The sequence below is a fragment of the Arachis hypogaea genome, chromosome 2 (genome assembly GCF_003086295.3).
Source record: "Arachis hypogaea cultivar Tifrunner chromosome 2, arahy.Tifrunner.gnm2.J5K5, whole genome shotgun sequence".
NCBI classification, from domain to species: Eukaryota; Viridiplantae; Streptophyta; class Magnoliopsida; order Fabales; family Fabaceae; genus Arachis; species Arachis hypogaea.
In genome coordinates, this window is record NC_092037.1 from 22,624,940 (window position 1) to 22,697,028 (window position 72,089).

At 34.8% G+C, this 72,089-nt stretch overlaps 3 protein-coding genes across 3 annotated transcripts; all 3 read left to right on the forward strand.

Annotated features, from left to right (window-relative positions):
* Positions 1-7,411: 7,411 nt before the first annotated feature.
* Positions 7,412-10,988, forward strand: LOC112722998 (uncharacterized). The gene is made up of 6 exons (XM_025774219.1): positions 7,412-7,558; positions 7,615-7,807; positions 7,923-8,939; positions 9,310-9,992; positions 10,078-10,262; positions 10,304-10,988. Exons 1-6 carry the CDS (start codon positions 7,412-7,414, stop codon positions 10,986-10,988), a joined length of 2,910 nt encoding a protein of 969 aa, XP_025630004.1.
* A 1,106-nt stretch (positions 10,989-12,094) lies between these two features.
* On the forward strand, positions 12,095-20,036 carry LOC112741354 (uncharacterized). Its single transcript, XM_025790306.3, has 12 exons — positions 12,095-12,364; positions 12,449-12,538; positions 15,491-15,568; positions 15,841-15,915; positions 16,900-16,952; positions 17,198-17,348; positions 17,621-17,731; positions 18,023-18,149; positions 18,298-18,392; positions 18,568-18,706; positions 19,060-19,112; positions 19,537-20,036. The coding sequence occupies exons 1-12, from the start codon at positions 12,320-12,322 to the stop codon at positions 19,627-19,629; spliced, it is 1,110 nt and encodes a 369-aa protein (XP_025646091.1). The 5' UTR covers positions 12,095-12,319; the 3' UTR covers positions 19,630-20,036.
* Positions 20,037-25,937: 5,901 nt separating this feature from the next.
* On the forward strand, positions 25,938-42,263 carry LOC112741351 (uncharacterized). Its single transcript, XM_025790292.3, has 12 exons — positions 25,938-26,198; positions 26,311-26,400; positions 28,107-28,184; positions 28,343-28,417; positions 28,922-28,974; positions 35,914-36,067; positions 38,151-38,261; positions 39,059-39,185; positions 39,369-39,466; positions 40,135-40,273; positions 41,022-41,074; positions 41,857-42,263. The coding sequence occupies exons 1-12, from the start codon at positions 26,145-26,147 to the stop codon at positions 41,938-41,940; spliced, it is 1,116 nt and encodes a 371-aa protein (XP_025646077.1). The 5' UTR covers positions 25,938-26,144; the 3' UTR covers positions 41,941-42,263.
* Positions 42,264-72,089: the final 29,826 nt, after the last annotated feature.

The following is a 72,089-nucleotide window of genomic DNA, read 5'->3' on the forward strand; positions in this document are numbered from 1 at the left end:
TTTTTGTTTATTTCATTGTGGTTATTTTTTCCCTATGTGATACACTGCTTTGTGCAGGAATTCGTTAAAATTGTTCTCTTGTGTGCATTTTGTTAATTTCATTGTGGTTAATTTTTACATCCAGAAATCAACCTACATGACCTGTGGTACGGTCATCGACATTGATAGAGATCATACATGGTGGTACAAGGCTTGCAGGCAATGCACACAAGGACTGGAGGCACTTACTGACCAATTTTATTATGCAAAATGCAATGTTTACTCTACGATTTTTATTCCGAAGTTGGTTTCCATTCGTGTGTGGTTGGTTTGTTCCTGTGTAGTCTCATTATATCAAGAACTTTAGTTTTTTTTATTTTTTCTGTTTGATGCTTTCCCTAGATTTGGGATCGGTAACATCGAAAAGCCATGTTGCACTTTTGTGTTTGTTGTTGAACCTGGTCTGAGCATTTGTTGCATCATTTACATGCCCCCCATTTTTTTGATGCATTTTTTTATTTGTGCATGAAGGTTTTGCATTCAGGTTCATGTTGTTGATGACTCGGATACAGCAACCTTTGTTCTCTTTGAGAATTTTGCATCAAAGTTCTTAGGCTTATATGCCGCTGACTGATGAGCTATATTTTGTCGGTATAGAATTTTACCAAATATGTTTATCGTAAGTATAGTCTAAACCAACAAGCTATAGCGCATCAAACAAAGAAAATGTGTGTGTGTCCACAATTCAATTCAATAACCGAGAATATTACTCTCGAGTCGTTCTCCCTATGAGTTGTCTTAAGGTGCACATCATTGGCTAGGAGTCTCTTGGTGTTTGAGATTGAGTACGAAGAATGTAAATAAACTTGCATAAAAGTAATGAACAAATAGCAATGAAACTAAGAGACACAAGTAATTGTAACTAAGCAAGGATGAATAACAATCAATCAATATAAAAGCATTGGCTAGGGTTGGTAATTAGAAGTCCTATCATCATTATCTCTATCGATTGTAATATCAATTGGTTATCGCTCCACTTAGTCAACCTCTAACTATGAAGGAAAGTCAAGTAGAAATAATAAACTTGAGTCCACAAGTCCTAGTCTAATCCTAATGAAAGACTAAAGTTAGTGTTATTCAAGTCAACTAGCAATTTCCAATTATCAATCAACAAAAGCTTTGACAATTCAAGTGTCTCCAATTATCCAACCCCTAAGCCAAGAGTGAAATTCTACTCCGTAGCTATATTGGACATTTTCTCAAACATATGGTGAGCAAAAATGAAAGACATTATGAAATTGAAAAAGGAAATTGAATTAAAGCTATCAAATGCAAACAATTAACAATAATCAACAATTAACAATAATTGACATGTAATTCCTCAATTCACTAATGGAAATCAAAGTAACAAAGTATAAATCCAAGATCCACAAGAACAACAAAAGCACTAAATTGAGAGTAGGAGAAGAAGATCTACAACTAGAAAAATGGAGAATGGAGTCAAATTTAGATCTCACCAAAGAATCCAGGTACAATTGGAGATGAAAAATCCAAAAACCTAGAGAGAAGTTGGAGTTTCTCTCTCTAATAGTGTAACTACCAAAAACTAACTCTCAAAATATCTAAATGTGTAAAAAGTGTCAATGTCCTTCAACCCTTGGTTCTTTTAATCTTTTCCTGCCAGAATTCCACTTAGAATTGGGTTGGAAACCTCCCTGAAATTGCCAGGCACGTTTTCATTAAAGAGGTCACGTGCACGCGCACGCGTTGATGGGCTTTTACGATCCATGCATGCGCGTCAAGTGTGCATGTGCGTCGATTGAAAATTCTGCCTAGCTACGTGGAAGCGTCGGCTTTTGCGCGCCAATCTCAAATCTGAGCTCCCACGCATGCGCGTAGGTTACGCGTGCGCGCCGATGCCAATACCTCAAAACTACATTTTTATGCTCCCTCCTCTTATGCGTGCTTCCTCTCCCTCTTTTAGACCATTCTTACCCCCTAACAGCCTTGAAATCACTTAACAAACAGATCATGGCATCGAATAGTAATAAAGGGAGATCAAAATATAGCTTATTTAGAGCCTAAAAAGCATGTTTTCAACCATTAAACAAAACTAGAAAGGAAACACAAAACCATGCATTTTATGTGGATAAGTGTGAAGGAAGTTGATGAAATCCTCTAGATTACGCACAAAATATACCACGAAATAGTGGCGCATAATTGACATCCGCACCAGCCTGCTTGCTAGGGTTCATTATTCAGTTTTTGTTTCGTTTTGGTATGAGATTTTGTGAACTCTTTGGCTACTGACTTACTGATTTCTTGTCTTCAACATACAGGATTAGGGAAGAGACCATTTCCCAGAGGAGCAAAATGCACTGACTAGGAAGACACTCCTATTCAAGCTTACTATTAGGCATGATAGCCTGAATAAATTTCAGGCATGCGTGATCACCATTTCTAGGATATGTTCTGATCCGGAAATTACTTCACTTGCTTTAGAAAAGAACATTAAATTGGTATGGGTCTTTGATTACTCCACAAAGGCCGTTCATTTGGCATTTCGTATTCAACTGTTGCTGCTTTTTGTGTTCCTGAACACTTTACAATCTGACCATCATCTATTCCAGGATGTATTGCAAAAGTTGCCCCCTGCAACGGGTGTTCGTAGCGGTGAATTGATTGGGACTGGGAGTATAGTCGGGGTTGCTGGTTCCACCACCCCTCCGAGCACCAAAGCCGCATCTATTTCTAACCTTGAAGCTGACCACGTGGTTACACAGACTCCTGTAAAGTGGGTGTGCATTAGATCCGACGATGACCTCTCCTCTCGTGCCCCACTCTCTGCCTCCAAGAGTCTTCTGCCTGCGTTTGAGAGGTGCATCCCAGGGAATGCCATCGATCCTGATGCAGGGGATATGTGAGCCCGTCATCCCTCCGTCTCAGAGCTTCAAATAAAAATAAAGCCATTCCAAATTCTTGGCGTTAAATAAACCGCTCTGACGCTTTCATTTTATCAACTTGATATCGACTTACTTAACATTCCTAATGTTACATTCACAGTTGGCATTTATTTTTACACGTTCACATTAGCAATGTCTCTCACACGTTGACATGTTGCTCCATCATCTCATTGTCATCATTGTTATTTAGTTTGCTCGATCATAGTGTTAGATCTAATGGACGATCTCGGTGGGTTTCTCACCTACTCTGGATTGAGATGCCACGTGTTGATGCTACCGTTGGTTTATAGGCTGTTGTGTTTATGCTTCCATGAGGTTTTGCAATGCCCTTAACATCTTATGTCACTTCTTCACTTGGTTATCAAAATCTTACTGGTGGTTAACATTTTAGAGTTCCCTATTTTTTTTCTCTCCTATTTCTGTGTACTCCTATCAAATTTACCTGATGATTGTATGTCGTTAAACATGGAATTTCACGGGCTAGATATGCTTATTCACATTGCTTTCTTATTCCATGGGAGGGGGGTCTTTCAACTGGGGTGCTATTGGAGGTGAAGCTCTTTTATTTCGAAAATAGTTATGCGGTAACCGCGTTCAGTTACCTGGTTAGTGGAGCTATGTTTTAGGCATGGGACTTGTGTATGAATCACTGTGCTCATTCCCATATCCTATTTGTTAATTATTTTCTAATAACTGTTGATATTGTTTGGTTTGTTGGAGTTTCGTGAACACAGCATGAGTGACAAGCCCTTTCAATTGCGCCCCATACTTTCCCAGCTTAATTTATCTGTTCTGTGCATAATGATGTATTTGTCACCAACCGATTCCTTGTAATGCGTTCCCCAGGGACTAATACGAATTGGTTGGATGCATGGATTTCTTCTTCCATCCTTTAAAACATCATTAACATTATTCATACGCAATCAATAACGAATCAGCATAACACATGATAGAGTTGGGTATGCCAAGTACTTTTGCCTTTCATTGCTGCTGTATAAAAAAAATATATCTCCTTAAACAGACTGCCATCCGCCAATAATTTCACCTTCATTGAATAGTTGAATTATTCTATCTGGATAAGCCTCTTGTGATTTATACACATACTTCGCAATATTATTTGTGCAATCCTCCTTAATTTGTGAAGACAAACCATATTTATAAGTACTTACATTTTTTCAATAGCGCTAATGAATTTATCTTTGAATAGAAAGCCCAATTTTCTATATTGTTTGTGTACATTTTATTCTTCCACGTAAGAGTATTGTCAACATTTTTAAGCGGTTTTAAATTTCCACTCATTCAAACATAAACAACTCTTATTTATAAGCAAGGCTATCTTATAACTTTTCAATAGGGGGTTTCATTCTGCTGTTGTTTATTTATGCCCTGCCTTCTGCTACCATTTCGATTTCAAGTCAGATTGCTACCAATTTATGGTCGTGCTAATAAATTGTCATTAAGCACAAAAGACCAGTGAAAAATATCATTTACCTAAATGCATCAAATATCTTTGCATGCATTAGTGCTCCAAATTATTGCCCAACAGTTGATAGTTATATTAAACGAGGTACAGAAAATTAGTCTGGATACAAATAAATGTGTTATATCGAACAATCATTCCTAAACTATTAAAATATGATTATTTTAACCAAACAGATTTTCCCTTATGTTTACATATAGCTAAAATTTTTTTACCACATATTTTTTATGAACAATGCACATTTCACGTTATTCCTTTTGAGCCTGCATAATAAGTTGCAAGGCCCGTTTTGGAGATTAAGTTAAAACACATTACATTACTTCTTTTCTCTTTGAAAAACCTCTCTAATCTTTCCATGTTCCACTACTCCTTTTTATGTTACAAATAAGTGTAACTATGATTCTGAAATTACCATTTTTCCCTATCAGCTAACTTCCTTTTCTCTTTCTTTTGGTCATGTTAAGGTAATCGCTTGACTATGTTTTGAGTTCATCGTATTTACAATTTGATTCAATCGCGGGATGCCAAATTGTTCCCTTTCCTTTGTGAAGTTGTCTCTTTTCCTTAATAGTGAAAGACTAACCAAGTGGGTGAGCACATGCGTCTTTCATAGTCCAACTTTGACATCGTTCCTGATGCAGATATTTCGGCCTTCTTCCTTCTTCCCATTCTTTGTTGACTTTTGTCATTGCGTGTTGCCTTTCCTGTCTTGCTGAGCGGTGTCTAACTTCGCAATTGTCTTAAATTAGTTTGAGTGCCTGTAACAAACTTATTCCACACACCTACCCCTTTGGCAAACGGTTTGGCTGCCTGGATTCAATGGAACACCAAGCTAAGCTCGCACGGCAACGGCGGATGAAATTGCTGGGTCATAAGAGGCACCGGGTCAATGTGTTGCTGAGTCCTTTCGACCCCGAGAATGGTTTGTTAATCGTTGTCCACTGCATAGTTTGCACCATATGTCAATTTTTGCTGGCAATCTTGCGTGATCCTAAGCTTCCTGCTTTCATGGTTTGTTTATGCATGATTTATAAACTTTCATCTACACTTTTGTGTTGTTGCAGTTGATCCTACAAACAGATGTATGAGTCCTTCCAAACCGATATCGGTGTGCTCCAAAAATCACCCGCCACTATTGTCACACACCAAGGTTAGCTATATTTGTCAATCTAAGTTGGGTCTCTTTTCTAATTTATTCTTTCCTAATTGGCTCTCCACGGAACGGAACGATATTCCTCCTATATGCGATACTCATCGCTGGTATTGCTTAGTTGTTGTGATAATCTGTGCTGCTCCGTTTCATTTTTTTACATTCTGTTCCTTTTTTAAATCCTGCCCCGCATCACGGTATTGGCTTGTCCCTCCGTGGATAACACCCTTTTTTCCCTTGCAGGTTCCTCACCATGGGTACCTAGGCCCGATGACAAACAAAAGAGTTCTATAACACGTACCACGTAAGTTATGCCTGAAATTGCCATTTCTCTTAAAGCTCTTGAGCCGGGAATTATGCTGGAATTGAACAATTAAACTATTCTCCCGTATAAGCTGGTGCGGTTTTTTTCATCATTAGTCTTGGACTTTTTACCGAGCTTCACCCGTAGCCACGGTTGAACATGGTTATTTTACCGGAATGTTCCACCCACTTAATCACAATCGTCTAAATTTTTCGAATTTATCTCCGACAATTGATAACTTGTTCTCATCAAATATGCAGTCCGGTTGGCTATTCCCCTTTGTCCCGGTCTCCACTTTTTTATCTGCCTCAGGCTAGCGATGTCCAAGTTGAAGCTTTTGTTGCATCTTCTACTGAACCAGGTGTTATTCTCAATGACTATGATTATGAGTTTATAGATATTTTAACCTATTATTGTGCTCCTGAAAAACTTGATTTTGTTTTATTTCATATGTTTACTAGATGTTTGGTGTATTGGGCAACCCACGCAAAGATGTGTTTTTTGTGGGGCGAACATGTGGATGCACGAGCACCTTGCGAAAGGTGGAGCCGATAACACAATATTATTTGCTATTTGTTATATGAGTGGAAAGGTCACTCTCCCTTTGTTGCCGGTCCCGCCACCATTGTTGGGGGCGTTGTTGGATGGTGATGATGAATGAGCTTTGCATTATTAGAAATATATCAGGGCCTTTAACGGTATGTTTTCATTCACATCTATGGCCGGAAAGATTCAGTACACACTAAACAAGGGTTCCGCTCCCCCCATGTTTGTTATTAGTGGCCAAAATTACCATTCAATTGGAAGTTTGATGCCATAGCAGTCTAGCAAGCCCAAGTTTGCTCAGCTCTATTTTTATGATACGAAAAATGAAGTCCAGAACAGGATTGACACAATTAGGTGAGTTGGTTGTACTGATTGGCTGTTGATATTTTAATATGTGTATTATACGATTCTTGTGTGACCTGGATTTATCTTGATGTATTTTATTTTTGGGTTAATGTAGCCTGTCTAATCAACACAAATCTATAGATCATACTATTGTGGCCGACCTCAGCAGCATGCTTGATTCCCACAATTCTCTTGCTAAGTCTTTCCGATATGCTAGGCAAAGGTTCGCTAAAGAGTCAACCACTCCGCTACAACTTCATCTTATCAAGAAGAGGAATACTGATGGTAGAAGATATAATCTACCATCAGCGTCTGAAGTTGCTGCTCTTATTATAGGTGATTTTGATATGGATAACCTTTCAAGGGACGTTGTTCAGATGCATTCAAATTAGTTGAAACGCATTGATGTTAATCATCCACAGTACCTTGCACTACAATACCCCTTGCTTTTTCCATACGGAGAAGATGGTTTTCAGAGTGATATCTTAATATCCAATGAAAGATCTAAGCAACAGTTACATAAGCAAGAAACAATTAGCATGAGGGAGTTTCTGTCTTTTCGAATCCAAATAAGATCGCATGAATTGCAAGTTCTTCTCAAATCAAGATGTTTGTTCCAACAATTTTTGGTTGATAGTTACACTATGGTAGAAGCTGAAAGATTACAATATCACAGGTTCCACCAGAGCAAGTTTCGCTCCCATCAATTGCAAGGCCTACATGAGTGCCTAAGTCAGGGTGAGACACAGGATACAAAAACTGGGGAACGAGTTATTCTGCCATCTTCATTTGTCAGCGGTCCCCGGTACATGTACAACAATTGTAAATATGCATTTGCTATTTGCAGGTATGCCGGTTACCTAGCTATTTCATTACTATCACATGTAACCCAGATTGGAACGAGGTTAAAGATTGCGTTGCAGACTATTCATTAAAGCCAAGTGACAGGCCTGATATCATATCAAGGGTTTTCAAGATCAAGTTAGATGCCTTGCTAAAAGACTTAAAGGATGGGTCCATATTCGGAAAGCCCAAAGGAAGTAAGTTTTTTCATTCAGTGTCTTCAAGTTCACGCTAACACATTTGTTCTTTTTCCATCAATGGTTATTTGTCCCCTAACATATTCTTTTCTTTTTCCCATTATCTTTGTTTAAGTTGTGTACATAGTTGAATTCCATAAGCGTGATCTTCCCAACTGCCACATTTTATTATTTATTCAGTCAGCCGAGAAACCTAGATCATCCGATGATATTGACCATCATATATCGGCCGTGATACTCGATGAACATACCCAACATAAGCTGTACAGGTTAGTCCAGAAATTCATGGTTCATGGACCCTGTGGGGTTTTGAACACGAGTAGCCTATGTATGGTTAATGGGAGGTGTTCCAAGTTTTATCCAATGCCATTTCGTGAGAAAATAGCCATAGACAGTGTAGGTTTTCCCATGTATAAACGGTCGGATAATGGTCGTTCAACAAGCAAGAGGAATGTTAACCTTGACAATTGGTTTATTGTCCTGTACAATGCAACATTGCTCCTTAAGTATGGGTGTCACATAAATGTTGAGTATACTTGCCAGACGTCTGCTATTAAGTATTTGTTCAAGTACGTCCACAAAGGTAATGATCGTGTCACAGCTTCGTTCTTCCGATCACATGATTCAGCTAATTCTATTGTCACTGTGGATGAAATCCAAAACTACTATGATTGTCGATATATATCTGCTTGTGAGGCATCCTGGCGGCTATTCGGGTTTGAGATTCAGTTCAAAGAGCCTAACGTCATCCGCCTTCCATTCCACCTGCCAAATGAACAAAATGTTTTGTACGAAGATCATCAGCTTATTGAGAATGTTATCGAGGCTGCAGTCTCAAAGGATAGTATGTTTATTGGCTGGTTTAAGGCTAACAAGGATTTTGATCTTGCCCGGACACTAACTTACGCGGAGATGTTGTCGTTTTTTGTTTGGGACAAGCAGGGGCACATGTGGAGGCCACGGAAGCAAGGGAATGTGATTGGTCGTCTCACACATATTCCTCACTCGCATGGAGAGGAGTACTGCCTTCGTTTGTTATTGAATTATCAAAAAGGGTGCCATACATTTGCTGATGTTCGTTCTGTTGATGGCATTGTGTATGATACATTTAAAGAGGCCTGTTATGCGCTAGGTTTATTGTAGGACGATAGGGAATTTATCGATGCACTTAATGAAGCCAGTGCGTGGGCATCACCGAATTATATCAGGATGTTTGTTTGCAATGCTTTTGATGTCAAACAACATTGTGCGCCCTGACATGGTGTGGGAGCAATGTTGGCAACATTGTGTAGACAACTCGATGCTTTTTGGAAGACATAACTTGAGTAAACTTTCTAGATTTTTTTGCTATCACGTTATTGTTTTGCCAAAAATTTAGACCAATCCATTTAAAAACTCCCCTTCTTTTGCACCTCTTGTAGTGTGTTATGCATTTATTTTTTTTTCCTTCATCATCGTGTCGAATTTGTTTATGATATAACTGTCTTGCATTTTGATCTTAGGTTTCCAGTGTTCCGTTCACGAGATTAAGTCCATCACGCTTGCCAAAATTAAAAAACTTTTGCAGCCGAATGGTCGGAGTCTAAAAGAATTTACTGACATGTTGTTTCCTGATTGTGTTGCTTCGACTGAACCTTCCAACACAGTCTTTTTTTATGAGCTCAATTTCGACAAGACAGAGTTGGCAAGTATTTCCATTGATTTGGTTTCCCGGTTGAATCGAGACCAGCGCGTTGCGTTCGACACAATAGCAAATGCAGTTAGTCGTGGCGCTGGTGGTTTTTTCTTTGGTTGTGGATACGGTGGAACTGGTAAGACTTTTCTATGGAATACACTGTCTACTTCAATAAGGTCGAAGGGTGATATTGTTCTCAACGTGGCATCCAGTGGCAATGCAGTGCTGTTGTTGCCTAATGGGCGAACTGCTCATTCACGCTTTAAGGTTCCACTCAGTGTTAACCAGGACTCTATTTGTAATATAAGGCAAGACACACCCCTCGCGCGTCTTATTTCATCTGCAAAATTAATTATATGGGATGAGGCACCTATGTTAAATAAATTTTGCTTTGAAGCGCTCGACAAGTGCCTTAAGGATGTTCTTCGTTTTGATCGTGGATATAATCCTGATGCTCCATTTGGTGGAAAAATTGTTGTTATGGGAGGTGATTTCCGTCAGATATTGCCTGTAATTCCTTGTGGTTCCCGGGAAGAGATTGTTCATTCGTGTATTAATGCTTCGAACCTGTAACAATCTTGCCAAAGTGTTGCAGTTAACTGAAAACATGAGGCTGTGCCGTGATATGCGAGATATCCACGGTGTACAATTAGGGGAATTTGCTGAATGGTTGCTTCAAATTGGTGACGGGTTACTCGCAGACAGCACTGTTGGCGAATCAGTTATTAGAATACCTGACAACTTGCTTTGGATATTGAGTCTCCATGTCTGCATGATTTGGTATTGTTCGTTTATCCTGACATTTTACTCCATTCTTCTAGCCTGGATTATTTTAAGGGTAGGAGTATATTAGCACCAACACTTGATGTTGTAACTAAAGTAAACAATCATGTGATGTCTTTGATCCCTGGCAATGAGAGGGTTTACTTGAGCTCTGATACACTAATTAATGAAGATGGTCACCTGGAATTTGAATTATACACAATGTGCACGGAGTCATTGAATGCGTTGAATTGTTCAGGAATTCCCCAACACCTGTTAGTTCTTAAAATCAGTGTTCCTGTGATGCTTCTTCGCAATATTGACCAATCCAATGGACTATGCAACGGTACGCGAATGCAGATTAGACGTCTTGGCGACCACATCATTGAGTGCATCATATTAGCAGGTTGTAATACTGGTGAGGTTGTCTTTATTCCCAGGATGAACATGTCCCCTAATAATGATACATTACCGATCAGGTTTACTCGACGACAGTTTTCGGTTGCGCTTTGTTTTGCGATGACCATAAACAAGTCCCAAGGTCAAACGCTGTCAACCGTTGGCGTGTATCTTCCAAGGCCTGTGTTTACACATGGTCAACTTTATGTTGCGCTCTTTCGGGTTAGCATGCATTTTGGACTGAAAATATTATCTGTTGGTTCTAACAGCATAGTTTCAGATCATACTATTAATGTTGTCTATAGAGAAGTTTTTGCTGGCTTGCTACCTGACATTCTGCCTTGAACGGTATGTTTGTCATGTAGTTCTTTCGTCGTCTTCTTGTAACCAGTTCTTTTATGTCCCCGTGCTTGGCACGAGTCTTAAAACTAGTAAGACCCATAATTAGGAGTAAAAGTGGATTGAGTTGAGCTGAGCTTCGGCTTTGATGAGTCTTTCTTATATTAAAAATAGATGATCTAAACCTTGGCCTGTTATTTTTCTTAGGCCTTTTTTCAGGCTCGGGTCTGACTTTTTTAAAACTCAATAAGTCTACAAGCCTATTTAAAAAGTCTGTTTTATGAATTATAACTCAAAATAATAAATTTAAAAATTCTAAATTAATATAAAATATATTCTAAAATTTATAATTCATAATTTGTAAAGGATAATTCATTTATAAATCAATGGTTAGTCACAAATTACAATCATACTTATCATATATAAATATTTTTTTGAATAAAAAAATTACAATCTTAATTAGTCGTAACTATTGATTCTTTTATTTTGTTTTTTTTCTAATATAAGTAAAGTTAAAAATTTAAATTAAAAATAATTTATTTAAAAAATATTTATTTTGAAATTGACCTAACAAGTTTTATAAGTTTTTTTTGAAATTTATGGCCTATTTTTTTTTAACTGGTATGCTTTACAAAAATTCCAAATCTTATTTGTTTAATAAAATAAACCGAACTTAAAACGAGTCGACGTATGAGCTCCGGTCGAGCAGTCTGAACCACTTCATCCCCACCTCTACGTAATACATGACTACACGTTGTACAAACTTCAACCTTACAATTAGAGTGGCGCACCAATTAGAGTGAAACTATGGTCTTAACTTATTCAGCCTTTCCCTTCACGCCTAATTGTCCCAATTTTGCGTTTTGAAAGAACATTAAAAAATGTTCTAAGAAGAAAATTAGTCTATAGTGAAATTTAATATTCGAATGTAAAAAAATTTTAAAATTTATTTCAATCAAATATATTAGTTGTTATTTATATTTATTAAATCATTTTTATCAAATATAGATATTATAATTTTTAAAATAATATTTTTTAAAAATTTAACTTGAATAAACTAATTAAAAAAATTACCATAATCCAAAGGTCGTAAATTAAATAAGAAAAAGGGGAAGACCATATTTTGCGCAAGTCAACCAACACGAAGAAGCATTATGACAAAGCTGATATAAGATTGAAAATGAAAAGTGAATAAAGAATGAATAATTAAACAAGTCATCTTTATTTGTCTTCATGTGCAGCATCTTCTTCTTTCAACTCAGCACCACCAACACACAAACACACACGGTGATCTTAATTTGATTGAAGGGGAAAGAGGAACCCTAGAAAGAAGAAGAATGTCTTCCGATTACGCTCTTCCAATTCCTCAGAATCGCGTCATTGTCAGTGCACTCTTCTCTATTTCTAATTCTAGTTCTAATTCTAATCTCCGCAAGCAATCATTTACTGAATTGAAATTGTGGCAGGTTGGGTTCGGTGGAGTTGGAGTGGATTTACTAGCAACAGTGCCAACTTTTCCTAAACCAGACTCCAAGAACAGAACCACTGACCTCAAGGTACCTACCTATCTAAAGTTCGTTATATTTTTTTAGTTAAAAATTTAGATACTATCAATTTTATATAAAGTTAATAATTAAAAATAATTAAATAATTTGATTGATTTAACTAAATTTTATCTAATAATTTTTTGTTATTAATTTCACGTAAAATTTACTAGAGTTTCCACCATCTTTAACTACCATATTTCTCTCCAATTACAAATGTTATATATATAAAAGAAAAAAATTATTCTTTTATGTATTTACATGTTCATGCCTTATTGGACTTCTAAATTACTCACTTCCTTAATATTAGGAGCATTTTTTATCGGTTGTTTTAGGTAAGGAAAAGTATAAGTAACCAAAAGCTTATCAGCTAAAAACTAAACAAAATTATATTAATTTATATCAATAATTAATTAATTTTAAATTTTTTAAATTCAAAATTTAAAAAATTTTAAATTGATTAAGTAAACATAATTAAAACCTATAAAAATCTTCCTCTTTTTTCTCACATTAATCTATCTACTTCTAACAATCACAAATTCGAAAAATATATAAAAGAACATCTATTTAATATGAAAAAGAAACATTCTAATACTTAGTAGAAGAAACATCCATATATATATTAACTCGTAAAAATTTTGAATTCATCCAAAAGTATTTGGCTGGGTTTTGGCTGATATGCTTTTGGTTCCCTAGCTTTACTCTTTAGGTAAATGTTTTTTCAATGCTACACAAAAAAGTAGCAACAAAATACATAATGACTGAATTAGTACATAATAAGTTAACAACTAATTTAGCGGCGGGTACATTTTTTAAATACATAATGACTGAATTAGTACATAATAAGTTAACAACTAATTTAGCGGCGGGTACATTTTTTAACTTTTTCAGGTTTTTTTTCCTAATAAATTACAACAAATATTAATACGTCTTGAAAAAAAGTGAAGGATGCAATACTCATTCTACGATAATTTTTCTATATATTTATATGCTAAATATTTAAGTTTTAATATGTGATATTATTTAAATATTTATTATCACAAATACTATATTATAAAAATCTTATCAATTAGAATAAGAAATTATCTTTATAAATTTAAATTATTCATATAAAACGTAGTAAATATATGGTTAAAATCTATTCATATAGTAAGAAGCGGAATATTCTTTACTTAATACAGAATATTTAAGTAACAATCTATGTTGTAAAATATAAAAGAAAAAGTTATTTATACCAAAGATAAGATATTGGAATTCTCAATGATATTAATTATATTAAAAATTGTTTCTTTTTATAAATAATAAAGTGCATTCTTAACAAATGTTTTAAGAATCAAGTTTGCTTTTAGTTTTTACTGCATGGAGTTATCACTAATATTGGTGTACTATCATATAATGAAATATCTGTTTTTTTTATTATTTTTAAATACAGAGAGCGGTGGATGAAATTAATTGTATTAAATTTACATTTTATATTGAAATTTTCTAATTTATATAATAAACCCACCCCTTGTCAAGTGTCCAAAGCAAGACACTAATTAAATAAGTCTTGGGTCGTAAATAATAGTTGGATGGGGTAATAATGTTGTTAAACTCCGGCGATTTTCTTTTCTTACTTTCCTGAAATAGTTTTAAGTGGGAGTTATTTGCAGCATGATTCGATAAAGCTTTACTTTATTTTTGTTGTCTTCGACCCGTCATTTTTTGTTTTGTAAAATATATACTATAAACTATTTTAAACTTGAAATAGTAATTTTAATTTAAAGTTTTCTTATTTTAGATTTTTTTTGGTTCAAAATATGTTAGAAAAAGTTTGGTTGCAAATTATTAATTATAGGTTTAAGTTTTATAATGGGTGATTTATAGGCTTACTTGTTTGTTAGGTACAGTTAGTTTTTTTTTTTTTAATTTCTTTTCATCATTATTTTATTTAATTGTTTTCATCATCGTTATTATTACTAGTTACTAGTATTATATACAAAAAAAGGACCAGTTTTTTATAAAGTGGTGGAGAAAGTTCTTTCTTTTTCACACCTGCATTTTAATTTTTTGCGAGATGACATATTTATTGTTAACAAAAGGATATATTTAGATACCAAAAACAAAAGGATCTATTTTTTTCTAAATGGTTTTTAATTATAAATTATTTCCATTAAGTTAGACTTTTGGCAGATAAAGTTATGGAATTTTGAAATTTTAAAAGTAGTTTATTAGAATTTTCAGTATTTTAGTAATTTACTTCCTTAATACTTTCATGAAATACAAGTAAAAAAGTTAATAAAATACAAGAGTAGTTAGCACAAAAAAAAAAGAGTGGTTGTTACATGAAATAAATCCATTATATACACGATGTAAAAAACTTTAGAGCAACAGCTAATCAAATATGGCAAATCATAGTGGACAATTATCACAGCAGGTGACTATTCATCATAATTTAGCAAATAACAATAAACTTTTCTTGATGGACTATATATATATATATATATATATATATATATATATATATATATATATATATATATATATAAATATGTATGTTGTTTAATTCATTTATAATGTGTATTTTATATTTTAAAATGTATTCTATACGGGTGACTGCATGATTGTGTGTGTGTATATATTGTTCACCTTCTTTTTGCCACCCAAGCAAAACCTCATGGGATCTTGATGGACAATATATACTATGAAGTTATTTTGCACTATATCTGCTTTTCTTTTCTGTTTGTTTTTCTTGTCCTTATTGGCATTCATAATACAATAATACTTTGTCGACAGGAATCTCCATTTGGAGAAATACTTGCAAGCTTCTAAACTATATATTTAACACTTGTTTTTAATTATAGTGTTTAAAATCCATATGAAAAGCGAGGAATGAATAGATGAAGATGCATATGGTTTATATTCTACTTGGGACAGGGAGTCTGATCGCTGTTTGTTTGCAATCTTTCCTGCTCGATTTGTTAGGTCCAAGGTGGTGGAAATACTGGAAATGCTTTGACTTGTGCAGCTCGTCTTGGCTTAAAGCCAAGGATAATTTCTAAGGTTCCTGTTTTCTTTTCTTTTTCACTATTTTTATCTTGTGCTTAAATTTTATATTTATTTAAAAGAATGGGATAACAATGAATGATCCAACTATAAGCCTTAGTTATAGTAGAAGCCTTGATACTTTCTCATAAACCAACTTCCTTAAAAGCTTAAGCTGCTGGTTAGAGGCACATAAATAGTTATATATCTAATAGTTTCAATGATATTCTACTCAACTTAATGGTGTAGATAATTTCCATTGATTTTTCTTTTTTTGAAATAATTACTAGATTGCAAATGATCCTCAAGGCAGGGCCTTGGTAGAGGAGCTAGAAGCTGAAGGGATTGACACCTCTTTCATGGTGGTATGTATATATATCAAACTTTTCTTTGTTTTCTAGATCTGAATGAATAGCTCGAGTTGAGTATGTTAGCAGTTTCTTGTACATTTTTATCGAAAAAAGGAAACAAAAAGATAGGATAATATATATGGGCAGCCGGGCAGGGTTCGAGGAAGGATCGCTTCCAAAGAGTATAATGTAGACCGTCTAACCAAATAATCACATCAACCATTCTCCAAGGCTCCCGTTTAGATAGGATAATATATATAGAATTTAAAATGTAAGACTTATCCTACAATTGTTTAATATTTGTGTTTATACAACAACGACAACAAAGTCTTGTCCTACTAAGTGGGGTCATCTACATAGATCAAACAATGCCATTGAGCTCTATCATGTATCATGTCTACGGAGGGACCGTTTACATGTAGATCTCGTTTGACCACCTCATGGATGGTCTTCCTAGCTCTTCCTCTGTCTTTCACCCCTTCCCCATCTTCCATCTCATCCACCCTCCTAATTTGTGCTCTGTCGATCTTCTTCTCACATGTCCAAACTACTTGAGACGCGATTCTACAATCTTTTCCATAATAGGTGCTACTTCAACTCTCTCTCTTATATCTTTGTTCTTTATTCTAACCAATCGCATATGACCACTTATTCATCTTAACATCTTCCTCTTTGTCACACTTAACTTATGTTCATGCTTCCCTTTATCTGTCTAACACTCTATATCATAAATCATAGCCGGTCTGATAGCAGTATGATAGAATATGTTATCCTGCTGCAAGTACAGTTGGTAGGTAAACTTGGAACTTTTTCCATATCAGTAGTTTTATAACCATGAATCGATTCATGAGAAAATTTTGTGCAACTATTTTACTTCTCTCGCCAATTGCTTTGACTGAGGCAAGCAAATTAAAGCAGCACAGACTGAGTTCAACCAGTTCAATCTTGATTGTTTTGGTAATTAATCTTTCACCAAAATCTATTTCCATTTGTTTCCAGATCTCCAAGGAGGGGACTACACCATTTAGCTACATCATTATTGACAACCAAACGTATGTGCCATTGCTTAAATGGTCTACCCAATATTTCAATTGAATAAATGTGTTTCAAAGAAACAAAAGAATGCATGATGATGATATTTATATCCAATGAAAATAATCTATGTTAGAGATGAAACTTGAATTAAAGTGTTAATGAAAATGCTACTAATTCCTTGGTGTTTATGATATATCTCCATCTTAAGTTTTCTTGTTAGATAGATTGCCATTAACCATAATCATGATGTTTTGAAATTTAGGAAAACACGCACTTGCATATTCACTGAAGGATATCCTAAAATGATACCGGAAGATCTTCCACGACCTCGTTTGTTATCTGCACTGGATGGAGCGAAATTGGCTTATTTTGATGTAAGAATGCCAGAAACTGCTCTTGTCATTGCTCACGAGGTAAGTTAAATAAATTAGTTCTTTCATAAAAAAATTCATCTTTTCATGATTGTAATTGTTACAATGTACTCTTCTTCTGAAGAGGTTACTAGCTCCAACAATGCCGATCATTGACGGTAGGAGAATTAGCAGTGAAAAGTTGAGGCTCCTTGCCTGTTCGAATCAATTAAAACAAGAAAGAAAACTATATATGAACTTTTAGTGGATTCATAAACTTTTCACATACTGTCCAATGAATTTTAAACTGATTTAATTATATTTTGTTCTCGTAGGCATTTAATCGAAAAATACCTATCTTAGTTGATGTTGAAAGGCCAAGGGAAGGACTGGACGAACTCCTACCACTGACAGATTATGTTATATGCTCGGAAAAATTTCCACAGGCAAGTAACACTACTGTGATGATCATGAAGTAGAATTTCTCAGAAAAATGCTTGTGAAATTTTCTATTAGGTTGGATTATTCTTAGACTCCAAGATTTCATGAGAGGATCATGAAATTTATTTAACTGATATTTAGCTTTCTATTGTAGCCAAAGAATGATATAGAAAAGTATTGACAAACACAACATGGAAATGTGAAGACATGAATTTATCTGATAGAAATTGAATGTTTATCTGATTCATTGTGATAAATGATTTTCTTAACTGAGTCATAACTTCTTACATTGACAGGCTTGGACAAGAGCATCAACTATTCCAAGAGCACTTGTTTCGATCATGTTAAGGCTTCCAAGACTCAAATTTGTAATCGTGACTTTAGGAAAGAATGGCTGCATAATGCTTGAGCAACTTGCGGATGGTGAACATACTTTTTCTACCCTCTTGTTTTGATCTTGTAAAATTGGATTCATATGCTAGAGTAGGGAGAAAAACTATAGCATCTGGTTGAATAACCATCTTTTGTGAATTTTATTTCTTTAAAGTAAGTTGCAAAGTTCTTTTCGCAGAGAGTCCCCTATTAGAAGAAATTGATATCGATAGCGACTTGGAGTCACTATCAAAGTCGAAGGATGATAGCACCATGCCTACAATCATAGTCTCGGTATAACTGAGCGAAACTAGAAACTTTTTATCCAACTGAAATTTGAGATGTGATGTATTAGGAAAGTTTGCCACCTTTTAGAAGTAGTTATTGATTTAGTTGAGCTATTACCAGTTATTTTAAATCTTGGCAAATACTACTTGTATTGATCTTTTTTTCCGGTTAATCCTTCCAGTCCATAACAAGATTTACTGCAGAAGGAATAGGATCCATGTGTGGAAGGTTATCTATTGGGACTGCTGAAAAGATTCCAGAATCAGAGATTATTGATACAACTGGTGCCGGGGACGCATTTGTTGGAGCTATTTTATATGGTATGCGGAAACTCTTCACATTACCTTTTTGCATTTACAAGCTTGAATTGTGTGATTTTCACATTCAGATAAACCATATGAGGATAATTCATCAATTCTACATAGACTTAAATTTTGTTGTCCTTTACTTCTAGTGTTAACAGGCCAAGTTTAGACATGATTCATAATAGACCACACTAGCATCATTTGATCCATGTAGCCAACTCCATTTAGCGGGGCGAGACTTTTTTTTGTTGTTGTTGCTTCTAGTCTTGGATAGTATTTTGTTTTGCTGATTGGTACCTTCATTGTTTGATGATACAACTATACAACTGCAAAATTTACAAAGCCTTTTATTTTATATGTATTTGCAGCTATATGCGCCAACTTTGATCCAAGGGCAATGTTGCCATTTGCTTCTTATGTGGTAAGCAATCATTTAATTGAAGATGGCATAATATGGATTTATAATCAGTGTTAGGAAGAATAAAACAGGATTTCACACAGATGCACAATATTCATGTGTTGGTTAATACTTAATAGATTTTTAAAAGATCAAATCTTTTGAGAAGAAAAGTGTTTCAACTTTCAAGGACTAAAATGGATTCATTTAACAGTTTTTATGAAAATTGGAAGACAATGAAGCCCATACCCATTACCAGTTTATATAATGTCACATAGTGAATTTGAGGTTAGATATATAATTATTGACGTGTTTCTGTTTTTCTGATCTGCCTAGTAACTTGAGCGTTCAGGATGAATAATTTATCATGATATAGTATCAGAGTCTCTATAACCATAATGTCAAAAAGTTTGATCCTTACTACCTGGTTGTTTAATGTCAACCGTAGGCTGCGGCCAACTGTAAAGCTCTTGGAGCTCGAAGTGGTCTTCCATATCGCACTGATCCATATTTGGTATCAGTATTTGCTCCGCACTGGTAGAAACTCAAAGCAATTGTGAAATCTCCAATGTAATATGTGCAAGAAAAATAATGATTCACAATACAAAATTGAGCCTTTTCATGATCTCAGTTTGTAACTTAGCATTTTGTTAAGCTTGCCCTTTGCACAAGTTTTTATAGCATTTGTTTTGTTGGTGATACTAAGTGTACAAGTGTTTTTGACAATCAAATCTGACCAAGTTGGAAGAAGGTGGAGGAGATGCTGGAATTGAAGTTGAATGCGTGAATAACAGAAATGAAAAAAGCAAAAAACACATAAAGATACTTAGTTAGAGTTGGTTACAAAAATAACTTATTCACCTATTTTTGTTTGTCGTTTGTTTTAATTTCTATTTGTAATTTAAGTGTAATGAATTTTTCAAGAAATGTCAGAATTGTTTTTGCTCATTTTTTATGGTAGCTTTTATTAGTGTTATTAAATAGAAATGTTTAACTTTTCCTTTTTTGTTAGAGTGAACTACCAATCCGGTTGTTGTCCACTTCTTAGAATGACAACACAACTCCTCGAAATAAAAACGATCACTTCGATCGCTGTCCTCTACTTTCGTGACACAATGTGGTCTCTGTGGGTGTTCTTCCGTCAACTCTGAACGGAAAACGCTGACGTGTCAGGTTTATAAATGGATAGGGACTTAATTGTCTCTAAATTCAAATTGATTAGGGGTTTATTTGTCCCTATTCTTTAAACAATATTTTTTTAAAAAAATTATTCATTAAATTAATATTCTTTTTTCAATAAATTATTGAATATATGGTATAATAAGTACAAGCTAATTAATAAATTATTCAAATTTAAAAATATCTTTTATTATGAAACTAAATAAATCATCCTCAAATATAATTTTTAAATATATATAAATAATAAATATTAAAATTTGGTTAATACATTAATAATAATAACCTTATGATACACTATTAGTATTATGATCTAGATAATTTTCACAATAAAATAAAAACTAATGAACACATTATTTGATATATAGTAAAAAATTTTTGAGTAGTAACTGTTAGAAACAATAGACTTAGAGAATAATATGAAGAGTGCATTATTCAGTGTGAAGAAAAGTACAATGTACAAGGGGTATATATAGGTGCGAGAGGAATCAAAGTAATAAAAGCATAGAATCCTACAATTAATATACAGATATGCTATATAAATATAAATGATACTAATTGATCTTAATTGATTCTAATTATATTCTAACAGTAACAAATTTAATTTTTTTATCTCTTTAAACAAAATTAATAATTCTATTTAATATCTTTACACTAAAATACACTATGAGTAGACTACTAATACCAAATGAAATAATATATTAATATATATATATATAAACCATGAATGAATTATTTTTTTTTTATCCTTTTAAGCATGGATTGACATGAATACCAAACAAGTAACTACACATAATATACAAACATATTAATATATTTATATTGATTGTGTTATCTTTTGTTTTTTCTCGTTCATTTAAATTGAGAAAGTATTTTGTACTAATGACTAATTTATTATCCCTTTTTGCACCATAAATTATATCTAAGAATTGATATTTGATTGTTATTAATATATTTTTAAAAATATGCATTTAATTTTATTTTATAATTTTATATTTTTATTTAATTATAACCGAGTTAACTAGATAAATTAGTGATCCATCGGTTGAACCAGTGACCCAGTCGTATGACCAGGTCAATTACCGATTCGATTATGATAACTATGTGCAAAAGTCATTCGAGTGAAAAATCATTACATCACTCTTCGCAGAATACAACTTCATGACTGGAGGGTAGTACATGCAGGATGGATGGAGGATTGGAAAAAATATCGCAACACTCGGTTGCAAGAACAACATCCCCTTTCAATTTGGAACTTTAGACTGTCTACTGATTATCGCGATTGGTACTTGAATTTGTTCTTAGTATGGCTAAGATTGTCCAAGGGAGTTCCTTAGCAACCACCTCAGCAACAACAATTCCTCAGTATTCAATGTTTGAACCATAAACTCTTTCGCGTAAATAGCTTGTTCAACCGATAATATGTTGCTCAGACGAGCCCAACATAGGAAGATTTCGGGCACCCTTGATCACTAAAATTATGCACTCAACAAGGTTTGTCGTCATGTGGCCCCATTGATATCCCTCGTCAAATGCCAATACCCACTTTGTAACTCCGATGGTGTCACACCATCAGGCATATGCCTTGCCTCGCTCTTACAACATCTTGTAGTTGATGTTGTACTCTTCTATTGTCCTTGAATAGCCTATGTTGACAACAAACTTTTGCAAGTACAAGGCCTTGAAATTCCTTACGAAGTTGCTACCGATGTGCCTAATACAATACATCTACTATGCTCTTTGAGGTTTTCAATCACCGTTGCTATGATTTACTCTGTCCGAATTGCCTCATGTCAATCAAAGATTATACTCACGTCGTCTCTTCTAACAGCATGCATTCGTAAATTACTAAGAAAAAAGTATCACGTATTAGCGGTATTTTCTCCACGATGGCAAAACCAATAGGTACAATATTTTAGTTCTCATCTTGTGCAACTACAACTAAAAAGAAACCTTTGTATTTTATGTAAAGGTGTGTGACGTCAACTTGAACCAAATGCTTACAATGCTAGAACGCTCTAATGCATAGATTAAAACTCTAGAAGACATGGTGAAGTATCTTGACACCATCTGCTTCTTAACTCCTGTTATACAAGGTCATGTTTCTATTTGGATAATTGAGTTTGACATCTTTTGAATCATTACCGAGAATTACAATGGCAAATTTTGGTAAGATTCTTCTCAACCATCGAAAACTTTGGCTATCAACTTCTTGTTTGCCAACCAAGCGATTCGGTAACTGATTGTGTAGTTGAACTTTGACTGGACTTCTGCAATTATAGATTTTACCTTCATGCATGAATGGGTTAGTTTCAACCAATGGCCTTATAGCCTCAGCAACTGTGTCTGAGTCCAACTTGAAATGATATTGTAAAATCGTTCCATGGTGCACATGTGCCTCCCGTTATATCTCCGTATCTTCCAACAACCTTTCTTTCCTATGAAGCTGGTTTGAATAAGCTAATCGCACCCACGACCATATGTCTTGCATTTTGCATGTAAGTTTGTGGATCGGACTCATAAACAGTGTAATCAACTTTCTAGAGATAGTGTAACTCCTAGTTGCTGCAACGACCGACTTTCTAGAACTGTATTCTATTCCGATCCTAAACTCTCTGTCCTTAGAATCAGCAACACCTACAAAAAAAAAATTATCACTCATTGATCCATCCAAAATATAAATTAAAGAAAACATGTTACTCACTCCTCACATATCTATGTTCGCATATTCGAAGAATTCCGATACATGCATGGCGTCAAGATCCAAGCTATGTATAAAAGGTGGAACGTCCATCGGTTGATTGACTGCGAGTGAAACCACGACATTTTCCATGATTGCCTCACCTCCTCCATCACTATCCTCGTCCTTGTCACTGCCTTCATAGGTAGCTTCGAAGTCCTCTTCGTTATCATTGTTCATTCCTTCGAACACTTCAACTTTATCATCTTCCATGTCTGAGTCATGTTGAGTCTCATTCGCATATGTATGTTCAAACTTGAGATACAACTCAATCTTTGACTGTTGAACTTGAGTTTGCCGGTAAATATGGAATATATGTTGCATACTTGTTTCGTCCATGATCGATATAATATCAAATTGTATCAGCCACCGAATACGATAACGGGATTTCGATACAAAATCCTCTTTAAGATGTCGCTCTCTACTTTCTATCCTTTGAGAGAGATCATATTGTAGCTCCACGAACGTTATAGTGCATAGAACCACAAACAAAAACGGATTCTCACAAGCAAAACTCACCCCATCATGAGTATTTTGGATAATCTCACTGTTGTGATACATCACCATATTTATGGTACCCTCCATCACTGAAATGATAACGAACTTCGCCTTTTATAGACAGAACACCCAACATACATGTCATGTGTTGAGACAACAACAAATCAATACGTGATACGTGTCCAACACACCTCTGCATGTTAGCCAAGATATCACCACGTGGCACCACACCTCCCACATGTTGTATTCGATTTCACCACATACATGGCTAACACGTGTCTCACATGCTGACAAAGCACATCCCTTGTGTCTTGGCGTTGTTCTACTTGCAACAGTCATCCATCTGCAATTACATCAAATAACTCTATTTCCAGTAAAAACACTAACAATTTTTGTATAGAGAAAACAAAATTTAGCCATAAATTGATATTCTCAAAATTTCAGAATTTAAAATAAAGCAAACAAAAAATCTTAGGCCAAAGTAAACGTTTCCTCGGCTTAGCTGGTGCAGTGTGTTAGATTAGGAATATTCCCCTACGCCGTGTCCCTTGTGTAAAGGAAATAAATAATAAAAAAAGACAAAGTAAATTACATTTTTCTCCCTACGTTAAAAAACAAATAAAAAGAAGTCTTTCTTTCGCGAATAATGGAGATGCCTTGTGTGACTACTTCGTTCTCCAATTATTAAGAAGCGTGTACAATTTATTAGACCATAAAAATATTGATATTGTTGTTCAACTTGTGGTTTTTTTTTTTTTTTGGTGTCTTCAACTTCTTGTGTTTAGAAGACAGTGATGTTTTTCTTTTCAGTTATATATGGTACGTTGATTAATAATTTTATCCAATAAAAATATAAAAAATATTATTTTATTGAATGCTAAATGGACTAATACTAATTAATTATTGAATGGTAAATAAGTTCTTTTTTTTTCGAATTGTTTCAAGTTTGCCTTAAAATAAGTTAAACTTTTAAATTTTAGTATTAGAATTTATATATTGGTGACAAAAAAGACAAATATGAAATATGCAAGGTTGCGAGAACCGGACCGGTCAATGAACCGGTGAGGTTACTGGTTCAATAGTTTAATAGTTCGACTGGGGTTCAACCGGAGTTCAACCGGTTTAATTAAATATTAAATAAAATTATTAAAAAAAGTTAAAAATAATTTTAAATATATTAATTTAATAAAAAACTATTAAAAAACCGGCCGGTTCGACCGGTTTTTTACCGATTTTTTGCTAGTCAATTTTTGAACTTATCCGGATCGGTTAACTGACCGGTTCCCGGTTTTTCCGGTTGAACCGGCCGGTCCGGTCCGGTTTTCAGAACCATGGAAATATGTGATATGATCTATATATGTATATATAACGTCTTTAACGGTGAACGAGTAAACTCAGTCAATAATTCATCATATAATTCAACAAAACAACAAGTCAGTCAACATATTTAATTTATTTGTTATTGTATATATGTTACGCGCTTATATTATTAAATGAAAAGAAATGAAAGGGTAAGTACGTTACAAGAAGAATAAAGCCTTAGCTTTCTCCTCAAAAGTTTTAATATTCGAAAGTGGACTTAACTAAAATATGTATGACATCGACAAGAAGTCTAATATGTGTTAAGTGGCAAGACTTAACTTTCTCAAGTCATCCGAAAAAAACAAAAAAATAACTAAAAACACATATTAAAATTATTATTACTATTTTTTATTTTTATTTTAATAAATGTAAAAAAAATCCAAATTAGATATGATAAATTAAGAAGCAATATTAGAGAGAAATTAATATCTGTATATGTTATCTTGAAATAAATTAAATAGTATATATTATCTTATAAAATAAAAAAACTTACTGTATGAATTTTTTTTTGGCAACCAAGTTTATTTAAAATACAACCATCCACTTCCATTTTAAATAATTATTAATTAAATAATAACAAGTGTTTTTTTATTTTTTTGGAAATATGTAGCGTAAAAAATCAAAGTATGTATTAGGCAGGTATTAATATCGAGAAAATATTCACATATTATTATTTAGTCTAAGAATTAGATTAATATAAAAAAAACTTGTCCTATAAGTGTTTTTGTTTTTGATCATCCAGAACTAATAATAATAATAATAATAATAATAATAATAATAATAATAATAATAATATATTATATTATATTATTATTATTATTATTATTATTATTTTATAATTAAAATTTTTTTCAAACAATATGAACTAATTTTTTTTATCAATATTTAGTCAATAAAACTACCGATAAATTATAAACTCTAAATTATAAGAGTATAAAAATAAATATCGTTTTAATATCAGCAGTTTATTTTAACAATTAAATATATTTTTTTGTTTTGTTTATTAAAAAATAATTTAAATACATAATTAATTAGCGATGATCATTTATACAGAAGTCGAGAATATTTAATACATGAATAGTATTTTTGTATTGATAAAAAGTGTGTGCCTAATAACACTTCTTCGTCCTCCCTTCATCTACTCTTCAATTCTTCCAACCCCCCTCCCCCTCCCCCCTCCCCCCGTTTCATAAACACACACACAGTGATTGTTTAAATCTTTTGTTTCTACTCTTTTCCCTATAATCTATATATATTAACATTTAATTTGTAACCCAAAAATGAGTTCTGATTCTGATGAATACGGTCTTCCTCTCCCAGAGAGTTGCATCATCGTAAGTGCTTTCTATATATGCAGTAACAATATATATAATGTCTTAATAATAAGCTACATTCTCGAAGCTCTTGTTGAAGTGAATGATGAGTGGCATGTGATTTTGCATGCAGGTGGGGTTTGGTGGAGTTTGTGTGGATTTATTGGCAACAGTGACATGTTTCCCAGTTCCAGACTCCAAGATGAGAAGCACCCAACTCAAGGTATTAATTCATAATTACTATCTTTCTTCTTTAATTTCACAATCATATATATATATGATGGTTCTAAAAATCGGATACACTTGACTGGTTTAAATGAAATAATCGATAATTGATAACTTGATGGTTCGATTTAAACTAGAATATCGGTTGTAAAAAAATGGGTTAAAAAATTAATAAGTTAGTTGATAAAGGATTTAACGATTCCATAATATTTGGATTATTAAGTGATTTTAGTAATAAAATATGTTTTTTAATATTTTAATAATTATTAAATAATTTTTATTTAATTTTATTTATAAATTAATTTTTTATTTATTATTTAATTTTAAATTTATTTTTTATTTTATTTTCAAAATATGTATGGAGACACGATTAACGGAAGATCTATTTAGTTGTTATTTCTAATTGTTAGTAAATATATAAATGATAAATAATAAAATAATAATTATAAAATAAAAAATAAATTTTAGAATTAAATAATAGATGAAGAATTAATTTTTAAACAAAATTAAATAAAGACTATTTAATAATTATTAAAAAAATTTAAAAATATATTTTGTTATTGAAACTATTTAATAGTCCAAATATTATGGACTATCAAAATTTTTGCCGAGTTAGTTGATTGGATTGAAAAATTTAAAATCAACAATAAATAAGATAAAATAAAATTTAGACTCAACTCTAATTATATCTAAAATTAAAAATCTTTCTAAAATTTTAATTATACTCTACTGGCAAATTTAAAATTCTCAATTAGAATTTTACTAGTACTTTAAAATCCTACATCCAAGACTTGATCTTACATGTAAAATAGCAATTATTTTAAAAAATACAATATTTTATCATATAACATTTGATAAACTTACTAATAATAATTATAAATTAAATTCATATTAAAATAAAAAACAACAAAAAAATCATAGTTAAATCCATGCTAAAGTCACAAAAGATACAAACATCAATTCATCAACATTTTTCTGTTAAAATTAATAACACAAATAATATTAAAATAATTATTTTAGTGATTTAGTGAAATTATATAAAGTAAGAGTGTTTCAATTTACACCACTCAGTGTATATATAATATTTTTTTATAAAATACACTAACATATTAAAAATATTAGTAGAATTAGATCTAAATCTGCGTTTTACTAATGACAGTACAATCTATTCCACCTCCAACTCTATTCATTGTGGCACGAATTGTTATGTCAATTCTATTCGTATGAATTAGATCGAATTGAATATCAATAATTAAGGTTAATATTTTCAATTCAAAAAAATTAATTAAAAAAATTAATTTTAAAATAAAAATCACATTTACAAAAATACATTTATTTATATAAAAAATATTATTATATTCGATTAAACTCTTAAATATTTCAACTTCTAATTTGTTTGTATAACTTTAGTTTATATCCATTTCTCTCTTGATTAAGATAAAATATTCTACATTTCGTCACCACAGTGCATTATATATATACACCACAAGCATCCATTATGGTTTGATTTAGCAAATTTTTTGAAGAGATTCTTTACACTATATTTTTTTTAATAAATTTAAAATATTTAGTTTCAATTTCAGATAATAGTTGCTCCTTTATTAAATACTAACATAGACAAGAAGCAACTTAATTAAATGTTGACATGTTCATATGACCACATTAATTAACTACTATAGTGGGGGCTCAAAACTGAAAATACAGGTCCAAGGTGGCGGAAATGCTGGAAATGCTTTAACTTGTGCTGCTCGGTTGGGATTAAAGCCAAGGATCATTGCAAAGGTTTCAATTCCTTCTGTCTTTCTTATTTATTTATTTAAGGCACATGATGACGACTAGCTACTTCAATGATGATATTATAATATTTATTCATTGGGTGTGGCCAAATAAAGGGTCAATTTCTAATTAATAATTTTTTTTATAAAATTAATAATGAATAGGTTGCAAATGATATTCAAGGTAGGGCCTTGTTGGAGGAGCTAGAAGTTGATGGAGTTGACACTTCGTTTATGGTGGTATATGTTTTCACACCTATATATAAATATCTTTATGTATTGTCTTAATAATAATGAGTATGAGTAGTTAATTATTCTTGTTTCTTTTCTACCTTATAACTAGAGAATTTTATTGTTATGTGTTAACATATCTGTAAAATAATTTATATAATATTCAATTAAATATTTGATGAGGCAAACTCTTAATACGTGTGTGTGTGTTTGTTTTAGAAGATATTTATCATTTATGAGTTATGACATAAACTTAATTACTATATTGAATCATTAATATTCATTTTAAATTAGTCCAAAGTTCTGTCAATTGTTGAAATAATGAAAATAAAATTTTAATATTTGAATGGCCAAATTTATGTCATAAATTAAACTTTTTAAAAGCTAAAATGTAAAAAACATTTTGAAGACTAAACCTACGTTACACACATAACCAATGCAAGGTTATTCTTATGTGTTTGCCCTAGTAATTTTGGTGATGTTTTAACCAAATTTATTATCTTTTACTTCTAGGTTTCTAAGGAAGGGACTACGCCATTTAGCTACATCATTATTGACACCCAAAAGTATGTACCATTGTTTAATGATTTATACATTAACTTCATATTTATTTTGTTTTATTTTCTTAAGAGACTTGGCTAGTGCCATAACTTTTATTCACCTAATTAAAATTAACTGGAACGATATAATAATGTTTTTTGTGTAAGTAAAAGTTTTAGGTGCTAATATAACGTGCCTTCCAAAAGATATGATTTCTTTTTCTTTTCAATAATTAAAAGTTTAAAGTATTGTTTTAGTCTCTAGAATTTGAAATATGTCTTAATTTTATTTTTAATATTTGAAATATTCTATTCCTATCTTAAATGTTTTATTTTATCCTATTTTAATATTTTTGTCAATTTTTTTTAAAAATATTCTTTTTTTATCATAATTTTCTTCTAAATATTAGTAAAAAAACATAACTATAGTAATCATAATAGGAGTAGTAGTAATTTGAGAGTGAAAATTGTAGAAGAATAAGAGAGAAAAAAGATAATAATAGAAGAAAAATTATATTTTTAAAAAGAAAAAATATAATTTTAACTAGAGAACAAAATTCAAATAAAATAAAATATTATAAAAAAATTACAACTTAACTACAATGTTAGTTAGAGACTAAAATAATACTTTATCTTATTAAAATAGAATATTTTTAGATCATTTGTACTAGCTCAACCCAAAATAGGAGAAAAATATTTTTTATTTATAGTTTACTCCATTTGATGCCATCAAGAACAAATTATAAATCACAAGTTTTTATCAAAACACAACAAATACACCTCAAAATCTCAATAATCAAGACATAAAAAAGTTGCATGCAAACAAAATAACAAAAACAACTCAATAACGAAGACATAATATATTTTTATCCAAAAAAATCTTTTAATTTTTACAACTCCACACTGCCCATACAATTATAAAAAAACAAATAATTCACTTTTCTTTTTCATATTTTTCACCTCTTGATTCATCCAACTTTTAAACCACTCTTTTACGTTCTTCATGTCTATCCAGACTACATCTCCTTATCTTTTGAGCCAACTACTATAAACGAGAAAAAAAAAGTTGCAATGCAAAAATAAATAATTTACCATTTCTAACTCATTTTCACATAGAACACACAATGTATCTTTTTATATATTATTTCTTCTTATTGGTTTATTCTTACTGTTCATCGTATCCGTTATTACGAATTATACAAATATTTTCACTCTCAGTGAGACTAATTTTTTTCATATGTCATAAAAAATATGCTTTATTATTGGAACTCCATAAAACTTTGCTATTGTTGTAGTAACAAATGATTTGGTTGAGCTGAGTATCTACGCCATATTATCCTATAACCCAAGACAAACTTTTCAAAATATTTTCTCATCAATTAGTGGTTTTTCTCTCTTAAAAAATACCCTCTTCCATTGAAGGTTTCAAACCATTAGGATCCAATCGAAACACAGTCACCAATCATATGCTCTTTTCTATTTAAAATATTAAACAATCTTAAAATTTTTTTTCTCTAACTCTTATCTCTTACCTAAAAATCTTTCAAAATCTTGTTCGTTTCTTTTCCTAACACACATGTTGCATCTTTTCTTATTCACTTCTTTTTACGTCTCATTTGTTTTTGCAATGTTTACAATCTTCTTCTATAAACTATTACAACCTTTGCAATTGTTTTCCGTCTTAGTATGTGCATGTCCACATCATAACAAGAGTTATTAACTTTTTTTTTTATAACTTCTCATCTTCATCTGAGAATCTCTACTACCATTTGAATAATATTACTATTTTTTCAATCAGTATATCCCCAATTCCTAAGCTGCCATGCTCATTTGCCTTCTGAATAATACTCCACTTTAATGTTAGCATTCATTTTTTTTCATTTTATTTTTTTTCAAAAGAATTGCATTGAGATTATCCTTTTTGCAACCTTTTTTGACATCTTAGACATTTTCAAGTAATTAGTAATAACCGCTTTTATGATCATTAACTTTCTAGTCTTTGATAGCAAGTTAGCCTTTCAAAAATTTAACTTCTTTTCAATTTTGTCCAAGATGAATTTTCATGTAGCAATTCTTACTGGGTTTGCTTCCAATGGAATGCCAAGCGCTACTTAATTGGTAACATCCCAACTTGATATTTCATAGATCATTTCAATTTTTCAATCTCACCACCATGACAATTCACTGGAATAATGAACGACTTAACAAAATTAATTGTAAGTCTTAACATCATAACAAAATACCTAAGAATTTTTTGATAATTCCTCAACATCCTCAAATTTGATGGACAAAATAAAATTGTATCGTTCGCAAATTGTAGACACAAAAGCAATACTTCTCTTTTATCCATTACCATACTTCCTATCTCTTGCATTTATATTCCTTCTCAATCATTTTGTTAAGAACCTCCACAACTCGAACAACCAAGAATAATGATATAGGGTCACCATGTCTTAGCTGCTTCTCCATTCTAAAAGGTTTTGTTGGAGACCATTAATCATAATCGACATTGACGTTGTCTCAAGCATACCTTGTACCCATCTTTTTTATCCCGATTCAAAATCTATCTTTTCCAACACATGGTCAATGAATTTTCATCTCACTGAGTCTTATGTTCTTTTAAAGTCTAGTTTAGCTACCACCCCTACATTGTTAGTCTTCTTGAGTCAAACCACCTATTCACTCGCTATTAGTGCACCATCTTAAATCTATGGATTTTGAATAAATGTTGTTCAAACATCTCCAATTAGTCCTCCCATTAAAGGTCTCAATCTTTTTCCTAATACCTTAGAAATTACTTTATAAATACATCATACCATACTAATTGTACGCAAGTCCTTTATCTCTTTACCCCGCCCAATTTTACTGCTAACACTACCTGAGTCATAATTATTTTCTTTGACATTTTTCCTTTACTAAAAAACATCCTAAACCATGTTCGTGAATTTCACTCCTCCATGTCTTCTTGATGAGCTTAAAGTTATACCCATCTACCACAGTGCTCTTGCTAACTCATATGCCCACGTAACATTTTTTATTTTTTCACCAGACGAAATATTTTTAATCATCTCTGCTTGTTCATTTGTTATTCTCCATATCATACCTTTCTATATCTTTATCATTAATATATATTATTGTGAACATACATTTTTTAAAATACCTCTTTGCCGGTTGTTTAATTTTCTGCTGAATTATTCACTATTTGCCCATTTTTTCACTTTCTCGATTCTGCTTTTTCTTTTTTTTTTTAATAGTAGATTTTACATGAAATATCTCATTATTTTTACCAACGTCTTTTATATACCTATCTCTTTATTGTATTTTCAATATTCGTCTTTCTTCTTGTACCACACCTCTAATTGATTTTTCAAAGCTGCCTTTTTAATTAAGTTCTCATTTTGGTTAATTCCATATTTTAACATTTTTTGAATGTTTCAATCTCCCTTTTGAAACATTTTAATTTCTCTTCAATTTTTATGAAGGTCTCTCTATTCCAATTCTTTAGAATTTCCCTAATGTTTCTCAACTTCATAGCAACCGACTTTTCTTCTGTTTTTCTCCATTTCTTATCAAACATCTTAAATTAAGGATGTGTAAACTAAACGTCCAAGGATATGAACAATTTAAGTCACTAATCCTTTATCTCCTTTTCAAAAATTATCAGCACATAATCTAATTTAGCACACTTCAAAGATCTAAACTTTTATGCAGGAAATTTCTAAACCCACGTCGTATCCAGGCATAACTTGTTAATCTTGCTTATACTCTTTTCATCTCTCTAAGTGTATTTTCTGTCCACCAATGACATCTCCATTACTTCAAAATCTTGTACCCCTCTTTAAAATCTACGATGCCCTCAGTGTTTACTCTGTCATTACTCCTCTTATTTGGATGAGTAATCTCATTAAAGTCCCCGAATACTATAATAATAGGGATGTCAAGGTGATTCTTGACGCACTTAATCTCCTTCTATACTACCTTTTATTAATCCTCCCTCTCGGTATTTAGGGCCTACACAACCCCATTTATTACTTGATCATCACTTTCATCTATGATACATTGATACCTCCTATACTACCTTTTATGACCTGTTGGATCTTAAAGAATGCCTTCTCCCAAACACATTATTCCCATTACTATTTTCAGTTGCAGCCATACTCTACTCATACTCAATGTTATCCATAACCATTTTATCTCAAAATCTTTCACCTTTGCTATCTTTGTTTTCATCAGGCCTAAAAATCTCACACAATTTTTGCTCACTATTTCTCTAATAATTCCCATTTTACCGCCATTCTCCAGTCCTCTACAATTCCATAAGAGAATCATTAGGCATAGTTAATAAATCACATGTATCCTTAATACTCTTTTTTAGAATTTTTTTTGTGCCGTGCTTTTGTCTCCTTCCTCTTCGTGCTTCTAGTCTCTCCATTCTCCTCTCTCAAGTACTTTTTTGCTACATTTTCTTTATGTGTATACAATTTCAATTTGTGTTCTCAAAGTTCATGTTCTATTTGCCTCCAAAATTTAGATATTCAATATCTTCCTCACTTTTCGAGCACATTTTGAGGTTATCCTTGGATTCCTTCTCTCTTTGTGATTTTTTTTCTCTTTTTTCTTTCTCAATATTTTTTTCTCGCCTTTCAATCTTTGTCCTACCTTTCTTTTTGGCATCTTCTTCTTCAAACTATTGTTCTTGTATTGGTTGCCTCTCTCTCTTCTTCACTTATATTCCTATTCCCTATCTCACGTGCCTCATTTTTAAATATGGTGGTTTAGATGGACCAGAGCCTGAGTCCCCTTCATTTTTTATCTCATTATAATCCTTATTCGCCCCATCCTTCTTTAAATATGCTCATTTTTTAAATATTTCATTTCATTATTTTCACTTAGCTCATTAAGTAGACCCAGATTAAACTCTCTTACAACCTCTTTTATATCTCTATCGTCTTACCAAGTTTGAGTTTTTGACTCATTAGTCCAAATTTTCCTTTCTTTACTACCTATATTTTGATTGTGGGCCTTGATGACATCATTATTCCTTTCCATCCATGCACAGCCATTTGCATTCCACTTCTATCAACCTTCTCACTTCCATATTGTTGGCTATCATAAGCATATCATCTTATTCACCGTCACTAGCCTCTGTCTACGTGCCAGTGTGCCTCACTTTTCTTATTGTTTCATTGGACATATTTCTATCATTCTCACATACTACAGTGTCCTGCACACCCTTATGCTTCCCATGCATCCCTTGTCCTTTTATTATCACTTTATTCTCCATTAGCATAACCTATCATTAGAATGCGTATTCATTTGCCCTATATTTCTTATAAATTACCTGAAATTTCTCATCATCAATCAATATATTCAGGTATGCTTGTATGGTGGGATCGAAACTTGAGTTCACTAATACCTCAAAGGAGTTATAATGTTAATTTTTTTAACTATCCACTTTTATCACTATCCCCCAAACACTCCCTCCATATTATCCTTATTTTAAGTATGTATGGGGAGTCCTATGCCTTCCACCTAAAGCCTCCTCGATCTATTTGTTTCTCTAGAAGTTCATCTTTGATGTCTATGAAGTGATTTAGTAGAAAAAAAAATTGTGCTGCTTCCTCCATATTTTTCTTATTGTCAAAAGTCATCACTATCTTTACCTCAGTCATGTTGTACCAGTTCCTCATCACTGTCTATTTCACCTCCAGAAAGTCTATTTGATTAATTGCTTCCTCAATTAGACTCTCTATTTTCTCAATCATTCCTCCATTACTATCTATTACCACATTTGATTTTTCAAGTGACAGCATCACATTGTGTCATTGTCGTCTCTTGGATCTATTGTTCTTAGTCCTCCGCTTCCAAACTTGACCACATCCTTATACAATCTTTTTCCATTATATCTCCTTTTTTCATATCATCTATATCTTTTACTATGTTATTCTTCTACTTGGGTCTTCTCATTCTTTTCATCTTTATGCATCTTACCCAATTTTACTCTTTTGTATCTAACCTCTGATAATCTTATCTTGTATCTCTGCACCACTCACCCATCTAGAATCAGTTCTCATCGCAAATTTCACAAAAGCAAACATTAGCAGGTTCCTCATCATCTTTTTCTTTGACAAGAACATATCCACTACTCATCCTTCCCTTTCAAACGCTTGCCAAATCTATGCTACCAATGTATTTAGTGGTAGGTTGTTAGTGAATACAGTAATTGACCGATATTTTCGATCTCTAAGAACTTCTCCTAATCTCTGATAATTATTTGTGAGAGCCTCTAAAATAATAGATTGTGATGTGTGATTGGTTGGTTTGATCTCCAATAGATTTTAAGTCTTCTCCTAGTCACAATTTGTCACTTTTCTCGTTCAAATCCCTCACTCTCTCTTTGGTTTTCTCTCTATTTTTCTCTTTTCTCTCTCATCTTTCTATTCCACTTCTCGTACTGAAAGAAAAAACTCAACAGTACAAGAGTACTTTATTCGATAAATTCTCATTGACATCTATCTCGTCATTTTTTACTTAATTTATAACTAATCTTATAAAAGAAATAATTTATGGACTTATAAATTTGTGGTTTATTTTATTTATTCTCCATAATTTATAAAGTTAACTTTTAAATATTATTCTTAAACATGTTATTAGTTCTCTCAAATTTTAGATCTTTCCACAAATATTTTCACTCAAATGGATTTTGAAAAATGAATAATGATGTTTAATTTATTTAATATAAATTTCCTCAACTGCCAAAATATGTAGAATGAAATTACACAAACATGTTAATAGAAATGATGTAGATTCTTATTTATTATTCATTCTAAATCTATCTTCGTCTGAAGATTTTATCTTTGACAATTTCTGTGAGTAACTTTAAATTATTATCATTATATAAATTTATTAAAGAGTGTAAATTATTGGCTAATTATATTAATTAATGATAGTATTTTATGCATTCAGGAAGACACGAACTTGTATATTCAATCCAGGAGAATATCCTCCAATGAAACCTGAAGATCTTCATAGTACTAACTTGGTATCTATATTGGCTGGATCAAAAGTGGTTTATTTTGATGGAAGGATGCTTGACACCGCTATTGTCATTGCTCAAGAGGTAATTAATAAGTTACATAATTAAGTTGAATAATGAAATGTATGTTTTCAGCTCATGGAAAATTTTACTCACTAGATTAGTGATGATAATTTACTACTATTATATTACCTATTTAATTTGTGAATCACTAACTCTTAACAAAATATGTAATGTGTAAATAACCTTACTATTTTTTTAAATAACCTTACTATTATATTACACCGTTGAATAATTATTTTATCGACGTAATATATTTTGTGTAAAGCCTCTTTGATTAAAATAATTGATATACCTTTCTATATATCAAATTAACAATAGTATAAAATTTTAAAATGTATATAAAATATAAAGGGTTAATAGTCAAATTAGTTTCCGAAAGATAGGCCGATCATCATTTTTATCTTCGAATAATTTTTTTAATCAAATTAGTCCTCGAAAGATTTAACATCAATCTCGTTTGTCTTTCCGTTACTGGGCTAACAGTTTTTGTCACTGAGTGTCCACGTAGAACGTTAAATGACAACTCAGTAGTGACAAATCGACGTCGTTCTATACCATCAGTGCATTTTGAATAACTCAATATTGTTTTACCCTATTACTAAGGTAACTCTTCCATTATTCTACCACTGTTCTCCTTTTTCCCACAACTAACGAAAAGTCACCCAAAATAGAGTGAGAAGATGAAGCTGTTCCGATCACTGGAATGGCCGTGGAAGCATTAATCGGTGAAACCTTGTAAAACCCTAGCAACAACTACCCCGGTACAAAAATTCTAACCCGAAACCAACCAACATTCAACCCTAACCCCCAGCAACTACACATTCAGACTAAAAAGAAAAAAACAAAAAAAAAAAGAAAAATCGGTATACAAGGATCCGTATCTCTCACCTAGAGACAGCGCCTACCACGATGGCGCAGTAAAACTCTAGAGACCCAGACAAAGAGGAGCATTCGCATTCTGTATAGCGTTACTGATGATTGCTTCCTCTACCATTCCAATTATCAGAGCTTTTTCATCTTCTCTTTCTATTCAGTGACTTTTTTTGTAACCCTTGAGTGAAAGGAGAAGACCCGCGGCCGTGCAACGGTGCCCTAGAGATCGAGACGAATAAGCGTAGTCGCAGTCTATTATGTGTCGTTGATGATTGCTTCTTCTACCCTTCCAACGATTGGAGCCTGTTAATCTTTTCTGTGTTTCGTTTATTTTGAGTGAAAGGAGAAGAGAAAAGTGGGTGAGTAATTTGGGGGTGGAACTGTAATTAAAATGGCATCGTTTTATCACTGAGTTATCACTTAACACTACACGTAAAAAATTGTTAACGAAACGGATTAAACATTTGACGGAAGGACCAACGCGATTGACTTTAAATTTTTAGGAACTAATTTAATTAAAAGAATTATTTGGAAATAAAAATTATGATTGGACAATCCTTCAAAGATCAATTTGACTATTAACTCGAAATATGAATGAGTTTTTAGAATAGAATCTTATTGATGTTTAATTTTTACAAAATTTAGTGCAAATGATATTTATAGTAAGTAATTATATTTAACGATTGGACCGATAAAAAAATATTTTTTTTATAAAGAGTTAAATTGAAACAATGTATGTGATTTAATATGTATGTGTAGGTATATAAAAGCTTTAGGTATCTAAAACAAAACGATACACCCAACGTGAGAGAGTGGAATAAGAAGATATTCAATTAAATTAAACAAAATTTGTTATTTAAACATTATAAATCAATAATCATATATTTGTATAGATTTATATATACTATAAATATATTTTTTAAGTGGAATAACCAATTTTTAAAATAATCAAATTGTTCATTACAGATTAATCAAACATTTCTACAACGGAATAAATAAATTTTTCATAAACACAACAAACGAATAACCACTATGTTTTTGTACTTTTATTCTTATTTTTTAATTATAAATGTGAATCTAATTCGATTATATTATCTATGTGATGTTTGATTATAAATATGAATTTAATTAAATTATATTATTTATAAAATAATTAATTAGTGCTGATTTCTAATGTATATTTAATATGGTTAAAAGTTAATTATTATGATGATATTTGACCATTATACAGGCATTTCAGCAGAATATACCTATCTTAGTTGATGCTGAAAAACCAAGGAAAGGATTGGATAATCTCTTAAGATTGACCGATTATATTATATGCTCAAAAAATTTTCCACAGGTAATTAATCAAAATATAATATCATGAAGCACCTTAGCTTATATTATTGCTTGTGAGTTTTATAATAGTTTGAGCTTTGTCTTGTAGCTAAAACAGAGAACTTGAAAAGACTACGACAAATATTCTATTAATACTAAAAATCTACCATCAAATAAGCTATTTTAAATTCATGTATATTTATTATGTGTGTTTTACATATTTTGGTAGCAGATATATACAATAATCAATCACTAAAATAATTAAACTTTTTGTAACATAATAACCAAATTTTCACAACAAATAATTAAGATTTTCAAGAAAACAAAAAAGTTAGTCACCAATGTGTTTTTTAATTTTATTTGTATTTTGATTATAATTGTGAATTCAATTTGACTATTTTGTTTTTGAAATTTGATCATAAATGTAAATAAGTAGTTTTTGAAATTTGATCATAAATGTAAATAAGTTTGATTATATATTATATATATATATATATATATATATATATAATTTAATTAGAAATGTCAATATAAAATTGTTTTATATTTCTATATTACTGGTTAATTGACAACTGATTTCTAGTGTCTATTTGATGTGCTTAAAATATAGAAAATAGTTAATAAAATGAAAATATATGAGAGTATTAATTTCTTCTTTCAAATATGCAAAATAGCATTAGTTTACTTTAGGTGGAAATTAAGGTAACTTTTTCCCATTCACTAAAATATTTTCTCATTATGGTCAGTCAATATGAATTAATTATTTATTTGCTAATAATATAACAACACAGTGTATTTTTTATTCATCATATTTAACAGGTTTGGACAGAGGCATCAACTATCCCAAAAGCACTAGTTTCAATTATGTTAAGGTTACCAAAACTCAAATTTGTGATTGTAACATTGGGAAAAGATGGTTGCATAATGCTTGAGCGATGTGTGGATGGTGAAAATACATCTTTTTCTTTCTCCTTTTGATTATGTTTTGAATTTTGTCTAGTTTAATTCATATGATAGAATAGAAGATTAATTAAGCACAAATTGTAGCTTCTAGTTCATTAGCAATATTTTCTATGCATCTAATTATTTTTATGATTTCTATACTGAAAATAAGTGGCTATATATGCAGGTATTTCTCCATTAGAAGAAATGGATATTGATAGCACATTTGAGTCATTAACAAAGAGAAAGGATGATACCATAACCATGCCTACCTGTATAGCTTCGGTAATAATATTAACTTAATTATGGTACATTTTTAATTTGATTAATATTTTTTTTCTAATAGTAATTTATCTTTTGCTATTGAAAAAAGGTCCTGCAAGTAAAATAACAAAAATCAATCAAACAAGATTTGTACATTTAAAAATTAAAATAGCATATTTATAATTTAAAAATTATACATCTAAAATTCATGTTAGTTAATTATTGGTTGATTTTTATCATTTTTTCATATTTATCCCCATTGAAATTAAATGAGCACACTACAAGAAATTCGATATATAACAACAGTATTTTTATAGCGGTTAATCAAAACTGCTATAAAAAGAAAATTAGTGGTAGATATTGCGGCAATTTTGACAGGCGCTGCAATTATATTGGTATTTCACGGTAAAGTATATCTGCTGTTAAATACTGGTTTGTAGTAGTTATTTCAGTGATAAGAAAAAACCGTCACTAATGATTTAGTCGCACCCTATCTTGAAACGATTCACAAATCGTGACTATCCCATTTAAAAACTGCCACTATTTGTTGGAACTTTTGTAGTGACATTGGTCAATCTATGTGTGAGAAACAATTGAATAATGATAGTTTTAGATAAAATTTAGGATAATATTCTACTTAGGTCGATAGTTTTTTTTTTCTTTTTTATAAATTAATCCTCTGCCACCAGTCTATAATGAAGTTTAAAGCAAAAGGAGAAGGATGTATGTGTGGGAAGTTATATATTGGAACAGCTGAAAAGATTCCACCATCAAAACTTATTGACACAACTGGTGCTGGAGATGCATTTGTTGGAGCTATTTTATGTGGTATGTGTAACATCTTTTATAAATATTAATACTATTCTTAACCATTTTATTTTTTAAATATTTTATTAAATACTTCAATGTTATCCTCACTTTATATACGGCCTAAAATATACTAATGGATGATGTATTTTTTTAACTCTATTTTTTGCAATTTAATGGAAAAAACATAGTTTTATATAGATATAGAAACTTGATAATATGGAGTGGAGAAGAATACCATAATATCTTGAATCTTTTTGTGAGTTAATTTTCCTTTATTTTTTGTTTTTAATTCTATTGGATTTTAACTATTTTTCAATTTTTTACCACGATAATATTATAAGAGTTTGCTTTATATAAAAATTATTAGTGTGCATAAATTCACTACCTTCATTAGTATCTCGTATAGAGTTAATAGTAACGGATAACATTGAATGATTTTTAAAATGCTTGAGATACAAAAATAGAATAAAAATTAACAAAAATTGATATTTTCTTCATGGAAAAAAAATGACACTTTATCATTTTTATCTTAACGCTACATACACGTATAGCCTTGTAGTTTTCTCATTATAAATTTGGTTATACATGGAATTATTTTTTAATTGAATATTATAAGGCTAATGTATCATGAATTTAGTACATTATTTGCCATTCAATTTTCATTACTTCTAGTCTTTTACATATTGCTTAATTAATTAAAAATATATCGCACAAATTTGTGTACGATACAATTGTAAAATTTAAAATGTTATATTTTTGTTTTCAGCAATATGTGCCAACTTTTCGCCACAGATAATGTTGACATTTGCCTCTTATGTGGTAAGTAGTTAATCATATAAATGAACATAAAATGGTATTAGATTTAATTTAAGGGAGATAATGACATTCTTATGTTGATAATGTAATTTTCTTTTTTATTTTTTTAAAATTATTTACCATCTTTATAGATATGACAAACAAATATTAAAAAATATTGATATGATAAATAAGAACTAAAGATATTATTCGAAGAAGATAAAATAAATAAAATTAAGAGAGATTGGTATTACACTATTATTGATTTAAAAAGGTTTAATTACTCTATTAGTCTCTATAGTTTTGCGAAATTTTTAATTAGGTCCCTTTATTTTTTTTTTTAATTGAGTCCTTGTACTAATTTTTTTTTAATTGGTCCCTACACTTTTTTTTTTCTTTTTATTTAGGTTCCTATACTAATTTTTTTTAGTTGAGTCCCTATAAAACTAAGCCAATTACTACTAAGAAGGACTTAATTAAAAAAAATTTAGTGCAGGGATCCAATTAAAAAGAAAAAAAGTATAAGGATCTAATTAAAAATTTCACGAAACTATAACACCGACAAAGTAATTAAACTATTTAAAAAAGCATTATTATTTTTCTATATTTAATGGTATAAATGTTGATGAGAAAATGACACATATATTTATATATAGATGTTTAATTTATAGCTTATTATATATCATAAGTTATTAGCATTAATGATGATTGGGATGAATTACTTTTCTTTTTCTCTTTAAAGTATATCTAGCACTTTAGAAGAGCCAAATTAATAATTTTTTATTTTATTTTGATGGGAATTTCAGGCAGCCACCAATTGTAAAGCTCTTGGAGCTCGAAGTGGTCTTCCATATCGTACTGATCCCTATCTTGCATCTTTCACACACTAGAGCCTCAATTTGGGTGCCTAAAAATTTAATATATATAGTATAGAAAAAAATCAAGTGTATTAAAAATATTAGTGTTTCGGTAATTTTAGTTATTGATTTTAACTATGTATATGTTGTACGATTGAAATAAATAAATAAAATTATTGAAACACTAATATTTTTTTATATTTAAAACTCTTCTATTACTATATGGAAAAAAATTAGAAAAATTAACAAATAAATTTCTTACTATTTTTGTATGGACATGTGTAATTTTAACCAAAATTCAATATTTATAAGTTCTGACTATTAAAAATTGAGACAAATAAATATTTTTTATTGAGACATATAATTCTTCTCTTATTCATATGGTTGGCACCGGTATCCAAACTCGCAGGTATCTGTCCTACTCTTACTCGATTGGGACAGGTAATTATTCGATTCGGTACGGGATGAAATTTAACTGGGGTAGGATTTCAATCAGGACGAGACGGGATCAAGTTTAGGGTGTATCCGTCCCGATGTATATAAATAAAATAAATAAAATATATAATTTAAATATATGCATATATATCGTGAGAAGAGTAGGGTTTGTGTTAGTGTGCTATGGCCTCTTACTCTCTCAGCCGTCACTCTTCTCTTTCACTTCTTCTTCCTGGATATGAAACTTTCATGGCTGAATCTGATGGCTCCATGTCTCCACCCCTCTACCTCTAACCTCCTCCTCCTCCTCCTTCTTCTATCATGTTGCCTCACTGTCATTGTGTCGCACTCAAACCCCTTTTTAGCCACTGTGTGGCGCTCACTGCCAACCTCATCTCCTCCTAGCCGCACGCAAATCACCAGCGTCGATGCATCACCTTGTTCTTGCTACTTTATCTTTTGCCTAGCTTCACCATTGTTCCTCATGCTTGCTAGTTGCACTTCACCGTAGTTCATAGCATAACCCCCTCCCTTCTACTTCATTCGCCAGCGTGACCAGAAGTTCTTCAGTAACTAGAAGCTACACACCTTTCAGACTCCTCTTATACAATCCGCTACGCATCTCTATTATTTCTCAGTGAACTTCTTTATTTTAATTTTTAATCTTCAATTTTAATCTTTTTTTACTAATCTATATTTTTGTTGTTGCTGAAAAATGTGTAATTTTTTGGAAGGCTTTAATTTGTTCATATGCATATTTTTATGTCTTTTATTATGATGATTTATATATATTTTTTTCAGAAATAATTTAGTATAAACTTCAACTGTTAAGACGTTTTTGTTGAAGTTGATATTTAATATTTCTCATTTTAATTATTTATTTATTGTTTAAAACTAATGGCTAAAAATTCTTCCAATTTCTATAACTTTCATAGGTTGTGAAACTCTATGGAAGATATCTGATTGTGTGTGCCAACTATCCTGAGTACTAGATGCGTTATGCGGAGTTCATAAAAACTAATGGGAGATTTATAGCATCTGATTTAGTAGGATATTTATGTTTTCAAAGAGTTTTGTTTCTATAATTGTTATTGTGGGTGTGAAAATTTTGTGGCAGATAGAAGTAGAATTATTGTAGCGAATGCTGAATATCTCTGTCACAATTGATGTTGATCGTAATTTAAAACCATCTTAAAACTTTAAAAATCAGAAAGTGGTGAAGGAGATTTGAATTTGATTATGGTGTCATATTTGTTAATTTCTCATACATTAGTTTATTTTTTTAATTGTATGTTATTTGACATTCAATAAATTATATGTTTTTATTTTAATTTATGTATAAAATTTATATTTTTATTTAGATTTATGTATAGACATATAAATTTTAAAGTATTATTTAATTGTTATAGGGGCAGGTACCCGTAGAGGCGGGTTAGGGTACTGTATTTTATTACTCGCGGGTAGTGGTAAGGCGGATAGTATCTAAATTAAAAAAAGGCGGAACGGGGTCGGATGGGGAAAAAATCCGTCCCTACCAGCCCTGCTGCCACCCCTACTTACTTAACAGAGGGATACTTATAACTAATTTTTAAATAATCCAATATTTATTTGTCTTTTACTAAAAAAATTAAGGTTTTGGCATATAAAATTTTATCAATGTATAAGCTTGGGCTCTTTCTACAACAAGAAACACATGAAAAATCATCAGATTTTTCCAAAAGTTTATATCCAACAACGATATACCAATAAATTTTTAACAACTAATCCATCGAAAACTAAAAGGGATAAAAAATGAACCTGCCAAATTATTTGCAAGTTGTAATACATAATATTCAAATCCTTATACTCGAATCATAAGTCAATGATAATAAGGTGGTACGATTCAAGGTGAATTCATAATACATATATAATTAGAAGGATTTATTATTAACCGAGAAGTCTAAAAAGAGTAAAAAAAATCACGATTGAAAAACTCACGTATCGATGAAAAGAAGATAAAGCGTGTTTGGAAGGCGAAAAGGTAAAATAAGACACTAAAGGTAGAAATAGGATAAAGACTGGATATATATAAACATAAATATAATAGCCACTACTCACAACCTGCGAAATTTAGGCCGGCTAGGATTATAATAATAAAATATTAGTTTAACAACAACATTTTTTATCTCTCCCAAATATACATCAAAGCCTCTATAGGCGAGTTTTCAAAATGAAATTACATACATATAATTTTTTCAAAATAAGTAAGGAAAGATCTAAACAAAAGTAAAACAGGAGTCTAGTATACTTCGCCATCTCCCAGATGAATCACAGCTCACTGCTGAGTACCAAGACCTGCTTCTGAAAAATAAGAGATATATACGGAATGAGAATCCCAACCCATGAATTTTCAGTACGATAAAAGTACCAAATAGATACTGCATAAGGTAACAGGAACTCATTAAGCAATCTTATACTCCATACATCACCATATCCATCCTAAGTACTCTCTAATTCATAATTTGGCAACTATCATAAGGGAGTCTAAATCTAAGTCAACCTTTTCCACCTTTACACAACTCTCCAACAGAATAAAACCAGCCCTCAGTGTCAACCAACACTAGCATGAGGGACCTCTCAGATGAGCAAACACAAGTAATGCAAACAAGTAATACATAAGTATATTAGAGTAAAGCAATTAGCATATAATCATGTAGGATATACAATTAGGCAAACCAAATACAATTAAGCAAACCCAAGTAAATCAAACATATACAAATGATGTATGCCTGCCTTATGGCTGATGAGTCTCATCTGTCGGTTATATAGCCAACTCGACATGTCCAATAGTGAACCCTGGACATCCCTAAGCACGCATCTCCAAGAGTCCATGATTTTATATATATATATATATATATATATATATATATATATATATATATATATATATATATATATATATATATATATATATATATATAATCGATTCTCATCTTATCGGAAAATCCGGGGAGTTAAAGTTTCCTGTCACAGCTTGTGTTGAAGAATCAACAGAATCTCAAATCTCAACCTGGAGCAAGTGGAGCTGACCCACTGCATCTACCTAGGAAAATCCATGACTCAGATAAATTCTCATATCACATGTCATTCTCGACCAGTAGCAAGTGGGGACAAACCACTGTATCTATCTCAGGAGACTCAAACCATAACCCGGAGCAAGTGGAACATCGCCACTGCATCTATCCAAATAGGTATATCTCAATCAGAACCATTTTTAATATCAATTTCATTATCCATCTCATTATCAATCTTATTATCAATCTCTCCTTCAATCTCATCTCAATTCATGTTCAATAGTAATTAAACTCATTCTTCATCATCCTCCGTCATCATAAACAATTATCACTCATCATCATAATCATCCTCATTATACATCACTTCACATTTTGTTCATTTTCCTCTCACTTCACCAACTCATCTTTTTAGCTCTCATTTCTAACTCATCAATCCTTAAATACACTGGCTCTAGACTCTTATCAGGGTTTATAAAGGTTTAGAAGGCTCGAGGAATGGTTGAAAGCTTAAAAATTCACTTTTCAAAAAAATAGGAGTGGTCACGTACGCATGCACATGTTCGCGTACACATGAATGTAAATTTCAAAACTTGCATACGCAGACCACCTTTGCGTAGGCGAAAATTTTGGCCAGTGAAGCTTGCTCGCGTATGCATGACTTGCGTCACGTACACATGAGTGTAAACATGACAAAATGGTGTATGCAACCCATGTTCATGTATGCATGAGCATTGGCAGTGACCAACTCCTGCGTACGCACGATGTTGTCCGCGTACACATGGCATATCAGACTTTTAAACCTTCGTATCTTTTTCCACAATTCATTTTTCAACCATTCTTGAACCGTTGAAACAGGTTGATAAATAAATTTTCACAAAAATCAAATTTTGAAAAGTTCCAAACTCCGAGGATCGAGTTACAGCTCGCCAAAGTTGGCAAAAAATTAGTTTTAACCAAAAACAGAATTTACCAACTTTTCCAAAATTTCACAAGCCAAAACAGTTTTTACTCAATAAAATGACCCCAAAACACTCAATCTCACACATTCACAACCAACCAAACTGAAACTTACTTCATTCACACATTTTAACTCAAATTCATCAATCTCACACCTCAAGTCCTTAAATTCCACTATTCTAACAATTATTACCCAATACCTCATACTCAATTCCAATCTTACCATTTCAATCTCAAGCATCAACATACATTTCAATCTTAACTTACCAAATCTTACCTTTCCCGACCTCCGGCCCAAATGCACGGTATTTGGCCCAACATTTATCAATTTAATACATAATTCACAAATACACAATCACTATCCAAATCATTAATTTTCACAAGACATCAACTACATATATCAATTCCAACCAAATACACAGTTCAAACTTAATCCTAGGGGCATCTAGCCTAGGATTTCATATCATATTATACGGTATTTATATAAAACTTAAACCGTACCTCTTGAAAATCAAAATCAAGCCTTTCACTTGTGAATTTCCACCAAGCCTTAGCTCCAAACTTCACCAATGAGTAATCTAATGCCTCTAACACCACTCTATACTATTTTCACATAATATACAAAATTCTCAATACATTAGAGTTTCATAAAATACCATAAACACAAGAGAAGTGGTTCTTACCTCTTGTCCACTAGAATATATGATGAAACCTAGCAAGAGCTCGTTCTAGAGTACTCCTAAACCATCAAAATCATAAGATTTCTCAATACCCAAAGCTCAAATTTAAATTCAATATATACTACAAAAATGGGGTCAAAGAATTCAAAATTCTTATAATATTTTTAGATAGAATTGTAGAAGATGAGATGGGTTTTGCATGGTCACAAACGATGCAGCAGTCGAAGCTCTGGAGAAAAAGTTATGGTGGATTGAATGTTGGTGAGCTAGGATTTTCTCTCTTCTTTCCTTTCTTCTCAATTTCAGCACAAAGCACTAAATGAATGGGTGTTGGTGCTAAATGGCCATTAGTAAGGGCTTATATATGTTGGGTTTGGACCCAGTTAACTTATATGGTCCGTTTGGGTTAAAACCTTTAAGATTAACGTTTTAATTTATGTTTTAAATATTTTTACTTTTTAAATCATAATTTTTAACTTTTTAACCTTCTTTACTCATAATTAATTTTTTCAACCATAGTATCAGACAAATCTAAGCCAGTACTGCAAGTCAAATTTTCAGTGCGCGTTTTACGCCAAAAACTATGTTTTCTGACTCCAAAAAATTCTCTGAATCTAAATATCATCTTTAAATTCTCAAATTATGATTGCTAAATTTTTCAAACCTTTTTGTCCGTACTTAATTAATTACTTATTTAATTATCGTTTCACCGGATTTTACACAAGTGACTGAAATGACAAGTTAATTCCTGAGTAACTTTTGGCTCATTTTGGCAACAGTTGAAACTTTGCTAACAGAATTTCTGTCAATAAGTGAAATAATTGGTTGGTGATTTTTTTTCTAGTGCTCAACGATACAAAAACTAAAACAACTACGTATTATTTACTTATAGTGAAAAATTTTACACATAATGAATTTTTAAATATTTTCATAAACCAAATATAGCCTTAACTAGATTTCAGAAGTGAATGATTAACTATGTTTTAATTAATTAGTAAGTCTAACACATAATAAAAGTTAACGTTATGACTAACATTGACCATCTGACAAATTGATTACCCAAGAAAAGACCTAAACTAACTGATCAACTCCGATCAAGCGACAGTTAGACAACTAATTTTGTTCGATCGCTAACGATCTCGACAAACCAACCAATTGCTTGCCTAACTGGTCAAAGACCATCAAATCATTGACACCACTAACCAATCGACCAATATATTAATATTGCCTACTGATCGCCTATCGACAGAACTATGCCGATGGACTGACCGCCAATCTACCAACCAACCACCCTTTGACTGATGTTAGACATTTGACTGTCTGAATGCCCACATAGGACCCAAACCAATTGACCAAGCGACAATTGGACAACTTATTATGTTTGATCGGTGACAAGTTGACTAATAAACCTACCGGTCACTTGACTGACTATAGACCATCTAATGATCGACACCCGCTAACCGATCAACTGACCGCCTCCCGACCTCGACCTACCTGTCGTCTTTTTGACGATAACAAAGGAGCTACTTACTGCATATTTATCTCGCATGTCAAATAATGACTATTCGTCGACCTACCCAATCAATTCCCAGTCGACTGACTACCTAGCCCGATCAACCAACTACTAACCACGACTGATGGATTCACTGCTATCAAATTCTCGCTTATTGACCTACCGTAACCTGTTGATTCACCGCCGACCTGCTGACCTATCCCAAATCACATACTCAGTCGTCAACTGACTGTGAGCCCCCACCCTATGACCTACGTCGACCTACAGGCTATCGATCTGCAATCACTGCTTGACGAATGACCTTGCCAACCTACCCAATCTACTACCAACTAACCTCGGCCAACATAGACAATTGACGGACCTCTGGCCAAAACCTGATCAATTGTTGGACGACCTTGAATTATGCAAGCTGACTATGATTGCCCATCCCTAACATCTCCCAATTGGCCTTTGATGTACTTTTTGGTCTTGGTCACCTTGGCTAACAACGAGCTTTTAACCTTATGTATCTCTTGACACTATGGGTCTTTTACAAACCACATGACTAGGACTAAGTCCATATAGAGTTAATGCTATTGACAACATTATATATTCTTTTCTTTCTCTAATTTGATAATATTTTTAATATTTATTGCAAGAACCTTAGATATTATTAAATTTTTTATTTCATAGTAAAAATGAAATATTGACCTAGGCTATTTTAAAATATTTACAATTTTGTAATATTATCATGGACAAATATATTTATATAAATATAAATATAAACAAATATATAAAAACTTGATTTAATAATAAATTTTTAGTATAAACCAAACAATTTTTATTATGTTTTTTAAGTATTGTACTCTATATTGTTTTTGGAATATTATAATTTACTTTGTCATATGTGTACAAGTGTACAAGTATAATTATGTCCAATCGAATTAACTATTAAATTGGTATTCTTGTAGTGACAAAAATAATCTTAAAAGACTCGAAATAAAAAACCTAGAAGATTTTAAAATTTGACAAAAGTAATGAAAGGTAAGATGGTGACGTTACCTTTAATGGAAAATGCTGAATTGGCTTGCCGGATTGCCGAGATAGAAAATTGTGTTAACCCAACGCGTTACCTGAAATTATTAATTTTTTAAATTCAATTGACAACTTGAAAAATTATTTTTTCACTATTTAATTTCTTCATGGTAAATCCTAATTTAATTACTGTGATGCGAGCTCAATACCATTTTCAACTAGTTTCTTCTCAATCAAACCCTCCACACTATCTGAATTCTCTCCATGTACACCTTGATTTCATTCTTTACACCATTGTACTCCACCCATATCATGTAGAACCGAGAGACATTACTTGGAGCCAACTCAATAACAAACTTGGAAAGAAGGATAGTAATTTTGAAAATGATGCCATTATATTATCAAGTCCAATGTGGTTGCCGTTAGGGTCAAAGTCCTTTTTTACGGTATCGAACACAACTTCGATGATTTGTTTGGAGGAGTCGCCATTGGTAAATTCATTGGTAAGAGATTTACTGGGATCCCAAGGATGACAGGCAACATAAATAAAATTAAGTACAATTTTCTCTTATGAGAAGGATGATGTGTGGTACTCTTACTCTGTTATTGATAAACCCATATTTTGTGATATATTTTGTGCTTAGTTTGAGTAATTTATTCAATCCTTCACCCACTTATTCATATTAATTGCATGGTTTTACTTTCCCTTCCTTATTATGGGATGTATGCGAAAAACATGTTTCCTATGCTTTAAAATTAATTATTTTAATTACCTTTATTTCCATTCGATGCCATGATTAGTGCGTTGAGTAGTTTCAGATCTTCTAAGGCAGGAATGACTTAAAGGATGAAAAAGGAAACATACAAAAATGGAAGGAAAGCGTAAAACGGAGTTTTTGAGAAACTGGCATCCACGCGATCGCATGGACGACGCGGCCGCATGCCAAGCGCGAAGAAGCAGCGACGCGGCCGCATGACTGACGCGACCGCGCACCTAAAGAAGAACACCTATGACGTGGCCGCATGACTGACGCGACCGCGCGATAAGGAAAACTCCAATTGACGCGACCGCATGACCCACGCGGATGCGTGACAGAGGCCACGCACCAGAAATTGCAGAAAACGCTTATAGCAAATTCTGAAGCCCTTTTTGGCCCAAATCCAAGTCCAGAAGGCATAGATCAGAGGTTATGAAGTGAGGGAATGCATCCATTCAAGGGAGTCTCGAATTTTTAGTCACTTTCCATGATTTAGGTTTAGATGGAGAGAGGTTTTCTCCTCTCTCTTTAGGATTAGGATTTAGATTTACGATTTTGTTTGCTTTGAGGATTATCTTTCTTATCAGGTTCAATATTCCTTTTTCATTACTTGCTTTTCAAATCAGTTTATGAATTCTTCTATGTTACAGATTACTCTTTCGAATTAATGTTATTTGAGGTATTCCAGTTAATATTGCTTTCTTTTATTTATGTTATTGATTGTTCCCAATCTGAAGACATTTTTATTCTAGTAGATTTAATTCCTTTTCCTTTTGGTCTTGGTTAAGAAATCAGTAACTCAGGAGTTATCTTAGCTCAACATAATTGATAACTGTTATCTTTGCTAATTGAATTGAACTTCAATAATACCAACCTTTTCTTAGGAAATAAATAGGATTCGAAGGTCAAACTAATTAGTCCCTTGACTTTCCTTTGCTTTAGCAAAGGTTAACTAAGTGGAATTAAGATTCAATTTTCATTATTATTGATAAGAATAACTAAGTCTGGACTTCCAATTTCTCACACCTTGCCAAAGGGTTTGCTTTACAGTATTTATTTATTTTAATTGTCATTTAAATTATTTGCCATATTCATTCCTCATTCTCAAAACCCCCGATTTACAAAACTCATAACCAATAATAAGAACATACCTCCCTGCAATTCTTTGAGAAGACGACCCGAGGTTTAAATACTTCGGTTATCAATTTATTTAGGGGTTTGTTACTTGTGACAACCAAAACGTTTGCACGAAGGAATTTCTGTTGGTTTAGAATCTATATCTACAACGCGACTATTTTTATAAAATTCTTTACTAGCAAAAATCCTAACGTCAAAATGGCGCCGTTGCCGGGGAATTGCAAACGTGTGCCTTATTATTGGTTATTGTAAATATTTTTCAAAAAAACAATAATATTTTTCTTTTACTTGTTTATTTGTTTTCTCTCTTCCCTCTTATTTCTGATATCTATTATGAATTATCACCCCTCTCGCTTTGAGTTTGGTTCTAATTTTGTTGCAAGGAATGGAAGCTATAACAGGACTATGCATCAAGGTCTAAGCAGTCAAAGATGGATGAAGCCACAAGGATCCGATCAACCCTTTAGGCAACAACATCCTCCTAGATATCATAGACAAAGACCATTTTACAATGCATGCCCAACTGATAGATTTGGTGGACCACCTTGTAACTACCAACAAGCCCCACCCTGTGCTCAGAGACCATCCTCTCGACATAACTTCAAACCACCACACTCACAAGCTTCTTTTCACCATTCACTACCACATGATCCTTATCCGCCCCAACGCCAATCCAATTACTCTCAAGAACCACCACTCTCCTACGCACCATGTCCATATCCATCAAGCCAAAAATCACAGGTTCGCTTCGAGGAATCAGTAAACCAGTTCAATGCAACCCTTCATCAACTGGAGCAAGCAATAAATCAATTATCTTCCAGATGTTTAGATACTCAACAGACTCCCATGGCTTCATGTGGAGAATCCAATGAAGAACGCAGCACGAAGAAGACACTAGAGACTCCAGTGGACAGCATAGAGCATAACTTCGTACTGGAACAAGTAGAGGACGCTGTCATTGTAAAAGAAGAAGAGTTGGTTGAAGATTTAGGAGATGCTGAACCTTCTAGGAAATACAGAGTCATGGAAGACCCCGTCAAAGATGTTACAATTGACGCTAAAGAGGAGGTTGCACAGCCTCCAATGCAGATATCTTATGAAGAACTGGACGGAGTAACTCAAGACGCATATTTCCTTGATGATGATAGTCACCAGTCAAGTCCCCCTAGTGATGAACTTGCACCCGCAAGTGAATTCTTTGAGACAGAAGAATCTTCCCCAAGTAAATATGAAGATGATGCAGAGGTCGACTTTTTTCAACCTCCCAATTATGACTCAAGTGATGAGGAAGATATGGAAGACTTTGACCAGGACATGGCTGGAATGGAAGAGGTTTGCAAGGAAGTGGAGGAATTCACTGAAGACCACAAGGGAGTAGAGCTTGCTGATGAACGGATTTTTGACAGTTTAGAATTTCTCAAATAAAATCTCGTCGGAGTATAGTTTCTAAACCAAACAATAATCCTTTCATACAAAAAGTTGTTTGTCACTAAAACAAACCCCTAAATTTATAAACCGAAGTATTCAAACCTCGGGTCGTTCTCCCTAGGAATTACAATAAAATGTCTTGTTATTGGTTTGAGTTGTTTTGGGGTTTTGATAAGAGGCATGAAAGTAAATGGCAATGAAAATAAACTAACAACTATAAAAGGCTCTTGGCAAGGTATGAAAATTAGAAGTTCTATCCTAGTTATCCTTCTCAATTGTGATGAGAATTGTTCATGGCTACCACTTAGTTAACCTCTAACCATGGAGGAAAGTCAAGTGGATGAATCAATTTGATTCCTCAAGTCCTAATCAACTCCTAAAGGAAAGACTAGCTTTAGAGGCATTCAAATCAATCAGCAACTTCTAATTATCAATCAACAAGGGAATTAGATAACTCAAGAGTCACTAATTACTCTACCTAGGCCAAGAGGAACAAAACCTACACTAAAATCCAACCAAGCATTTCATCAAACACTTGGAAGGCATAAAAGGAAAACATAGTAAATCAACAACAAGAATAAAATCTAACAACAATTATTGAAATGAATTAACAACAACAATCAAGGAAATCACAATTATCATGAATTACCTCAAATTGCATTATTGAAAGAAACAAAGGAACAACAATCTATCCAAAACAAAATGAAGGATTACAATTATTAAAGCACATAACTAGAAAGAGGAAGAGGAGAAGATTAAGAATTGATAAATGAAAAGTGAATCAAAGCATGAATTAAACCTAGATCTAAGAAGAGAGATTAACCTAAACCTAATCCTAATTCTAGAGAGAAGTGAGAGCTTCTCTCTCTAAAACTAACTCTAAACTAATCCTAATTATGCTATATGATTCCCTGGATTCAATAATTACCTCCCCCTTCAATCCTTGATCCTTTTATTCCTTCCTATCAGCAATTGGCGCCAAAAATGGGTTCAGAAACCCTCTCAAATCGCCAGGCACGTGTTGCATTAATGAAGTCATGTGCTGTCACCGGCGCGTGCGCGGACGGTACGCGTGCGCGTCCCTGGTCGATTCTGTAATGTACGCGCGAGCGCCTTGTGCGCGTGCGCGTACTTTGCCGAGATCAATTCTTTTGTCTTTTGTGCTTCCCTCCATTTGCATGCTTCCTTCCTTGCTCCTTTGATCCATGCCTAGCCTATTTCAATCCTGGAATTACTAGCAAACACATCAAGGCATCTTATGGAATCAAGGAGAAATTAGAATTCATCAAAATAAGGCTTAAAAAGCATGTTTTTACACTTAAGCATAAATATGGGAGAGATAACAAAACCATGCTAATTCATAGGCTAAATGTGATAAAAGGTTATCAAAATACTCTAAATTCAATGCAAGATAAACCCTAAAAATGGGGTTTATCAACCTCCCCACACTTAGACCTTAGCATGTCCTCATGCTAGAATAGGAAGGAACTAAGGGGTGTGACATTTATTGAATGCAACTAAACTATATGAGTCCTATCTAAATGCAACTACCTAAAGTAAATGCAAATGCTTAGTTCAAACATATCAATTCCCAAGAGACATGTGTAAGCACAATAGTTAGGGCAATAGGAGCTAAGTTCAAACCACAATTGTATTGAATTATTAAAAAGAGTTCAAACTTGCAAGAATATAGATAATATGGGTGAATACATGTAATTGAACTTTTGAACCCTCACCGGATGTGTATCCGCTCTATTCACTCAAGTGTTTAAGGGTTAGTTCACTCAATTCTCTTCTATTCAAGCTTTCCAAAATTTGATTCTCTTCTAGCAATCAACACTTATTCAATGCATGCATACATCCATCATGAGGTCTTTCATTTAGGTTGTAATGGGGTTAGGGTCAAGGTAGGATCATTTATGGTTAAGTGGACTAGGATTTGAATCTTTGATTAGCATAGACTTCCCCACCTAACTATATAATGACCTATACAAATTCAAACTATTCTAACTACCCATTCTTCACTTTTTCTTACATACTCATGCATTCTATTCTTTAATTCATAACACTTATGCATTGATTCCTTTTTGTTGAACTTCACTTTGGGGCATTTTGTCCCCTTTTTATTATTTTTCTTCTTTTTCTTTCTTTTTCTATTTTTTTTTCTTTTCCATATTATTTTTTTTCTTTTCTTTTTCTTTTTCTTATTTTCCTTTTTTTATATACATGAACATCAATGCATAAGGTTTTACATTTGATTAATACATGAGCATGTACCCAATTCCCAATATTTTCAATAAAAATACAAAACTACCCTTTTATTCACCCAATGTCCCAAGATTCCCACACTTGAATGATGCTCACACACTAGCCTAAGCTAATCAAAGATCCAAATTAAGGACATTTATTGTTTTCCGCTTAAAGGCTTGTAATGTGCTAAATTTAAGAACAAATGGGTTAATTGTAGGCTTAAATTGGCTAACAATGGAAGATAAAAGGTTGGCTATTTGGGTAAGTAGGCTAATGGAATAATGGCCTCAATCATACAAATGCACAAATACAAGAAATAAATGGACATATAGAATCAAGCAAATCAAGGATCACAATCATAGAAAGAGAACAATTTCACACAAGAATGGAAAATAAGTGGTTATAAAATGTAACCACATCAATAGGCTCAAATCTCACAAGCTTGTGTTCTAGGCTCAATACATGCTTCACAAAGTATGAATTCAAGCAAGTTTCACCAAAAATTTTCTTTCGATCAATTGGGTTAATGCCCTATAATTAAATTTCTTGGAAAATTTCAATATTTGACTAAGCATTGTTGTGATTGAAAAATTCAAAAATTTTCTTAGTTCACCCTTTCCTTTTTTTCTTAAAACCAATTTCTTATGCAAAAAGAGTGACTAAGTGTTTGCAATTCAAAGTACAATTTCTATTCACAACCACAAACTAAAAAGAAAGATATGCAAAAATGTATAAGGAAAAATCCAACTAAAAGTATGGAATCTATCATCTAAAACATCTAAAAAAAATATCCATAAGCATCAAAATATCTAAAATCCAAAATAAGCAGTAAAAGTATCCAAAGTAAACTCAAAATGCATCAAAATATATACAACAGATATGCAAAATAAGGTAACTAAGAAAGTGTCCAAAATGTTCACCGGTTCTCTCCCCACACTTAAGATCAAGCATCGTCCTCGATGCTAAACTGGAGGATCAGTGGAAGGGACAACGGTAGGTGCTAAATCTGTCTGAGGCGGTGGGACCGGCTCCTCATGGGTCTGTGTGGGCTCTGTGGTGGCTGGGGCATCCTGCTGAGTCGGTGCCTCCGCATCCTCCTCCTGATGATCCTGCTCATCGGAGACCGGAGAGTCGGGAAGCGGAGGTAACTCAGCACCCAGAGAAATGAGTGCTTGGTCCATCCGATCTAAGCGGCGTCTGACATGGAGTCTCTCTCGCTCCAAAAACCGGAATAGACGCTGGACCAGTAGGTAAGTAGGCTCAGGGATTGAAGGTGGAGCTGTAGATGAAGATGGAGCTGCGGCTGTAGAAGAGGATGGGGCTGCTGTAGGGGCTGATGGTGAAGGTGTCCCCACTACTGCTCTAGCCCTAGAACGGCGTCTAGCTGGGGGCTTCTCGTGCACCCAACCACCTCAAGGAATAGTAACCTCCCTGTCATCTGCATCAGGGGGTGGTGGTGTCACATCATCGTCTAGCCAGGGGACCTCAGCTAGGGACGCCATACTCGTGACCAAGGTAGGAAATGGAAGTAGGCCACGAATATGCGCCCGCCACATACACTGTCGGATAAGTCGAGGAAAAGAGACATCCTTCCCTTCCATAACACACCCAATCAGCAGAAGCATCTCCATAGGAATCTCAGAGAAGTGAGTAGTAGGCAAGACATAGTGGGCAAAGATCATCTGCCAAGTCTTGGCCTCTCTAGTCAAGTGAGCAAATAGCATCCCCTTAAGCTTGGTATTGTTTGCATCCATAACCCATGTAGCATCCGGTAAACCAATGACGCTCCTAAGTGCCTCATAATCAAAAGTCATGGTATGGATAGCCATCTCTGCCTGCTGATGGGCACACAAGTTATCAGGAATATGTCGGCACTGTAATGCCTCCCCGATGGCAGTCTCAGTAATCATGATCTCTCTACCCCTCACTTGAACCGAATCCAAAGTGGGGCGGAAGAAGTTGTAGTAGAATTCCTTGACCCAAGAAATGTTGATATCCCCCAAATCTCTATCAACAAAGTCCAAACCCAACTCTAGGATGCGACTAGTAATCGACCGCCTCACATCATTGGGTAGAAGCAATTTCTTCTCAATGTTTAGCTTCGTTGTTCGATATTTGGAAAATCGAAGCTCACAGTAGAGATTGGGAAACTTGGTTGGGTCGGTAGAAGGTAACTGCTGATTTTCTTTTTCTTCATCATTTAATGGATTCTTAGCATAATGCTTGTAGATGGAGGGAATAGAAGGTGTAGAGAGTTTCCTTTTCTTGGAGGCAATGGCTATAGCTTTCCCTTTATCCGACATCCTGAAAAATATGATAGAATATAAGCAATAAAACACTTAGCATGTAACAAAGAAGGCGTGTTCAGGATATAATTGGCTAATAACAAACGTGATGTTGAAATGAACTTGAAAAGACTTGGTGAACAAGTAAGCATAAGTGAACAAGTAAACCAAGAATGCAAGCTTCATTAAAGTCAACAACTCATACTTATTAAGCATAAAATCATCACACTTTAGAAAGAATGGTTAAAGAGGGTTAGAGGTGAGTAAATGTCAAATGGTTAAAGAAATTAGTAAGTTAGAAAAGTGGATTAGTTGGCATGATGATATTTTTGCTCAAAGACAAGAGAAGTTGCGGTTCATATTCACAATGATTGATGCAAATCCGGGAAGTTTAAAAGGAAGCGGAAATTGGCCCAAAATTGAAACAAAGACCAAAATGAAACTAATTTTCTTGAAAATTGGGCAGCATTCCGGCTTAAATTGGATGTTCCCGGATAGCAAAATAGCACGATTAGCAAGAAAGCAGCATCAATCAAGTATAACAACAGTGGGAAAGCATGCAGGCAACACAGTTTGCACAAAATAGCAACCCAAAAAGCAGCATACACACCCAAGGAAACCAACAGAAAATATGCACATATGGAGCACTTATCAGACCTAGAATCCTCTATCCAATCCTAGCTACCTAACAGCAGATATTTCTATCTAATTCTAACAAGCAAAATACCAAGTCTAATTAATGACAGAAAATTAACAGTAGCTAACGGAATCACAATTTACGGGAGTTGGAGCAGAAACCTGGAGCAGAGCAAAAATCAGAGAATGGGGCAGGGGTGTTCACGACAGCGTGTGAGAAACAGGGCAGAGTGGATGAGTGAGAGAGAGAGACTTGTCGGCTGTGACGGTGGTGGTCGGCGGCGGTGAAGACGGCGGCTGTAGTGGTTTGACCGAAAGGAAGATGAGAGAGTGAGTGGAGGAGGGAGAGAGAGAAGAGGGGTTGGGTGGTGATGAGAGAGAGAGAGAGAAAAAAAAGAGAAGCTGGCCGTGTGGTGGTGGTTGCCGGCGGAGCAGAGGCGGTTATGGGGGAACAGGAAGAAGAAAAAGAAAATGGGGAGGGAGAAGAAAGAAGTGCGCTGCGGCGCAACGCTCTTCGCGTCTTAGGGTTACCCCTTTTTTTTTGAATTGACGCGGGCGCGCACCTTGCGCGTCCGCGTACATTGAGGAAAATGGAGATCCACGCGTGAGTGTGCAGTGCGCTCAAGCGTGGGTTGGCAGATTATGCAAAGGCGCGTGCGTGTACATTGCGCGCACGCGTACATGTGGTTGGGCCTGAGGCTTAGAGTGGGCTTGACACACGCCCAACTCTCGGGCAAAAGCCTAGAGTGGCGGCAGCATGCAAGGGCGCGCGCGCGTACAGCGCGCGTCCGCGTGCATTGGTAATTGGTGATAAAGCGCGCTAGCGCGATGCGTGCGCTCGTGTCTGTTCCACTTTGGACATATGGGTGCGCATGCGGCGAGTGCGCGTCCGCGCAAATCAAGTTGAGCCAGGGGCTTAAAGTTGGCCCAGGGCCGGCTCAACTCTCTGGGGCTTGGCTTGAAAATTTGCAGCAGCAAATCGGCGCGGGCGCGACTTGTGCGTGTCCGCGTACATGTTCTTGTTCTCATGATTGGCGTGCACGCACGTAGTGCGTGTCAGCGTGGGTCAGGTTGGGCTCAGGGCATAATGTTTGCCCAAGAGAGGCCCAACTCTCGGGTACGTGGGTGATGATGCATCCGCACAGGGACGCGTGCGCGTACATTGTGCGCGCGCGTCCACCCCTTTTTTTTCAGAAAAAATGTGCTGGGTGCTCCCCATACTGTTCACAACTCTTTATTCAATCAACCATCATACAATTCACAAAAATGCAATTTGATATTATTCATCTACTACTAAACACAACATACATGTGACTAAGCTAACAATTAAGTTGTACACACAAATTTAGGTGAAACATCTACCTACAATGGTAACTCAAATCACTTATTAAGCAAATTTAAAAGAGAGTGGAAAGAGTTTACCATGGTGGGGTGTCTCCCACCTAGCACTTCTAGTTTAAGTCCTTAAGTTGGACATTTTGAGGTGCTTATTGTCATGGTGGCTTATGTTTGTACTCATCCTTGAATCTCCAAGGATCCTTGCTCCTCAATTGGTTGACAGAATTTCCAACCATTTTCATCAAGCTTGGGCAAAGTTCTACCCAAGATATGAGGTCCCATAGTTGATCTTCACATAGCGAACCGGGATCCCATATCTTATCTTCACACCCGTCTTCAATTTGATCTCCATACTTTTTCTTTTCGGGTGGTTGACATATAGAATTTTCTTTAGCATACCAAGTCTTCCTTCGATACCCTTGTAAAGTGACATTCTTCCAATCATCGTTCCTATACCTTGAAGCTTTGACCTTAATGAGCTTAATTCCTAACTTGCAACCACTACATAACTCATTTTTGCTTTTAGTTCCACAAAGAGCTCTAAGTTGACCATCATTTTCAATTAAACCATATTCAAGTGAGAAAGTAAAGCTTAGGGATAGAAATTTTACCCACTTGAATGTTGTGTTGGATGGTGACGTGGGAAGGGAGACTTCCCCACACTTAGACAATGCAAGGTCTACTTCCTTGTGCTCTTCTTTAGTTGTTTCCACCTCTTCACAAGCTTCTTCAATTTCAACCTCATCCCCTTTGTTACGTGGCTTGGTGTTGTCGTCAAGAACTTCATCTTGTTTAATGGGAGGTGATTCAACTTTGGATAGGAATTCATTGATGAATGAGTTCATCTCTTGATCAACCTCTTCATATTCTTCAATTTCAATATACACCATGCCGTTTTCGCTTTCCTCGGGAGGTTGTGCACACTTTTTTATAATTTCAACTTCGTGTCCAATGGGAGAGGGTTCCATAGTAGAAAGAAATTCATCCATGATTGAATCCATCTCTTGATAAGCTTCTTCCAAGTCTTCAACTATGACATGCCTTGGAGGTTGCGCACCCTCCTCAACATCAATATCAAGCTTCTCGGAAGAGTTCTCCATGATGCTACATTCCCTTGGACTTTCAACATCTCCTAAATCTTCAACCACTTCTTCCTTTTCTTCAATGATCATAGGCTCCTCCAAATGTTCTAACACAAAATTCGACTCCTCCTTCTCCACCGGATTTTCCAATTTCTCCTTCATACTTTGCTCTTCTTTCGACCTTTCACATGTGGCCACGGGAGTATCTTGAGTATTCCAACATCGATGGGCCAAAGTATGCACCACCTTGGTCAAATTGGTCATAAACTCAAGTGTATCCCGCTTCATGGCTTCTTGTCCTTGAAGTAACAAAGTGAGAGGATCGTCTATTGGGGCTTGGGGTGAGTAGGAAGGTTCATTATTTTGGAGAGAGAATTCATGGTAGGAAGGTGGTTCTTCTTGATAAGGTTATGGAGATTGTGTGTCTTGAGGTGGTTCTTGGGAGTAATCTTGATAGGGTTGTGGTGGTTCTAAGGGTTCTTGCTCAAAATGGTCATAAAAATATGGTATGGATGGTTGGTCATATGACGGATATGGATTATAGGAAGGTGCTTGATGTGGAGGGGCTTGTGAGTATGGTTGAGGTTTATGTTGAGGATATGGTTCATAGGCATATGGTGGTGGTTCTTGAAAGTCACAAGGTGATTCACCATAGCCATTGGATTGATATGCATCATAAAATGGCTCTTCTTCATAGTGCATTGGTGGGGGTTGTTGCCATGAAGATTGATCATATGCATATGGCTTCTCCCACCTTTGATTGTTCCATCCTTGATACACATCCTCATTGAAACTCTCATTACCTACAACATAATTAGAACCAAACTCATAGCCAAAGTGAGAATTCATGGTGGAAAGAGAAAATAAAATTCTACACTAGCAAATGAAGCAAAAAGCAAGATATTTACACTATTCACATATGTACAATAACAAATAACACAACACCATTGCAATTCCCTGGCAACGGCGCCATTTTGATGAACGGATTTTTGACGGTTTAGAATTTCTCAAATAAAATCTCGTCGGAGTATAGTTTCTAAACCAAACAATAATCCTTTCATACAAAAAGTTGTTTGTCACTAAAACAAACCCCTAAATTTATAAACCGAAGTATTCAAACCTCGGGTCGTTCTCCCTAGGAATTACAATAAAGTGTCTTGTTATTGGTTTGAGTTGTTTTGGGGTTTTGATAAGAGGCATGAAAGTAAATGGCAATGAAAATAAACTAACAACTATAAAAGGCTCTTGGCAAGGTATGAAAATTAGAAGTTCTATCCTAGTTATCCTTCTCAATTGTGATGAGAATTGTTCATGGCTACCACTTAGTTAACCTCTAACCATGGAGGAAAGTCAAGTGGATGAATCAATTTGATTCCTCAAGTCCTAATCAACTCCTAAAGGAAAGACTAGCTTTAGAGGCATTCAAATCAATCAGCAACTTCTAATTATCAATCAACAAGGAAATTAGATAACTCAAGAGTCACTAATTACTCTACCTAGGCCAAGAGGAACAAAACCTACACTAAAATCCAACCAAGCATTTCATCAAACACTTGGAAGGCATAAAAGGAAAACATAGTAAATCAACAACAAGAATAAAATCTAACAACAATTATTGAAATGAATTAACAACAACAATCAAGGAAATCACAATTATCATGAATTACCTCAAATTGCATTATTGAAAGAAACAAAGGAACAACAATCTATCCAAAACAAAATGAAGGATTACAATTATTAAAGCACATAACTAGAAAGAGGAAGAGGAGAAGATTAAGAATTGATAAATGAAAAGTGAATCAAAGCATGAATTAAACCTAGATCTAAGAAGAGAGATTAACCTAAACCTAATCCTAATTCTAGAGAGAAGTGAGAGCTTCTCTCTCTAAAACTAACTCTAAACTAATCCTAATTATGCTATATGATTCCCTGGATTCAATAATTACCTCCCCCTTCAATCCTTGATCCTTTTATTCCTTCCTATCAGCAATTGGCACCAAAAATGGGTTCAGAAACCCTCTCAAATCGCCAGGCACGTGTTGCATTAATGAAGTCATGTGCTGTCACTGACGCGTGCGCGCACGGTACGCGTGCGCGTCCCTGGTCAATTCTGTAATGTACGCGCGAGTGCCTTGTGCGCGTGCGCGTACTTTGCCGAGATCAATTCTTTTGTCGTTTGTGCTTTCCTCCATTTGCATGCTTCCTTCCTTGCTCCTTTGATCCATGCCTAGCCTATTTCAATCCTGGAATTACTAGCAAACACATCAAGGCATCTTATGGAATCAAGGAGAAATTAGAATTCATCAAAATAAGGCTTAAAAAGCATGTTTTTACACTTAAGCATAAATATGGGAGAGATAACAAAACCATGCTAATTCATAGGCTAAATGTGATAAAAGGTTATCAAAATACTCTAAATTCAATACAAGATAAACCCTAAAAATGGGCTTTATCACTTGCCGAACCACTAAAAACACTGATCCCAAGGCCACTACCAACCAACACAGACTTCAAGTGGGTAAAATCCTTGACTCTTAGCTTTATTTTTCCACTTGAATATGGTTTACTTGAAACAGATGGACAGCTTAGAGTTCTCTGCGGCTTTAAGAGTAAAAGGAAAATGGCTCGCACTCAGAGCTGGTATACAAGGTTCAATAAGGTTCCACGCTTCAACTCGAAGTGCACGGATTGGTATCATGTTCAATCGAATGGATCTCGGAAAATGTTTGGTCATCTTGGTGAGAATCTAATTTCTAAACCGCCCGGATGGAAAAGTATAGATCAAAACGAAAGCAGATTTGGAACCAAAGTTTGGGATCATGGAATATATTCTGATATTCATCACCCCGGGAGCCTGAAAATCTGTTTGAAGCTGCTCATAAGCTTCACATGCCTAGATTGGGACCCCGGAGGCTATTGGCATTCCAAGCATTGGTGGAGATTTCTGGACGAATTCAAGCACAAGCCACCATAACAGGAAGCTCATCAAATGTCCAACTTAAAGACTTTAACTAAAAGTGCTAGGTGGGAGACAACCTACCATGGTATGATCGTTTCTGTTTCCATTTTATTTCGTTTTTGTTTATTTTATATTGTCTATTTCTACTGAACCTGGATACTATTCATAACATTTGCATTTAGCACTGCATACTGCATAAATACATACCTGCATAAAAAAAATGGGTGTTCGACGCGACCGCATCGATCATGCGATCACGTCAGTTGCGACGAAACACCTTCCACGTGTCCGCATCATCCACGCGGTCGCGTGACCTGGAAATCGGCATAAAGATCCAACGCCCAGAAAGATGGGCTCGAATCATGTGGCCATTGTGCGTTTCGCACAAAATGAACCACGCGGTCGCGTCCCTGACGCGATCGCGCCATATGCACAAACACTGATCCCACGCGACAGCGTGAGCGACGCGATCGCATTGCGTGGATAGCACACCACCCCAAAGGAGACAGAGAGTTGCGCTGAAGCGACGCTGGAATTGTGCATTTCACACGATTTCCAGCGACGCGATCGCGTCGCCTACACGATCGCGTCGCCTACACGATCGCGCCATTCATTATTTACCAATCCAATGCGATCGCGTCAACCCCATTTCACCCCGGCCATACAACCGCGTGTTCCATGCGATCGCATGGATTCAAATTTACTAACCCCTCACTCACGCGAACCCTACCCATTCGCGTCACCCACCCACCCTTCTCCTTCCTCTCTTCTCGCCACAGCCACCACCCACAACCTCTAGCCACCATCACCGAACCATCGCCACCCCCGTCGACCACCCAGAACCCACCGCCACGCCACCCCCTTCCACCTTCCCCCTCTTTCTTCCTCTTCTTTCCCCTTCTCCCTCCACCGCCGCCGCGCCACCCCCCTCCGCGATAGCCACCCACCACGCCACCATCACCGTCGCACTCCATCAGCCCACCACCACCACCCTCACCCCCATTCCAAACCTTTCCCCTACCCTCATCACCCCTCCCTTTCCCGAAGTCCCTGCCCCCAACCAGCAGCCACCGCCGCCGCGCCACCCTCCTCTGCCGCGCCTGACGCCACCACCACCATTCCCCAGCCACCTCTCTGCCTCAATCTCCTTCATTAGCCTTCTAGGTTCCGCAAAACGCCACCCTTCTATCCATTCGTAGTTACTTCATATCTTTCTGTTTCTGTTCATATTTAGGCTAGTTAGATATGCATGTTGTAGTGGATTTTAGGTTGTTAGGTAGCCTAGGATGTGGTTAGTGGATTTAGGCCTGATAATTGTGCTGTTCGTGTTTCTTGCTTTATGATTTTTGCAATTCTGATGATTCTGTGATGTTGCTATTGTTCATATGCTGTACTTTCTTGTTTCATGCTGCTTTTTACATTGCCTTTTTCATGTTCATACTCCTTATATGTGATTGCAGCTATGTTTTAATTTTCATATGAACTATTTTGTTGCTGTTTATTTTCCTGGATAATCCACTTTTAGCCGGAATGCTGCCCAAATTTCTGTAAAATATTTCCATTCTTGTCTTGGTTTTGGCATTTTCAACTGTGCTTTCCTTAGATTTCACCAAACCAATTCATGAATGCCAGGGAACACATTCTTATTCTCTTTGATCTCCTGGTTCATAAATTGCATTTTTGATGATTGATTCCAATTTTTGCTATTTCTATATCTATCTGAATCAACATCCCCCTGTTTTCCTTGTTTGGTTATGAGTTACCTGTAGCTTCTAATTATGAATGCTTGTTACCTAGAAACTTATCCTTATGCCACTTACCTCAACCCATTTTTCACTAACTCACTAATTTTAACTTCCTAAACTCTTTTTCAATTCTAACCAAACTAATCTTTTAAAACATCTCTTCTGGTTTTTCACTTTCTTTTAACTTTCGACTCATGGCATACTGATAATTTTTCCTAATTAACATGCCTTCTATTACATTATGGATTGTGCATATCTTTTCTTGGATTTCAACTCCTACACAATCTTTAATGCACATTGCTTAACTCAATTTTCATTCTTTTATTTCCCCTTTACCACTATGTGCTTATTTTATTATGTGCCTACCTGTTTTTCTATTCCCATTATATCCTTGATTTCTGTCTTTCAGGATGTCTGACACCCAACAAAAGGGAAAAGGAAAGGCAACTACGGGCAAACGAAAAAGAGGTGAATCCTCTATGTCTCTCATGGAACTTCTGCATGATGACTCCTGGCGGGATAAGCACTTTACCACGCAGGAGAAGGCTGACCAACTACTCCCTACCAATGATCCAATCAAGTTTGCAAACCGGTACTGTGAGCTGAAGTTTCATAAGTTTGCTACTTCCAGAAACCTGTACCTGGAGAGGACTTTGAAAATCCCAAAAGAACTACAGCAGTACACCTCCGATCAGATCAAACAGAGAGGCTGGTTCTTCTTAGAGCGAAACTTGACTGAGGTAAATGCTTCCTGGGTAAGAGAGTTTTACTGCAATTACTTCAAGACTTCCCTAGATGTCGTGCACCTCAGAGGAAAACAGATACTGGTCACTGAAGAGGTCATTGAGGATATTCTGCACCTTCCACCAAAGTCTGATCAGCCTGACGGTTACGACAAGGCTGAGGAGGACATGCGCTTCATGAGGTTTGATTGGGATGCTGTCAAGGCTAGGATAGCCCTTGACCCGACTGTTCCATGGGAATTGGGTCAGGACACCACCATGCCTAAGGGAATCAAGCGAATTTACTTAAGTGATGAGGCTCGGCTATGGCATCAGATCCTGAGCAACTTTGTTATGTCGAGTACCCATGAGACAGCGATACCGGCCGCTATGATCACCCTCCTTTGGTGTGTGATGGAGGGTAAGGACCTGTACCTGTCACGTTTTATCCGGTCCTACATGGCCAGGGTCCACATCCGAGGCACTCTCCCCTTTCCGTATTTGATTACCCAGCTCGAACGTCGAGCTGACGTACCGTGGGAGGATGCTGATGAGAGGCCACCTGCTGCAGAGCGCAGGAAGATTATTCCTTACAGCAGGAACTTTCTGGCCTTGGGCTACAGACCTGATTTCCTTACTCCTTCAGATGAGACAGCCACACCTTCAGCTACCCCCTCTTCTTCCACTACTGCACCTACCCCGCCCACTACACCTCTACCTGCCTCAGAACCAGTTTATCACCTAGTGCACCGCTTGTTTCAGCAGCTAAACAGAACGGAGCATCGCCACCGGCGCCGGTATGAGAGATCTGAGCGTCACAACTGGCGACGCTATGAGCACCTGAAGCTATTGATACGATCTGGCAGCGACATCCCCTTCGAGCCTGACACACCATCAGCGCCATCTGAGGAGGAGGCGTGGTGCGCGAAATTGTGAACAATACTTTTTCACAACTCTCATAATCCCCGGTCATGAACCCCAAAAACTTGGTGGCTCAATACCATGGCATTACACAACTTCGCACAACTAACCAGCAAGTGCACTGGGTCGTCCAAGTAATAAACCTTACGCGAGTAAGGGTCGATCCCACGGAGATTGTTAGTATTGAAGCAAGCTATGGTCATCTTGTAAATCTTAGTCAGGCAAACTCAAATGGTAATGGTGATGAACGAAAATAACACAAAGGTAAAGATAGAGATACTTATGTAATTCATTGGTAGGAACTTCAGATAAGCGCATGAAGATGCCTTCCCTTCCGTCTCTCTGCTTTCCTACTGTCTTCATCCAATCCTTCTTACTCCTTTCCATGGCAAGCTTGTGTAGGGTTTCACCGTTGTCAATGGCTACCTCCCATCCTCTCAGTGAAAGCGATTGCATATGCTCTGTCACAGCATAGCGGAATTCATCTGTCGGTTCTCAATCAGGCCGGAATAGAATCCAGTGATTCTTTTGCGTCTGTCACTAATGCCCCGCCTTCAGGAGTTTGAAGCACGTCACAGTCATTCAATCATTGAATCCTACTCAGAATACCACAGACAAGGTTAGACCTTCCGGATTCTCTTGAATGCTGCCATCAGTTCTCGCCTATACCACGAAGATTCCGGTTAAAGAATCCAAGAGATATTCACTATAGCCTTAGTTGCTTGTAGAACAGAGTGGTTGTCAGTCACCTTGTTCATGGGTGAGAATGATGATGAGTGTCACGGATCATCACATTCATCAAGTTGAAGAACAAGTGATATCTTAGAACAAGAACAAGCGGAATTGAATGGAAGAACAATAGTAATTGCATTAATACTCGAGGTACAGCAGAGCTCCACACCTTAATCTATGGTGTGTAGAAGCTCCACCATTGAAAATACATAAGAACAAAAGTGATCATTGGTTTTGGCCCCAGAGAGGGAACCAGAAGAACCAAGATGAAAATACAATAGTAAAAGGTCCTATATATAGAGAACTAGTAGCCTAGGGTGTACAGAGATGAGTAAATGACATAAAAATCCACTTCCGGGCCCACTTGGTGTGTGCTTGGGCTGAGCATTGATGCATTTTCGTGTAGAGACTCTCCTTGGAGTTAAACGCCAGCTTTTATGCCAGTTTGGGCGTTTAACTCCCATTTTGGTGCCAGTTCCGGCGTTTAACGCTGGAATTCCTGAGGGTGACTTTGAACGCCGGTTTGGGCCATCAAATCTCGGGCAAAGTATGGACTATCATATATTGCTGGAAAGCCCAGGATGTCTACTTTCCAACGCCATTGAGAGCGCGCCAATTGGGCTTCTGTAGCTCTAGAAAATCCACTTCGAGTGCAGGGAGGTCAGAATCCACAGCATCTGCAGTCCTTTTTAGTCTCTGAATCAGATTTTTGCTCAGGTCCCTCAATTTCAGCCAGAAAATACCTGAAATCACAGAAAAATACACAAACTCATAGTAAAGTCCAGAAAAGTGAATTTTAACTAAAAACTAATAAAAATATACTAAAAACTAACTATATCATACTAAAAACATACTAAAAACAATGCCAAAAAGCATACAAATTATCCGCTCATCACAACACCAAACTTAAATTGTTGCTTGTCCTCAAGCAACTGAAAATCAAATAAGATAAAAAGAAGAGAATATACTATAGACTCCAAATTATCAATGAAACTTAGCTCCAAATTAGATGAGCGGGACTAGTAGCTTTTTGCCTCCGAACAGTTTTGGCATCTCACTTTATCCTTTGAAATTCAGAATGATTGGCTTCTTTAGGAACTCAGAATCTAGATAGTGTCATTGATTCTCCTAGTTAAGTATGATGATTCTTGAACATAGCTACTTAGTGAGTCTTGGCTGTAGCCCAAAGCACTCTGTCTTCCAGTATTACCACCGGATACATACATGCCACAGACACATGATTGGGTGAACCTTTTCAGATTGTGACTCAGCTTTGCTAGAGTCCCCAACTAGTGGTGTCCAGGGTTCTTAAGCACACTCTTATTGCCTTGGATCACAACTTTATTTCTTTCTTTTTTTTTCGTTTTTCTCCTTCCTTTTTTTCTCTCTTTTTTTTTTGTATTCACTGCTTTTTCTTGCTTCAAGAATCATTTTTATGATTTTTCAGATCCTCAGTAACATGTCTCCTTTTTCATCATTCTTTCAAGAGCCAACAATTTTAACATTCATGAACAACAAATTCAAAAGACATATGCACTGTTCAAGCATACATTCAGAAAACAAAAAGTATTGTCACCACATCAAACTAATTAAGCTAGTTTTAAAGATGAATTCGAAATCCTGTACTTCTTGTTCTTTTGTGATAAAAATAGTTTTCATTTAAGAAAGGTGATGGATTCATAGGACATTCATAACTTTAAGGCATAGACACTAAGACACTAATGACCATAAGACACAAACATGGATAAACATAAGCATGAAAATTTCGAAAAACAAGAAAATAAAGAACAAGGAGATTAAAGAACGGGTCCACCTCAGTGATGGCGGCTCTTTCTTCCTCTTGAAGATCCTATGGAGTGTTTGAGCTCCTCAATGTCTCTTCTTTGTCTTTGTTGCTCCTCTCTCAAGATTCTTTGATCTTCTCTAATTTCATGATGAGTGGGATCTCTTGTTGCTCCATCCTTTTCTTAGTGATGGGCTTGAGGTCATGCCTTCTCAGTTGAACCGGCTTCCCTCTTGAATCTCTCTTTTATTGAACGCCCTCTTCACAAATGTCTATGAGGACTTGGTCCAACCTTTGATCAAAGTTGACCCTTCTTCATGGCCACAACTTCATTGAAGTGGTCTTGATGCACCCTTGAGATGAATCTCTCTATCTCCCATGACTCGGAGGTGAAAGCTTTTGCCTTACCTTTCCTCTTTCTAGAGGTTTCTCCGGCCTTGGATGCCATAAATGGTTATGGAAAAACGAAAAGCAATGCTTTTACCACACCAAACTTAAAATGTTTGCTCGTCCTCGAGCAAAAGAAGAAAGAAGAGAGTAGAAGAAGAAGAAATAGAGGAGATGGAGAGGGCTTTGTGTTCGTCCAAAAGGGAGAAGAAGTAGTGTTTAAGGTGTGTGAAAATGAAGGAGTGAAGGAGGGTTTATATAGGAGAGGGGGAGAGAGATGTTCGGCCATTTGAGGGTGGGTTTGGGTGGGAAAGTGGTTTGAATTTGAATGGTGAGGTAGGTGGGGTTTTATGAAGGATGGATGTGAGTGGTGAAGAGAAAGATGGGATTTGATAGGTGAGGGGTTTTTGGGGAAGAGGTGTTGAGGTGATTGGTGAAGAAGAGAGAGAGTGGTAGGGTAGGTGGGGATCCTGTGGGGTCCACAGGTCCTTAGGTGTCAAGGAAAAGTCATCCCTGCACCAAATGGCACTCAAAATCACGTTTTAGGCCATTTCTGGCGTTAAACGCCGGGCTGGTGCCCATTTCTGGCGTTTAACGCCAGCATCTTGCCCCTTTCTGGCGTTTAACGCCAGTCTGGTGCCCCTTTCTGGCGTTAAACGCCCAGAATGGTGCCAGACTGGGCGTTAAACGCCCACCAGCTAACCTCACTGGCGTTTAAACGCCAGTGGGTGCGTCCTCCAGGGTGTGCTGTTTTTCTTCCTGTTTTTCATTGTTTTTGTGACTTCTTATGATCATCAACCTACAAAAAAGATAAAATAACAAAAGAAAATAGTTAATTATAAAACATTGGGTTGCCTCCCAACAAGCGCTTCTTTATTGTCACTAGCTTAACAGAGGACTCTCATGGAGCCTCAGAAATGCTCAGAACCGTGTTGGAACCTCCCAACACCAAACTTAGAGTTTGAATGTGGGGGTTCAACACCAAACTTAGAGTTTGGTTGTGGCCTCCCAACACCAAACTTAGAGTTTGACTGTGGGGGCTCTGTTTGGCTCTATTTTGAGAGAAGCTCTTCATGCTTCCTCTCCATGATGACAGAGGGATATCCTTGGGCTTTAAACACCAAGGATTCTTCATTCACTTGAATGATCAACTCTCCTCTATCAACATCAATCACAGCCTTTGCTGTGGCTAGGAAGGGTCTGCCAAGGATGATGGATTCATCCATGCACTTCCCAGTCTCTAGGACTATGAAATCAGTAGGGATGTAATGGTTTTCAACTTTAACCAGAACACCCTCTACAAGTCCATGGGCTTGTTTTCTTGAGTTGTCTGCCATCTCAAGTGAGATTTTTGCAGCTTGCACCTCAGAGATCCCTAACTTCTCCATTACAGAGAGGGGCATGAGGTTTACACTTGACCCTAAGTCACACAAGGCCTTCTTGAAGGTCATGGTGCCTATGGTACAAGGTAATGAAAACTTCCCAGGGTCCTGTCTCTTTTGAGGCAGTTTCTGCCTAGACAAGTCATCCAGTTCTTTGGTAAGCAAAGGGGGTTCATCCTCCCAAGTCTCATTTCCAAATAACTTGTCATTTAGCTTCATGATTGCTCCAAGGTATTTAGCAACTTGCTCCTCAGTGACATACTCATCCTCTTCAGAGGAGGAATACTCATCAGAGCTCATGAATGGCAGAAGTAAGTCCAATGGAATCTCTATGGTCTCAGTTTGAGCCTCAGATTCCCATGGCTCCTCATTGGGGAACTCATTGGAGGCCAGTGGACGTCCAGTGAGGTCTTCCTCAGTGGCGTTCACTGCCTCTTCTTCCTCCCAGAATTCGACCATGTTGATGGCCTTGCACTCTCCTTTTGGATTTTCTTCAGTATTGCTTGGGAGATACTAGGAGGGAGTTCAGTAATTTTCTTGCTCAGCTGACCCACTTGTCCCTCCAAATTTCTAATGGAGGACCTTGTTTCAGTCATGAAACTTTGAGTGGTTTTGATCAGATCAGAGACCATGGTTGCTAAGTCAGAGGTATTCTGCTTAGAGCTCTCTGTCTGTTGCTGAGAAGATGATGGAAAAGGTTTGCTATTGCTAAACCTGCTTCTTCCACCATTATTGTTATTGAAACCTTGTTGAGGTCTCTGTTGATCCTTCCATGAAAGATTTGGATGATTCCTCCATGAAGGATTGTAGGTGTTTCCATAGGGTTCTCCCATGTAATTCACCTCTTCTATTGAAGGGTTCTCAGGATCATAAGCTTCTTCCTCAGATGAAGCCTCCTTAGTACTGCTTGGTGCATCTTGCATTCCAGACAGACTTTGAGAAATCATATTGACTTGTTGGGTCAATATTTTGTTCTGAGCCAAAA

Bases quoted from the DNA above. Each gene is read 5' to 3' on its own strand.
- LOC112741351 (XM_025790292.3), top strand. From the start codon at position 26,145: ATGAGTTCTGATTCTGATGAATACGGTCTTCCTCTCCCAGAGAGTTGC. The intron at 28,185-28,342 runs GTTTCAATTCCT...AATAATGAATAG, and splicing joins AGCCAAGGATCATTGCAAAG to GTTGCAAATGATATTCAAGG. The intron at 39,186-39,368 runs GTGAAAATACAT...CTATATATGCAG, and splicing joins GCTTGAGCGATGTGTGGATG to GTATTTCTCCATTAGAAGAA.
- LOC112722998 (XM_025774219.1), top strand. From the start codon at position 7,412: ATGGTAGAAGCTGAAAGATTACAATATCACAGGTTCCACCAGAGCAAG. The intron at 9,993-10,077 runs GTAATTCCTTGT...AAAGTGTTGCAG, and splicing joins ATTTCCGTCAGATATTGCCT to TTAACTGAAAACATGAGGCT. The intron at 10,263-10,303 runs GTATTGTTCGTT...CCATTCTTCTAG, and splicing joins CTCCATGTCTGCATGATTTG to CCTGGATTATTTTAAGGGTA.
- LOC112741354 (XM_025790306.3), top strand. From the start codon at position 12,320: ATGTCTTCCGATTACGCTCTTCCAATTCCTCAGAATCGCGTCATT. The intron at 17,732-18,022 runs GCAAGTAACACT...TTACATTGACAG, and splicing joins GCTCGGAAAAATTTCCACAG to GCTTGGACAAGAGCATCAAC. The intron at 18,150-18,297 runs GTGAACATACTT...TTCTTTTCGCAG, and splicing joins GCTTGAGCAACTTGCGGATG to AGAGTCCCCTATTAGAAGAA.